This window comes from Neolamprologus brichardi, unplaced genomic scaffold, assembly GCF_056152115.1.
Source record: "Neolamprologus brichardi isolate AB-2024 unplaced genomic scaffold, ASM5615211v1 NODE_ptg000033l+_length_6344489_cov_1, whole genome shotgun sequence".
NCBI classification, from domain to species: Eukaryota; Metazoa; Chordata; class Actinopteri; order Cichliformes; family Cichlidae; genus Neolamprologus; species Neolamprologus brichardi.
Window position 1 is genome coordinate 2,104,721 of NW_028270137.1, and position 72,089 is coordinate 2,176,809.

The 72,089-nt window shown below is 43.5% G+C and overlaps 1 long non-coding RNA gene and 4 other non-coding genes across 6 annotated transcripts; 1 reads left to right on the forward strand and 4 right to left on the reverse strand.

Moving 5' to 3' along the window:
* Positions 1 to 32,049: 32,049 nt before the first annotated feature.
* trnai-aau (transfer RNA isoleucine (anticodon AAU)) lies at positions 32,050 to 32,123 on the reverse strand. The gene has a single exon. It is a non-coding gene; the product is annotated as a tRNA-Ile (tRNA).
* Positions 32,124 to 39,086: 6,963 nt separating this feature from the next.
* trnar-ucg (transfer RNA arginine (anticodon UCG)) lies at positions 39,087 to 39,159 on the reverse strand. The gene has a single exon. It is a non-coding gene; the product is annotated as a tRNA-Arg (tRNA).
* Positions 39,160 to 39,498: 339 nt separating this feature from the next.
* Positions 39,499 to 39,572, reverse strand: trnai-aau (transfer RNA isoleucine (anticodon AAU)). The gene has a single exon. It is a non-coding gene; the product is annotated as a tRNA-Ile (tRNA).
* A 492-nt stretch (positions 39,573 to 40,064) lies between these two features.
* trnai-aau (transfer RNA isoleucine (anticodon AAU)) lies at positions 40,065 to 40,138 on the reverse strand. The gene has a single exon. It is a non-coding gene; the product is annotated as a tRNA-Ile (tRNA).
* An 8,434-nt stretch (positions 40,139 to 48,572) lies between these two features.
* LOC148094610 (uncharacterized) lies at positions 48,573 to 53,130 on the forward strand. 2 transcript variants are annotated; one of them, XR_015718453.1, is made up of 4 exons: positions 48,573 to 48,746; positions 50,196 to 51,732; positions 52,123 to 52,245; positions 52,400 to 53,130. It is a non-coding gene; the product is annotated as an uncharacterized LOC148094610 (long non-coding RNA). The 2 variants fall into 2 exon arrangements; XR_015718452.1 differs by lacking the exon at positions 48,573 to 48,746 and having other exon boundaries at positions 50,068 to 51,732.
* The last annotated feature ends 18,959 nt before the right edge of the window (positions 53,131 to 72,089 follow it).

Consider the following 72,089-nt stretch of genomic DNA (forward strand, 5'->3'; position numbering starts at 1 on the left):
GATGGACTGTTAATGCGCAGGTGGAGTTTGCGTCAGCACGTGCTACAATTAGCCCATGACCATTCATGGTCAGGACATTTGGGGATAACTAAAACATATGACCGTGTTCTGCAGCACTTCTTCTGGCCGGCAATGAAGGCAGATGTTGCAAAGTATTGTAATACTTGTCACACGTGTCAACTGGTGGGCAAACCAAACCAAACTGTGCCCCCCGCCCCACTATGTCCAATACCTGCTGTTGGTGAGCCATTTGAGCATGTTTTGGTCGATTGTGTTGGTCCGTTGCCAAGAACACGGGCAGGTAATCAGTTTTTATTGACCATAATGTGCTTGTCCACGCGGTTCCCCGAAGCAATTCCTCTGCGGAGGATCACCACTGCAAACATTACTAAGGCGCTAATCAAATTTTTTACCACCTTTGGTCTCCCAAAAACAGTGCAAACAGACCAGGGAACTAACTTCTTATCCCGAGCATTTAGACAGACTTTAATCTCCCTTGGCATTTCTCATTCTGTGTCCAGTGCTTACCACCCAGAGTCGCAGGGTGCACTTGAGCGTTGGCACCAAACACTTAAGGCCATGTTGAAAAAGTACTGCCATGACACGGACAGAAGTTGGGATGAGGGTGTCCCCTTTGTACTGTTTGCCATACGCAATGTTAAGCAGGAGTCCTTAGGGTTCAGCCCAGCTACCGTTGTGTTTGGCCGCGAGGTGCGGGGCCCGCTAAAGATGTTGAAAGAGAGGTTCCTTAGCGGGGGTGTTCCAAAAACCAACGTGGCAGATTTTGTGAAGACGTGTAGGGATCGCTGGCAGCGTGCTACCTCATTAGCAAAAGAGGCCCTGTGTACTTCCCAGGCAAGCATGAAGAAGTGGTACGACAGAAAGGCTGTGAAAAGACATTTTCAGGCTGGAGACAAAGTTTTAGTGTTGCTACCGGTGCCTGGTTCTGCTCTTTCGGCCCGTTTTGCGGGACTGTATGTTATAGTGAGGAAGGTGTCTGAGACAGATTATGTCCTCAGTACCCCAGTACGCAGGAGGAAAACACGTCTGTGCCACATTAACATGTTAAAACCCTACCATGATAGGGAAACCCATGAGACTGTTGCCAGCGCAGTAATCTCCAGCTCTGTCTCTGCCACCGTGGTGAGCGTAGAGGCCAGTGCTGACAACGATCTGCATATGCTTTCTGAGGGACAACAGTGTGGGCGGTTGGCAAATTCAGCTTACTTAGCCGAGGTAACGGCCCACTTGTCTCATCTGTCCCCTTCACAACGCGAAGACGTGCTTAGCCTACTGCACTCTTATCCTTCTCTCTTTGGTGATGTGCCCTCGCGTACTAGTGTTTGTGAACATGATATCGATGTTGGTGACGCAACCCCAATAAAACAGCACACGTACCGCTGCCCCATGGGAAAGCGCGAGGTGATGAAGAAGGAAGTCAGTTATTTAGAAGAGAATGGTTTGGCACAACCGAGCCACAGCCCTTGGAGCTCCCCTTGTTTGCTTACGCCCAAGTCTGATGGCACCCCACGTTTCTGCACCGACTACCGGAAGGTAAATGCAGTGACCGTCTCCGATTCTTTTCCACTTCCTCGTATGGAGGATTGCATTGATAATATAGGTCCTGCCACATTCATTTCCAAACTGGACCTTCTTAAAGGGTATTGGCAGGTGCCTTTGACCCCCAGAGCCTCCGACATTTCTGCATTTGTCACACCCGACCATTTCATGCAGTACACCGTGATGGCGTTTGGCATGAAAAACGCTCCGGCCACATTTCAGCGTTTAATGCAGCTGGTGTTGGGGGATGTGCCTCGGTGTAATGTATACTTGGATGATGTAGTGATATACACGGCCACATGGGAAGAGCATGTGGCCATCCTACAATCAGTGTTTCAGCGATTGGCCGACGCCTCGTTAACTCTAAATCTCGCTAAGTGTGAGTTTGCCAGAGCGACAGTCACGTACCTGGGAAAACAGGTGGGTTTCGGGCAGGTTCGCCCGGTAGAGGCAAAAGTCGAGGCTGTCCTCAGCTACCCGGCCCCAGCCACTAGGCGGGAGTTAAAGCAGTTCCTGGGCATGACTGGATACTATCGCTGTTTTTGCAAGAACTTTGCGGTAGTTGTGGCCCCTTTGACAAAGCTATGTAGCCCCAAAATCCCTTTTGAGTGGTCGGGGGAATGCCAGCATGCATTCAAGTCCCTCCTTTGCAGCGCCCCAGTTCTGGCTGCTCCCAACTTCTCTCAGCCTTTCAAACTGGAAGTCGACGCCAGTGCCACCAGAGCTGGTGCGGTGCTGTTGCAGGACGACGGGGAGGGTGTGTGTCACCCAGTCTGCTACTACTCTGTAAAGTTCAAGCGCCATCAGCTAAACTATTCCACCATAGAGAAAGAAGCTCTAGCGCTGCTGATGGCCTTGCAGCACTTCACTGTGTATGTGGGCTCTAGCTCCTTTCCAGTAACGGTGTATACAGATCCCAATCCCCTTACTTTCCTCCAACGCATGTACAACCACAACCAGCGACTAATGCGCTGGGCATTGCTGGTGCAGGATTATGATCTGGTTATCCAGCACAAGAAAGGGTCTGAAAATCTGGTGGCTGATGCACTCTCACGCAGCGCTTAGTGATGAGTTTATTCTGTGTTTTGTATAGTGTGAATATAGGGTGGGGGGAATGTTACATCCTGTGAGGCTGTGGGAGTGTGTGGGTGTGGTGTTGTCCTCTCCCTCTCCTCCTCCTTCTTTATTGCCCCTCCCCTGTCTCTCTCTGCCCCTGCCTTCTCCTTTTAGGGCACACATGCTGCTCATCTGCCCTCGTTTACCACCAATTACCCTCAGAGGTGATATAAGCTGGAGAAGAGCAGTGTGGAGGTGGGAGAGGCTTCTGGTGGATTTGCGCTGTGCTGGTCAGTGTGTGAGTCTGGTCTAGGTGTGGAAAAGGCCTGCTGTGTGTAACCAGCCCCACTTTGTGTGGCTCTTTGTGAGTAGTTCTTAACTGAGCGGTGGTTTCCCTTAAGTGACGGCGGCCTCCATTATTTTGTTTGGCCTGCCTGGTTATTGTTAATAGCAGCGTTGCTGTCTTTTTCTGTTGAAGCCTTATAGTTGTTTTCTTTGTTGAAGTGGTCACTATCTCTTTGGGTTGACCTGTCTGATTTATCATTAAAGCAGCGGTGCTGTCTCTTTTTGTTGTTACTATTTATATGATTATTGAGGTAATTGATTGTAATAAAGATATATTTTGTGTTAACTACCTCTGCCTGGTGTTCTTTTCATTTCAACCCGGATCCAACTGTTACTGCCCCCCATCCTCATCGCCTAGATTCTATGTGGGGACGTAACAGTCCTCTACAGAGAGACAAAACAAATTTAATTTAACAGGTAAAGGAGGACTCTATCCTGAGGAACCAGGGATCAGTGTGGCGGTCTGCAGTTTGTACAAAGATCACTTGGTTACTGCTAAATCAAAACACCTGAAGTAAAAGCCCCAAATTAAGATGAATTTAACAGGTAAAGGACTTTACTCACCTAGATATTTACGCACACCCACAGCACGTGGTGTGGTAAAGGTCGGCCAAGATTTTGACCACATGTCAGAAACTGGATCAAAATTGGACTAAACTCACTTGAACTCTGACTTTGTCTGCACTTAGAACTATCACAAGACATTAAAACAAAACATCGGGCATTGATGACATCACAGGAATCTAACATTCTAATCTATGCAAACTGTCTCCATGGCTACATAATATCAAATTAAATCATAGCAAAGGAGTAAAAAGCAGGATCAGTCTTAGGGTGTATGTTACATGTTTGCCAGTTTGGATGAGTGAGTGCAATACTTCATCGGCCTGTGTTGTAGCAACCTGTTGAACCTGCTGAGAAACTTTTCTTTGTCCACTCTGCCCCAAACTTCACATGCTCCATAAAAGTCGAGGCCTAGAGACCTCTGCATAGTTATTAGCATTAGGTTATCAGTATCATCTGATATATATGACATTTACAGTACAGTACTCACACATGACATAGGAGGAATAAATATGAACTTTTTGACATAAATTTGATCATATGAAATTGGATTCTTTTTAAATATGAAACTTTTTCCTTCCGTCATACTTCAGAAATATAATATATTAAGTTTTGAACATTTTAAAACATTTAAGTTTGCTCGTTGTATTTATAAGATCCTACATGGACGTGCTCCACAATCATTGGTCAGTCATGTTAAAATCCATTATCAGTGGAAAACAAACCTGATCCTCTACTAGAGGCGATTGTGCAATACCTTTTAGACATAACACTCAGCAAACAGTTATTATTAGTTAAAGTCAGTGAGATTTGGAGTGATACATGACACATGACGGAATAAGACACGCAGACTTAGCATGACGAACCGACGAGGAACACGTACACTGTAAATACATACAGAGGGAAAAGAGGACTAGAGATGAGACATGGACATAACTAAGCACAAACAGAACATGATGGCTGGGGGGAAAACACACGTGACAGAAGGAATGGGTCACAAGGGCAAAACATGTAAACGAGAGGAGGAGACGGGAGAAAAAGACATTACTGAAATACATGAAGGGCCAGGGCTGGGGCAGCCAACCAGTCACAGACAAACAGCCACATTTTTTACTGTGTCACCGCAAAGAGCCACATCATACACCTGGGCACACATGAACATCACCCATCCCTTCCTCTGTCCTGCGTTCAGTTTAGGGTATCAAGCTCAGGACCCTAACCCCATCAGGCCGGGGTCTTTGTGTGGAGTCTGCATGTTCTCTCCAGCTTCCTCCCACAGTCTAAAGACATGCAGTTAGTGGCGACTGGTGTGAATGGTTGTCTGTGTGTTAGCCCTGCCACGGGCTGGCGACCTGTCCAGGGTTGACCCCGCCTCTCGCCCTATGACAGCTGTGATAGGCTCCAGCCCCCCACGACCCTGATAAGTGGAAGAAGGTGGACGGACTTTGATGACCTCAGTGGACGCCAGGCAACTTCTGAATGGATTGTTAACACTGGGCCACTCTACATGCCTGTTTCCAGTTATCATGTTTACAGACACAGTGACACCAACGCTACCAAACACAGAAGCTGCTTGGCAGAAGTTATGTCACATTATTGTAACTGAGAAACGTCACAGCATTGCTCACAATGTGAGGGCGGGGCTGCAATAACCCTGCTGTGCTTTCTAATGTTTCATATTAAGACTAATCTGTGTTGACCTTTCTCTGATTATTGTTTCATAATGAAGAAAGGTCAGATATTACCAAACACATATGAAAAACTCATCTAAACAACATGTAGTGTAAAAATAAATGTCTTGGAGACAGCAGCTAATCAGATATTTCAATTGTCGGGTTTGGATTCAGCACATTAAAATAATAAGAAACAGCACTTTATATGTGAAACAGTCGACTTCTGAAAAGTCCAGCAGAGTAAGACAAGCAGGTGAACAGCAGCAGTATATCATGAAGCCTTTTATGGGCATGTTGGATGACAACAGCCATTTTTATGTTTCCTGTTCTTGTATAATTTACCAAGAAACAGTTGCACAAATGAACCAGAGAAACCCACACAGTGTTTTGAAATTGAGCTGCAAACATGTTTTCTTTTATTAGCACGTCAAGCTTCACCCTGAAGACGAGCACGAGCTGCGTCTGCTCACAGAGACTCGGAGATGTGATTGAAAGCAGCTGAAGGATGGTTTTGGTTTATTTTTTTACAAATGAGATGTTTTTCTAATTCCCCATGTAACTTTGCACTGTCCACCGCTGTAACAAAACAAATTTCCCACGTGTGGGACTAATAAAGGTTTTCTTATCTTATGTAATTTGACATATTTTGTTGTTTTGTGTGTGTGTTTGTCTGTGTGAAGTTTTGATGTGTATCTGAAAAACACAATTTTGAAAACACTGGAAAACCTCAAGACATTTTTTCCTTGACTTTCTATGCAAACAAAAATTCCCACCAAGGCTTTTCAGTGTGAAATTTAGTGTGTATAGAAAATACCTGTGCCAGGTTGTCACCATCTAGTGGTGAACATGGCCTTACCACTACATCAGGTGAGTTTTTCACTGTGCACAGTGACACAAAACTCATTTAACAACACAAACTATTTAAAAATGCATTTTAAAATGATGTAGGCAGATCAAGGCAATGTTACAGATTCAGTAAGAACTGAAGTTTATTGTAATCCTTCAATTATGCAGGGCGTCACACTAACACAGTTGTTTATGTTCAGTATAGCTCTGTTATTATCAATTGGATTCAAAACGCGACCAGTTTGATGTCTTAAACTAAACTGGCATTAAAGTTTCAATGAACTAAAGTTGTCCCCCTGAGTCAGCACCAGTGGCGGTCCTAGCCTGTTTGGCACCCCGGGCGAACACTCCCTCTGGCGCCCTCCACACACACACACACACACACACACACACACACAAACACACACACACACACACACAAAACATATTAAGGATTGTACATTAACATAAAGCTGTTGTACACACACACACACACACACACAAACTTGACCAACACTGGTGGGTCCTGTGTCACATACCCCGAGTCCTAAAGTGTATATTTATTTTCTTACTCTTCTTATATTTATTGTCTGTTTACTTGCACTGCTGTAACTGGAGCCTCGTCGTCTCGTCTCTCTATATACTGGACTGTATGTAGTGGAGATGACAATAAAGTTTACTTTGACTTCAGCAGCGAGCAGGCGCACCGAGGGCTCTCGCGCTCACTTTTCGCATACAGAATTTCGAAAAAACATCGGTGCAAATTATAAGTCTGTATCATGATGTCTGGTGTTTTCGTGTTTGTTTGTTTTGTTTTTATTTTGTTTTATTTTGCGAGTTGGTTATTAGATGCTGCTCCAGCCACATGAGAATCCCCCGCCGCCCCGCCCTCTCCTCCCTGTGCTGCAAGCAGCAGGCGCACCTCGCAAGCGGAGGGCGCCCTTACTCCCAGCAAATGGGCGATAGAAAACCGATCGGTGCCTGTGACATTCCCACTATGTCACAGGCTTGCCGTGATGCCGCCCCCCACCACGATGCCGCCCCGGGCAACCGCCCGTGTCGCCCGTATCTAAAACCGCTACTGGTCAGCACCCAGAAAGCTTGTGTCTTTGAAAAATGTGGCCATAAATACCAGCGTTGCTAGGATCTTAAAACACTGGGGCTAAATCCAGGCCTGAAATCTCTGAAAGTTTCTGTCGCGGTCCTGAGTCTGTGGACTCAGTGTTTTTCTGTTGTATTAGTTATCCTTGATTTCATGATGTGTTTTGATTCTCTTGGTTTTGATTTCTGTCGCTAGTATTCCTAACTCCCTAGTTCCTTGGAATTTCTTGTGTTCTCGTTCTTAGGTCGTGGTTCTGTGTTACTTCTGTTAGTATACAGTCATTTCTGTCAGTGTGTCTCTTGTTCTCTGTCACTGTATCCCCTAGTTTAGTCCACGTCTGTTCAGTTTCCTGTTTTACTTTGAAAGTCTGTGTACTATGTAAGTAAGTAAGTAAAGTTTATTTATTACGCGCTTTTCATAGACAGGTAGTCACAAAGCGCTGCACACAGAGATTAAAATAAACAGTACGATAAATAGCAAAATGCACAATATACACAATATAGAGTTTAAATGTAAATTAAAATATAAAAATGTAAAAAGCATTGGTAAACAGAAAGCTTGTTTAAACAGTAAAGTTTTTAACTGTTTTTTAAAGGATTCCACAGAGTCAACCAAACGTAGTTGTAGAGGTAGACTGTTGCACAGCCTTGGTGCCACAGACTGAAAGGCTCCGCCCCCTTTCGTCTTCAGACGTGTTCTGGGAGCAACCAACAAACTCTGAGTCTGTGAGCGGAGACGGCGAGCAGGAGTGTATTTTGTGAGAATCTTGGATAAATAATCTGGGGCTTGGCCATTTAGTGCTCTGTACGTTAAAGCAATAATTTTAAAATGAATTTTAAAATCTATTGGGAGCCAATGTAAAGAACATAAAATAGGAGTGATGTGAGCTCGCTTGCTAGAACGAGTTAGTAGTCTGGCTGCTGCGTTTTGTATAGCTTGGAGGCGAGAAAGAGATGATTTATCCAAGCTGGTAAACAGGGAATTACAATAATCTAAACGCGATGACACAAATGCATGGACAATTTTTTCCAGTTCAGCTAAGGAGACCATATGTCGCAGTTTAGAAATATTCCTTAAATGAAAGAAACAGGAAGGAGACAGAGATTTTACGTGTGAGTCAAGGCTCAAAGAAGAGTCAAATATTACTCCAAGATTTTGAATATTTGGCTTAGCAGAAGAACAGAAAGGGGCAAGAACCTGACTGATTTTAGAATATAGATCAGGAGGAGCTATGATCATGGTCTCTGTCTTGTTCATGTTTGAAACAAGGTAATTGTTAGAAAGCCAATCAGAGATTTGAGTTAAAGCCTGGACTAGGGTGGACAGCCTATCCAGCTGATGAGGCTTAAAGGACATATACAGCTGAATGTCATCGGCATAGAAATGATAAGACAGGTCACTAAAAGACTGAATAATGCCAGCTAAAGGAAGCATATAAAAAGAAAATAATAATCGACCCAAAACTGAACCCTGTGGAACCCCGCAGGTTAGGGCAGCAGTGTTAGAGGAGTACCTATCAGTCTTAACAGAAAAAGTCCTGTCTGATAAGTAGGAAGAAAACCAGTCTAAGGCGGTGCCAGATATACCAGCCAGAACCTTCAGCCTGTTGAGTAGGATTTTGTGGTCGATGGTATCGAAGGCTGCGCTAAGATCTAGCAAAATGATCACGGAACAATTTCCTGCATCAGATGCCATTAGTAGATCATTATAGACCCTTAAGAGAGCGGTGTCCATAGAGTGCTGCTTTTGAAAGCCAGACTGAAAAGGGTCAAAAATCTGCAATCGGCATAGTAAGGACCTGAACTGATTTTCTACAATTTTTTCTAGTAATTTACTTATAAATGGCAATCTTGAAATAGGACGATAACTATTGGGGAGGTAGGATCAAATTCTGTTTTTTTAACAGAGGGGTTAACTCAACATGTTTAAAATAGGACGGAACACAGCCTTGCCTCAGTGAATTGTTGATGATGGATAGTAATGTGGGACCAATGCTGGTGAGAGTCCCAGACAGGACAGAGGGAGGTAATATATCTAAGGAGCATGATGAGGATTTCATTTTACCTATTACTGCAATTAAGTCATTGAGTGTGATTGGAGAAAAAGAAGTAAATGACCCAGGACAACAAGGGGCATCTTCATAAGGGGAGGCACTTGAGGAGATTTTGGATCTCAAGTCCATCACCTTATTTACAAAGTAATTGAGTGCTACAGTCTTCGTCAGAAAGTAACACAGCATGCTGAGTTGGAGGAGAAACAATACTATTGAAACTGCCTTTACTATTGAAATAGAATTCTTGGGTTATTTTTATGACGATTTATGAGATTATTGAAGTAAGAGGATCTGGCCTCTTTAACTGACTCATTATATAAGTGAAGAAGTTCTTTGAAGTGTTCCCGATGGACAACCAGCCCAGTGGACTTCCAGAGGCGCTCTGCTTTTCGACAGAAGCGTCGAAGACCACGGGTTTGATTATTTAACCATGGTGTGCAGGAACTAACAGTGCAATGACTAGTTTTGAAAGGAGCAACCTAATTAAGAATGGCAAGACAGTGTTCATTAAAAGAATTAATAAGGATGTCAACCTCGTCAGAAGAAGGTTTAAAATTAAAAAGAGAAGAAAACTTTAAAATGACAGAGTCATCAATAAAGCGCCTACGCCTAATAAAACTTTGGGGAAGAGACTCTGAATTGAACGATACATTAAAAAAGACTGACTTATGATTGCTAAAAGAAACATCATTTAAGTTCATGTGGTCAAGGGAAACACCACAGGTGAAGACCAAGTCCAGAGTATGCCCAGCTGTGTGAGTAGGACCTGATACATGTTGAACAAAATTGAAAGAGTCCATAATGCTCAGGAACTCCTTAGTGGTACTATTTGATGAGTCCTCTGCATGAATGTTGAAGTCACCAACAATGATGACCATGCCCAGTTTAATCGTGGAAGTTAAAAATTCTTGTAGGTCTGACAGAAAAGATGCAGCAGACCCAGGTGGACGATAAATTAAAATGCCGTATATGGGCTGTTCTCGTCCAATTTTTATCATAATCATCTCAAAAGAGTTGTAACAGCTTGAGGAGATCATCTAGCATAAGAATGTCTTTTTGAAAATTACCGCTGTTCCACCCCCTCGTCCAGATATCCGAGGTGCACAGAGAAATGAACAGTCAGCGGGACACAGCTCTAAAAGATGTGAGACTTCATTCTCACGCTGCCACGTCTCAGAGATAAACATAAAATCAAGCTTCTCCGTACAGAACAAGTCATTTAAGATATAAGACTTGTTGGCAACAAGTCTTATATCTTAAATGACTTGCATTAATTAACATCCATTTAACGCTGCGACCCACCGGGACAGGGGTAGAGTTTCCAGGAACAGAGTTCGTACTATGCGGTAAGCTGCGCAGCAAAACAGGGTTCCTGCTGCGATGAGGCATTGCTTTCCATGCTTTTAGGTGGGAGCCTGGGTGGTAAACACAGTGGGTTGTGGGGATTAATCCAGCTCCGACAAGTCTCAGGCGGATCTTACCGCTAGCAGCCCAGGAATAAAGCCCCCGAAGATCTGCCTCTTTCCGAAGATGACGGAGCAGGACAAGAAAGCCGGCTCTCTTCCCCCGCTTCCTCCGACGAGGCCTCTGAAGCAAAATTGAGCTGACCGGCAAGAGTGCAGGTGAACCGGGTGCTGCGTCACGCTCAAGCGACGGTGGGAAAACAACGTCGTATCGTTGACTCTGAAAGTTATCCATAGCAGATTTGATCGCCAGTAACGCATGGCGATCATAAATCTGAAGGGAGATGACACCGGACAAAACTGTAGCAAGAACACTTGCATAACATATAAAGTAAACAAACACACGGATGGAGGCAGCGGCACAGCCAAACACAAGCACCATCTAACTTCTCCAATACGTGGCACTGTCAATGTCAATGTGTTGAGTTTTGCCTCCCCTTGTCTTGTCATGTCTGATGAGTCCCAGCTGTGCTCTCCTCCTGTTTCACATTCCCTAATCACCTCAGTATGTATTTAAGCCCTGTGTTTTTCCCTGCTAGTTGTTGCGTCCTCCACGTTTGTTGTGTGCGTATTCTTCGTCGTCTACCTTCAGGTCAATGGCAAAGTCATATGCATCTCCAGTCTAGTTAGTTTAAGTTGTTGTTTATGTATTGCCAAGTGTGTCTCACCAGCAAATTAAGCTGCCGTTTAAGTTAATGTTTTGTCTCCGAGTCCTGCACTTGGGTCCAGCCACTGACAGCCACACAGCTCATCGTGACAGAAGGACGCAACCATAACATGGACCCAGCGGACTCACCTCACCGAGAAAGAGAGGTGGACCTTGCTCGCATCCTCGGACTGATGACTCGCATTAGCCACGCCTCGGATTTGCAGACATTCTCAGTCGGGCTGAATGCAATACAAGTCATATTCGACGGAAATCCTTACCTGCGCCAGCTCTCTATAGCTTCGGAGTTCAGCTGTTCACTGACCCAGGCTAAGGAGGCAGCCAAAACCCGGGAGCTGGCCCAATTCACCCTCATCTCCTCGTCCACTCCACCTCAGTCACAGCGAGCGCGCCCTCTTACACCGCCGCAGCGTACGGAGCTTTCTTCAGCTCCGCTGCAGCAGCTGCAGTCGCAGCATCAGACTCTTTCCTCCCTCACGTCTAGTCCCGACCACCCCTCACCTGCCTCATGCCTGGCAGGAATGTGGTCGGAGGATGAGGGCCTGGTCACCGTTGCTCCAACACCTTCCGTTTCCTCTGCCACTCCCGTTTCCAAAAGAAAGCAGCGTTCTCGTCGTCACCGTCCCTCACCGAGTCCAGTTCATGCTTTGAACAGCTGGATGTGGTGAGTGAACAGATCAATTTTCACCCGGCTTCTTCCACGCGGGGAATTTTAAGCTCAGAGGCAGTAAATCCAGAGTCAGTTAACTTTTTGACTGTTAACTCTGAGTCTGTAAGGATAGAAACTGATGATCCCAAGATGGCTGACTCTGAGGTTGCTTTTCGGGACTCTGAGCATTCTAATGATCCATTTTTTGTTTCCTCCAAGTTTGAGAAAATTCAGGAGTCAAATGACCTTATTTCACCAGAGTTGAATGAAGTTTTGTGTTCTGTAACTAAGAGTGTAGTTTCTGGATGTAACTCTGAAAAAACTGGAGTTTCTGTTTTCACTTCTGTGCCAAGCTATGTTGATCCTGAGCCACCTGTTTTTGGATCAGTTAATAGTACAAGGAAGGCTTCGGTAGTGCTAATTAATAGTGAGCTTTCAGATGTAGATTACATGTGTGAATCTGTAATGGAATTTTCTGACTTGGACAATCATAATCTCACTCAGGACATTAAAAATGCTGTTTAAAAGACTATTTGCTGCTCTGCTCCAAAGACAATGTCTCCTACTGCTAAACTAAACAGGGACAGTTCAATTTCCCAGCCAAATTCCATCTATGCTGTTCAGGCAACACCTCATGAGACTGTTGTTGGTGTTGCTTCACCCATGTGTTACGCGGCTCACCAGCCAGTTCATTCTGAGGCTGCCTGTGATAAACCTCATGTTTCCATAACCTCTCCTGACTTAAATTTCACAAGCCCAGAGTATGCTCATTCAAAGACTGTTTGTGTTGCTCATTGAGAACTCTTCAAGACTGTGCGTTCTGTGATTGTCCAGGTTAAGAGCAACAAGGTGTCACCTGCTGTTAACAAGCTGGCAAAAATACTTGGCTTGAACACTGCAGAGTTGGTTGCTCAAGTTAGAGTTTCGGTTCCACGATCATGTCTGTATAACTCTGTGCGCCATGCTTTTCAGCCAGTAGCCCTGGAAACTTTGTGTGCAACTTCCCAGGCTGCGTTTTGTAAGACTGTGTTTAATGTTGCTTCGCACCCAGTTTATTCAGACACGGCTTGTATGATTTCTCCAGCACCTGTGACTGCCCCTGAACTCACCTTTCCTAAGACTGCTAATGTCAACCTGGACGACTTAAGAGTAGCAGTTTTACCAAGGTCAGCCTGCACTAAGTCTCGGTTTTCTAGAACCATGTCTGGTACCATAAACCTGGTTTTCCCGGTGACTGTTACAGCTCCTCTGCTCTGCTCTCCGCCTCCAGTTCCAGTTCCCAGGGCAGCTCGGGCCCAGCTTTCCCTTGCATCCATACCAGCTCATTGGGTGGGGGTGGCTGAGGTCCAGCTGATCTGTCCTTCATTTCCCAGGCAAACCATGGCTCTGTTCATCCCTGCACCCGTACCTGTTCCTTGGGTGGGGATGGAGGGCGCCGGTCGTTGCCTGTGCCTGTTCTGGTTCCCCGTGTGAGGGCAACTGAGACCCTGCTCACTCCTGCACCCGTTTCAGTTCCTCGGGTGGGAGCAGCGGCGGTCCAGTTAGCTCCTGCACCCACACCGGCCCCCAGGGTAAAGGCAGCCAGAACACAGCTCTTCCCTGGACCTGTATCTGTTGTTCAGGTGGGGATGGCTGGTGTTCGGCCAGGCCCAGTACCCGTCCCTGTTCCCCGGAGAAGAGATGCTGAGAGTCGGTTACCAGCTCTGTTGCAAGTTCCAACCATCACTACCACCAGCACAACCATCATCACAACCACCACTACAACTTCTGTTTCAGTCAACTGCCCAGCCGGTAACTCAGCAATTAGTGCAAGCACCAATTCAGCTACCTATGCAGCCAGGGGTCCCACTTGCCTCTGGCCCTGCATCTGCTCCAGCTGGAGGGCCTGAGGAGCCCGTCCACCCTCATACCTCGTCAGCTGGAGGGCCCGAGGAGCCCGCCCAGCCTCATGCCTCGTCAGCTGGAGGGCCCGAGGAGCCTGTCCAGCATCAAGTCACATTGGCTGGGGGTTCAGGAGAACCCAGCCAGCTTCCTGCTATGTTGGCTGGAGGGCCCGAGGAGCCTGTCCAGCACCACGCCTCGTCAGCTGGGGGTTCGGGAGAACCTAGCCAGCACCAAGTCTTGTCTGCTGACGGTCCAGGGAGGTCCGTTCAGCCACCGCCTGCAGCATCACCGCCTGCACCATCCGCATCACTCAGTAACAGCACCTTTTTAATATTATTGACTATATTTTATAGTCACATTTACATGAAATGTCAAACAATCACAGAGTAACACTGAACTAAACAATCAATGGAATTTGAGTTGTTCTTGTTTGTACTTTATATTTGATTTATTGCAAGCAGCGGGAGAAAAGCTAAAGAAAAAATACGAAAGATATGAATGAATCTCTGCTCTTACAGTTTTTATTGTGCCATAATGTCTCCTTTGAAACTGTCCTCTTGCTTGTCTTTTGGATGCTCACCTCTTCTTCACCTTTCCTGTTCCTTTCACCAAACTGCTGCACTCTTGTTCTCTGCTCTCGCCTCCTGTTCTGGTTATAATTAGAATGCAGTCAGCATGTGCCAAACAAACTCCCCCCAAATCTATCATGTTTGATATGATGACATGATGATGATTTTAACATCTTATTTATGCACTTATTTAATGCACTGAGCAAGTTCATGCCATAAGAGCTAAATAGCCATCAAAGAAAATCCTGAATGCCTAATACAGGACAGGCCAACATTATCACGTGTTGACAATATGTGATTAGAAAATGAATTAAGAAAAATTGAAAGTGCTGTCACATTGGGGAATCGATCCGGGCCCTCCAGCTCCCGAACCGGAAATACTAAACACTAAACTCTTAAACATCCCAGGGAGGTGAGGCAATGTCCATGGCAGGCACACACACCGTCCTCTTCTACTCAGTCTGCGACTCACTCAGTCCAATCCAGAATGGTTCTGTGTGATCTCTGTCAAACAACCCCTGCATAAAATCCATAAAGTGTCTCTCCATCTCAGGGCGTTTATTTAATGTGCGGCCCAGCGACTCTAAGCGACTTAGTGCTTGGTTTCTGTTGTTTGGGAGGCGGGTCGTCGGTGTATGGAAAGGAAGTGGAGCTGTCCAGCTATTTGCATCGTCTTGGTAAAAGTCTCTTTCCATTATTTCCAGAAAGACTTGGTCCTCAAGGGAAGGGGCTAGCTCTTCGTCCTTTTCACTTTGCTGGAATATGTGTTTCCCTATTTGACATGAACTGCGAGTGTCCCAGGATTTGTTGTGTGACTGCTCTTTGACATGAAAGCTGTTCTGACAGGGTGTTAGGAGACTTGGACGCCCGTTCTCTAGAACACTCGTTCTGTATGTGCCTATGATGGCTGGCTTATGGGCTCCTCCTAAGCATACATCACCTACAATAACCCACCCAAGTGCAAGTCTCTGGGCAAATGGAGCATTGACTGGTCCATTCACTCGTTCATACACTTTGTGCACTTGTATTATGTCTCGGCCTAACAGCAACATAATCTTGGCCTCAGGGTCTAGGGGCTGCATATGATTTGGTAGGTGTTTGAGGTGCGGATGGGCTAGAGCAATCTCTTGCGTTGGGATTTCATTCTTGTTGTCTGGGAGTGAGTCACACTCGAGCAAAGAAGGCAGAGGAGAGCTGAACTGGCCATCAACGGACTGAGGTTCTCAGCTAAGCAGCAATTTGTGACTTCGCTAATGACCTATTGCTCTGGTCATCTATGATAGCGTAAACCTTGACTTTTTTGTCTGGATGCCCCTTTGGATAAATGTAGGCTTGACATATCTTTGAGCAGGAACGCCCCCCACATAAGTCCCCACAAACTTGAGTGCATGCTGAGCTAGTCTCCAAGTCTAGGCTACTCTCACCGCCATGCTCCTCCCTGTCCTGGTCTGGGGCAATGTTTTGAGCTTTTGTGTTTTGTGTCCATGGAGCTGGACCTGCATGCAGCACTGCAACGTGTTTGTTGCTGTTGCACTCTAGGCAAGTAATCTCTTCCTTACAGTCTTTAGCTTGGTGAGCTGAGGAATCGCAGCACCTAAAACACATGTTGTGTTCTCTGAGGTGTGCCTTACGCTAATCTAGTGTCTTTTCACTGAAACCTCTACACTTCCTTAACGGGTGCGATTTCTTGTGGATGGGACACAGTTTGTTTGTGAACTCACTCGTGCTGCCTAAGCTTGGTTTGTGAGTTTTGTTTACCTCTGTTTTGTGGACGGCAACAGGCGGTCTTGACTTGACAAATCTGGTATAGTGGTTGTCGTGAGTTATTGGATAGGATGTGGGACCTGATACAGTAGACTTAAAACCAGGGTTATTTCTCATTTTCGCTTCATCTTGTATGAAGCGACAGAAGAATGAGAATGGAGGGAAATATACATAATGTCTCTGCTTGTATTTAGTCCCCTCTGACATCCACCTGTGTTGAAGATTTGTTGGCAACTTATCAACTATCGGGGCAATGCCATGTGATGTGTCCAAATACACTAGCCCAGGTAAAGAGCCGTCTGATTTGGCTGAATCAATTTCAGAAAGTAGGTCGCCAAGTTCTCTGAGATTCTGTGGGTCTTTGTTTGACACTCTAGGAAAGCGTTCAAGTCTGTCAAGGAGTGACTTCTCAATAGCCTCTGGAGTGCCATAACATTCTTGTAGCCGTGTCCAAACTCGACGTAGGCCCTCTGCTGGATTGTTGAGATGGACAGAGCGTATACGTTTGGCATGCTTAGACGACTCTTCTCCCAGCCACCGGGTGAGCAAATCTAACTGTTCGCTATATATGTGATGCAATAATACAGATTACTATTAGGAGAAGAATGAAACATTTCATAGTGCAGTTGTTGGGTGTTAATAGGTATTAACAGGTATTGCACACTGATATATGTAAAGACCCCAGTTTGTGCATATGTGGTGTACATTCACTGCTGTTGTGCAGTGTACAGGCTGACAGCAGCTGGAGGGAAAGGCCTCCAAAATCTCCCCTTTGCACACTGTGGGTGCAGCAGCCTATCACTGGAGGGAAAACAGTGTGTTAGTGTTGTCAGGGTGGCCTGTATGGGGTGGGAGCTGTTAACTCAGAAACCAGTCTTACTTGTTATCATCTATCGTCCACCTGGGCCTTACACAGAGTTTCTGTCTGATTTCTCAGACTTTATATCTAATTTAGTTCTGAGCTCAGATAAAATAATTATTGTGGGTGATTTTAACATCCATGTAGATGCTAAAAATGACAGCCTCAACATGGCATTTAATCTGTTATTAGACTCAATTGGTTTCTCTCAAAATGTAAAAGAACCCACCCACCACTTTAATCACACTCTAGATCTTGTTTTAACATATGGCATAGAAACTGAACATTTAACAGTGTTTCCTGAAAACCCTCTCCTATCTGATCATTTCCTGATAACATTTACATTTACAATAATTGATTACACAGCAGTGGAGAGTAGACTTTATCAAAGTAGATGTCTTTCTGAAAGCGCTGTAACTAAGTTTAAGAATATAATCCACCCACTGTTATAATCGTCAATGCCCTGTACCAACACAGAGCAGAGCAGCTATCTGAACGCTACCCCAACAGAGGTTGATTATCTGGTTAATAATTTCACCTCCGTACGACTCTGGATACTGTAGCTCCAGTGAAAACTAAGGTCTCTAATCAGAAGTACCTGACTCCGTGGTATAATTCTCAAACACGTACCCTAAAGCAGATGACTTGTAATCTGGAGAGGAAATGGCGTGTCACAAATTTAGAGGATCATCATTTAGCCTGGAGAAATAGTTTGTTGCTTTATAAGAAAGCCCTCCGCAAAGCCAGAACATCTTACTATTCGTCACTGATTGAAGAAAATAAGAACAACCCCAGGTTTCTCTTCAGCACTGTAGCCAGGATGACAAAAAGTCAGAGCTCTTTTGAGCCAACTATCCCTTTAACGTTAACTAGTAATGACTTCATGAACTTCTTCACAAATAAAATTTTTATCATTAGAGAAAAATTTACCAATAATCATCCCACAGATGTAATATTATCTACAGCTACTCTTAGTACCATTGATGTTAAGTTAGACTCTTTTTCTCCAATTGATCTTTCTGAGTTAACTTCAATAATTACTTCCTCCAAACCATCAACGTGTCTTTTAGACCCCATTCCTACAAAACTGCTCAAAGAAGTCCTGCCATTGATTAATTCTTCGATCTTATATATGATCAACCTATCTCTAATAATCGGCTATGTATCACAGGCCTTCAAGGTGGCTGCAGTTAAACCTTTACTCAAAAAGCCATCTCTAGACCCAGCAGTCTTAGCTAATTATAGGCCAATCTCCAACCTTCCTTTCATATCAAAAATCCTTGAAAGAGTAGTTGTCAAACAGCTAACAGATCATCTGCAGAGGAATGATTTATTTGAAGAGTTTCAGTCAGGTTTCAGAGTTCATCACAGCACAGAAACAGCTTTAGTGAAGGTTACAAATGATCTTCTTATGGCCTCTGACAGTGGACTCATCTCTGTGCTTGTCCTGCTAGACCTTAGTGCAGCATTCGATACTGTTGACCATACTATCCTATTAGAGCGATTAGAACATGCTGTGGGTATTACAGGTATTGCACTGCAGTGGTTTGTATCATATCTATCTAATAGACTCCAATTTGTGCATGTAAATGGAGAGTCCTCTTCACACACTGAGGTTAATTATGGAGTTCCACAGGGTTCAGTGCTAGGACCAATTCTGTTTACATTATACATGCTTCCCTTAGGCAGCATCATTAGAAGACATAGCATACATTTTCATTGCTATGCAGATGACACCCAGCTCTATCTGTCCATGAAGCCAGATAACACACACCAATTAGTTAAACTGCAGGAATGTCTTAAAGACATAAAGACCTGGATGGCCGCTAACTTTCTGCTTCTTAATTCAGATAAAACTGAGGTTATTGTACTCGGCGCTGAAAAGCTTAGAAATATGGTATCTAACCAGATTCTTACTCTGGATGGCATTACCTTGGCCTCCAGTAACACTGTGAGGAACCTTGGAGTCATTTTTGACCAGGATATGTCCTTCAACGCACATATTAAACAAATATGTAAGACTGCGTTCTTCCATTTGCGCAACATCTCTAAAATTAGAAATATCCTGTCTCAGAGTGACGCTGAAAAACTAGTTCATGCATTTATTACTTCCAGGCTGGACTACTGCAATTCATTATTATCAGGATGTCCAAAAAACTCCCTGAAAAGCCTTCAGCTAATCCAAAATGCTGCAGCAAGAGTACTGACAGGGACTAGAAAGAGAGAGCAGATTTCTCCTGTTTTGGCTTCCCCTCATTGGCTTCCTGTTAAATCCAGAATTGAATTCAAAATCCTGCTCCTCACATACAAGGTCTTAAATAATCAGGCCCCATCTTATCTTAATGACCTTGTAGTACCATATCACCCTATTAGAGCACTTCGCTCCCACTCTGCAGGCCTACTTGTTGTTCCTAGAGTATTTAAAAGTAGAATGGGAGGCAGAGCCTTCAGTTTTCAGGCCCCTCTTCTGTGGAACCAGCTTCCAGTTTGGATTCGGGAGACAGACACTTTCTCTACTTTTAAGATTAGGCTTAAAACTTTCCTTTTTGCTAAAGCATATAGTTAGGGCTGGACCAGGTGACCCTGAATCCTCCCTTAGTTATGCTGCAATAGATGTAGGCTGCCGGGGGATTCCCATGATGCATTGAGTTTTTCCTTTCCAGTCAACCTTCTCGCTCACTATGTATTAACAGACCTCTCTGTATAGAATCATATCTGTTATTAACCTCTGTCTCTCTTCCACAGCATGTCTTTTATCCTGTCTTCCTTCTCTCACCCCAACCGGTCGCAGCAGATGGCCGCCCCTCCCTGAGCCTGGTTCTGCCGGAGGTTTCTTCCTGTTAAAAGGGAGTTTTTCCTTCCCACTGTTGCCAAAGTGCTTGCTCATAGGGGGTCATATGATTGTTGGGTTTTTCTCTGTATCTATGAAGCGCCTTGAGGCGACTTTTGTTGTGATTTGGCGCTATATAAATAAAGTTGAATTGAATTGAATTGAATTATGATTGCCCACTCTGCAGAGTGGAATTCACAATTCACAATTGGACGTCACTGATCACGTGACTGTGGCCAAACGAATCAAGCATCGACAGAGTGCTTCTAAAGCGGTGTGTTGGTGTTTTTGACACACGCGCCGGAGCGTCAGCTTCAAGCGGGCCATCACTAATTTATAGCATTTGTCCTCTTGTGTGCGTTACTGGTCCGTCTGTGTTCCTCCATGCTGTTTTTCCTGCTTGTCATCCTTCGTGTTTTAACTCCATTCCCTCATGTCCAGGTTTCTTATCTGGTTCTCAGCTTTCCCAGTTTAGGTTTTCCTAGTTTTGTTTCTCGCCTCCCTCGCCTTTGTTTGTATGTCACTCTCCATAAATAAAGCTCACTCACATCAGCAGTGTATCTTGGGTCCTCCATTCATATCTCAACACGCAAACCCTGACATTTATTGTGTAGTTACTAGAGATGGCACGATACCACTTTTTTATGTCCGATACCGATACCGATATCATAAATTTGGATATCTGCCGATACCGATATGAATCCGATATAGTGTGTTTCTTAATCAATAAAACATTTTTTAAATATCTTGCTGCATTTTGTATAAGTTTATACTCAAGTTTATAAATATAAATAAATAACAACACTAGAGCTATTCTGTTATACCTGTATGTAAAAAATACACTGCGCCCAAAATATTTCATAGTTCAATTCAATTCAATTCAATTCAATTTTATTTATATAGCGCCAAATCACAACAAATGTCGCCTCAAGGCGCTTCATAGATACAGAGAAAAGCCCAACAATCATATGACCCCCTATGAGCAAGCACTTTGGCGACAGTGGGAAGGAAAAACTCCCTTTTAACAGGAAGAAACCTCCGGCAGAACCAGGCTCAGGGAGGGGCGGCCATCTGCTGCGACCGGTTGGGGTGAGAGAAGGAAGACAGGATAAAAGACATGCTGTGGAAGAGAGACAGAGATTAATAACAGATATGATTCAATACAGAGAGGTCTATTAACACATAGTGAGTGAGAAAGGTGACTGGAAAGGAAAAACTCAATGCATCATGGGAGTAGTTCAGCAATACTGATCAAACTAATAAACTTAAACCTGCTCCATCCTCCCTATTCTGGTATTTTAAAGAGTACTTAGCAGAAATATTAAGCAACCTAACTAATAGGGTTGCAAACTCCCAGTAAAAAAAAAAATAATAGGGAACCACCCTCCACCTTATGATGCTTAATTGATGTAATCAAATTTAATTTGATGCAGGGGGGAAAAATGCACAGAAATAAATTATTTTTCAAGAATAATTAAATAGATTCAACATCTTTCTTCTACAGAACTGCACAGATGGTACTTTCCCAAAGGAAAAAGTAGTATAGCTTACTAGGGTATATTAGACTTAACAGTTACTATATACAGTAATGGACTTCTATATATTTTACATCATATTAAAACTTTGTGTGTAAGATTCAGATAATTATTTATTAAAAGCTAGATATTTTAAATGAGAATAAGAAAGAAAAGTATGTCTTTGTGCCCCCTTTTCTCTGTTCATGCCCTATCGGGCCCCTGGCTAAACTTTGCTAGATCCACCCCTGCACAGTTACCAGCTGTCAGCTACGTAAAAAAAGATCCTGGTGTAGAAAGTAATATTAAATAAATTCTAACAACAGCTTATCAAGGTTAAACGTGCTGCTGTTGTTCAGCCACTGGTTTCCTCTTTCTGGTGCAAAGTGGGCCAAAAACAAAGAAGAGAGACGGACTCGCGACAGAAAAGCCAATCAGCTGATCATTGATCAGTTTCATGATTGAAGTAGCAGCAGGAGAGAGAGAGAGGCACTCGCTCCATATCTCGGTTGTTAAGCTTAAAGTGGGAATGCTTTACAAACATTCAGAGATGAATTTACACACTTGCTTTACTTCTCTCTGGGAAAACTTCCTCGGAGATGAAATGCTGGTTTGGTAGCAAGGCTACAAATACACACAGCCGCTCTATCACATTACGCACACTTCTGCTACGTGCTACGGTGATGAGCTGAGTTACGCAGTGTAGCAAGTTTTGTGAGGTGCTTTTTTGATATTTAATGGATCGGATTACATTTTTTATTTCTCGCCGATATCCGATCCAGTAATTTGGGTCAGTATCGGACCGATACCGATACGTAATATCGGATCGGTCCATCTCTAGTAGTTACATACTGCTAGGAAGTGCTGACAAAATATGAAATTATGATGCTATTTATGTAGAGGCACAACATCAGCAGTAACATCACTAAAGTTGCCAGGTGAGTCCATAAATAGAACCCGTGACGTGGAGCAGGTACCGCCGTTTTGGACGATGCCATGACGCAGGTATAGACGCAAACGTGCGAAGTCTTCTCGCCCCGTTAGCAGACGCAGGAGAGCCCACAAGGCCTCGGGTGTCCGCAGACGTGGGAGAAGATACCGTCGCAGACATTAGATAATCTCAATAAACATGTAGGATGAACATCAAAACTGTGGTCCAATCAAGTTTTTTTAGATAATATATGTTGTTGTTGTTTTGTGTGTGTTTGTTATCAATGTTGTGAAAAAAGTTACGCTTAGTAAGCCATCAAGCACTGATTACTCGTAGAAGAGCACCAATAGGAGACAGAACTAATTAGAAGGTGTTATTATTCAGTCTGTACATCGAATAGAAGGCACTAACCACAAGGTGATCTTCAATGCATCTCTGTGTGAATGTGAACGGGGCGAGAAGACCCCCACTGACTGCATGTCTTTAGACTGTGGGAGGAAGCTGGAGAGAACATGCAGACTCCACACAAAGACCCCGGCCTGATGAGGTTAGGGTCCTGAGTTTGATACCCCAAACTGAACGCAGGACAGAGGAAGGGATGGGTGATGTTCATGTGTGCCCAGGTGTATGATGTGGCTCTTTGCGGTGACACAGTAAAAAATGTGGCTGTTTGTCTGTGACTGGTTGGCTGCCCCAGCCCTGGCCCTTCATGTATTTCAGTAATGTCTTTTTCTCCCGTCTCCTCCTCTCGTTTACATGTTTTGCCCTTGTGACCCATTCCTTCTGTCACGTGTGTTTCCCCCCCAGCCATCATGTTCTGTTTGTGCTTAGTTATGTCCATGTCTCATCTCTAATCCTCTTTTCCCTCTGTATGTATTTACAGTGTACGTGTTCCTCGTCGGTTCGTCATGCTAAGTCTGCGTGTCTTATTCCGTCATGTGTCATGTATCACTCCAAATCTCACTGACTTTAACTGATAATAACTGTTTGCTGAGTGTTATGTCTAAAAGGTATTGCACAATCAGGTTTGTTTTCCACTGATAATGGATTTTAACATGACTGACCAATGATTGTGGAGCACGTCCATGTAGGATCTTATAAATACAACGAGCAAACTTAAATGTTTTAAAATGTTCAAAACTTAATATATTATATTTCTGAAGTATGACGGAAGGAAAAAGTTTCATATTTAAAAAAAATCCAATTTCATATGATCAAATTTATGTCAAAAAGTTCATATTTATTCCTCCTATGTCATGTGTGAGTACTGTACTGTAAATGTCATATATATCAGATGATACTGATAACCTAATGCTAATAACTATGCAGAGGTCTCTAGGCCTCGACTTTTATGGAGCATGTGAAGTTTGGGGCAGAGTGGACAAAGAAAAGTTTCTCAGCAGGTTCAACAGGTTGCTACAACACAGGCTGATGAAGTATTGCACTCACTCATCCAAACTGGCAAACATGTAACATACACCCTAAGACTGATCCTGCTTTTTACTCCTTTGCTATGATTTAATTTGATATTATGTAGCCATGGAGACAGTTTGCATAGATTAGAATGTTAGATTTCTGTGATGTCATCAATGCCCGATGTTTTGTTTTAATGTCTTGTGATAGTTCTAAGTGCAGACAAAGTCAGAGTTCAGTAGTAACCAAGTGATCTTTGTACAAACTGCAGACCGCCACACTGATCCCTGGTTCCTCAGGATAGAGGACAGGATGTCAGATGGGCGAATCAAGAGCTCCAAACGGAAAGATTGTGCCACAGAAAGACTGGAAAAAGCTTCCCAAAGAAGCAAGGACAGCAAAAGTCCGGTTGGCCTCAGCCATCTTGTCTTGGAGAAGTGTAAGTGAGACATTCAGAGATTTTTTGTTTTATAGTTATTGATCATCTGTAGGCCTGTGTGGAGTTCAGAGGTCTAATTGGTTTTGGTTTTTGCAGCTGCTTTCAGAAAGAAGAGCACCAAAGGAAAGTCAAGCAGCGATGGAACAAAACAACCACGCAGTAAAAAGAGCAAGACATCAAGCTCACAGGAGGAGGCCAGCTGCTCCGTCTATGAGTCAGATACACACAGCAAATACAAAAGTCACACTAAAGGTAAGAAATACATAGGTAAGTTCAAACCACACCTGCAGCGATAGAGCCTCTTTCCCAAGCTCTCAGAGTTTAGCTGGTATCCATCTGCTAATCACTAGGAAGCTTCTAACAAAGACTGTATGAATGTGTACATTGAGGCAAAGTCAGCTTTCCTACATACAACTAATCACAACCCCTGTGTTTGTTTTGTCTCTCTGTAGAGGACTTTGAAGAAAAATACGAAGAGCAGGATAAGCTGGGTGAAGGAGGCTTTGGGACTGTCTTCTTTGGAAAACGCAGAGAAGACAATTTCCCAGTATGGCTTCTTATGTGTGCACTTTACAATTCTTCTAGTTCCTCCTGTTCTCTTTTTCTAAAACACATTTTCTCTGTAATGCAGGTGGTGATTAAGCATGTTGCTCAGTTTTTAGTCAGCTACCTACCAGTGGTAAGAAATGTTTGTCTTTTTCTGTTGTTTTCCCCCAACGTGTACCTCAAACAGCCTAATGTTTGAACACTGACCTTGATGTTCTGTTTCTCAAGCTTCTTAATGGTAAAATGACCGAGATTCCCAAGGAGGTGGCATTGCTAATAAAAGTGGGGGCAGGACCAGAGGCTACGAGCAGCAATGTGACGCCCGCTTAAAACGACTGGTATGACTTGGAAGACGAACTCATTATGGTCTTTGAAAGGCCAAAAAAACATAGACTTGGAAGCCTACCTGGCAAACAGAAGAACCTTTGTGCACGAGAGGGAGGTTAAGGTCAGCGAGTGGCAATATAACATATATGGCAAACTTTAATGGATAATGTAAATCTGATTATTTGAATGTATTTTTCATTTGTCTGTCTGGTCATAATGAGACAGCTGGTACATGCAGCCGCTGAAATGCAATCCAAGGGTGTCTACCATCGAGACATTAAGCCAAAAAACATTGTGTTTGACACATCGCCTGATCATCCAGCATTTCTATGTGTCAAATTCATCGATTTTGGTATTGGAGTCCCTTTTAGACCAGAAGCAGTCACACGAAGAAATGGTAGGTCGTCAGCCTCACTGTTTAAATGTCCTTGCCTGCCCACAGGCTTAGTGTCCACATGCTTAGAGTCCACATGAATTCCTTTCCATGAATAATTACTCTCTGGATTTTAGGGACCAAATCAGCCGCTGTAAACTGGCAGGACTTTAATGCCACTACAGCAGATTGCGTCACAGTTTTGCAGCTTCCTGGCAAGTAATCACTTGCCTTAAAAGTGTCGCCAGTCCCCTAGGCAACATGTGAATGTGTTCCAGTGTGTACATCTGATCTGGGACCGCTGCAATCTTCGACTGCGCCTCCAGCTGACCCGATGTCCACATCATGGGGGAGGTAAGCGTTGGAGGTGGCGTTGGATAGGGAGGGTGATGCGTCAGTGAGTGCTTATCAGTATCAGTATATGTATGTGTGTGCGTGTCCAGAGTTCAGCTGAGACAGTGTCCTTCGCCCCGCCAGGCTAAGTAAACAGTCTTCCAGCCAACCCAGGTGGCCTTGTAGGGAATGGGAAGGACAGACTCAACACAGTCGTTATCAGGGAGTTTTTGTTCGGCTCCAGCCTTGGGCCCACAGCTGGCGCCGAAGGGGTAGCCGCATTATGATGGTTTTCTTTTGCAAACAACTCATGAGAATTTCAAGCTGTTTTTAACACTCCGACACTGGTCTCTCAATCTCCCGTTAATAGCTGCGAGTTTCTCCATGATGTTATTAGCCGTCGATTCCGTGGTCTTGTCACTCTTTTGCTCACATAGCAGATTCTGAGACCTCACGACCGCAGCCAACTGATCCAAGATGTAATCCAGCTTCCGCCCGGAGATGTTGTTCTGAGTTGATTCTTTCCTGATGTAATCCAACATACATACGCTCAGAGGTGTTATTCTGAGGATTCACTGCAGTCGTAAGCGCCTCCAAGCTCTTAACCATGCCACCTTCAGTGAGCCCTTTCTGAGAAGTCACACCTGTCGTTCCAATCCCAGCGGGCAACCTTGTGGGGGTTTGAACAGCCAGTTCCGCTCTCTTAATTCTCCGATAAGCCAGGGCCAAGCCAGCTCCGATCAGCAAGAACCCTGTTATCATGGTTCCGAATAGGTAGATATCTTCAGCGTCCTCAATCGACAGTCCCGCCAGGCACACGATCCTCTGCCACCCATCCATCGTGTATCTGGCAGGGAAAGTACCTCCAGGGCACTCGGGTTCTCCTGAGCCCAGACTTCTCGTTAAAGGGTGTCAATAGCATTCAGAGACCAGTTGATCAAATCCATAATTCTCTTTTAGGTTTTAGACACAGACTGTGAGAGAGTGTTCCAGGGAAAGTAATCCAAAAAAGACACGAGACTAGGCAAGGACATAAGAACTAGCAGGGAAGACAAGGGACAGGAGAAAAAGTGCGTCTGCCTCCTCTGAGAGCCAAAGAAATTAAAATGTTTGATGCTGAGCTTGTGGTGATACTCTAAGTCAGTACTGTACTCTGGCTGTTTCAGAGTTTTCACAGTCACTGCTTTCAGGTGTCTCCATCCAGTCACGTCTCCCAACACGATGACTTCTTTTCTTTTGGTTCCCTCTACGTGGAAGTGGTCCCCCAGTGGTCAACAGGTAGGTCTTTCACGAGGTGTAGTACGGTGGCCCCTAGAGACAAAGCATGTACAAACTCCAAAACACTTACAAACTCCAAAACACTTACAAAATTCAAAACACATGCAAACTCCAAAACACAACGGAAGTGCTCCAGGACGCTAGGGGCAGTGTTGAGCTTGAATTGCAAAATAAACGGCAAGTTTGTTGCAAACACATGGGCTGTATGGGATGGTCTAGTCTCCGTCGCGCTGCCCAGGTTGCCTAGCAACCATGATACTAACCGCTGGAAATGTGTCATACAACTTTGTTTGACAGAAATGAAGGAGAACATATTTTGTTCATTTGTTTGTTTGTTTCTACATGATCTTTGTGTGATTTGATAAGTATCTGAGGCTGAGACGACAGGACTGTAAAACATGATTTTTGGCCTTCATTTCTGTACTGAACGGTCATTTTAAAATTAGCTAGTAAATAACAATTAGCTAATGTTGTTCATGAGACTAAAGTAATATCACTTTGGTAATGTAAATATAATATGGCCAATATTATAGTTATTATATTAATCATTATTAGCTATTACAGCAGTGAACATGAACTTTGTGTCAAATACTGAGCTTCAGTACAGATTCAAGTTGGAGTTATTTATGTCTTATCACCTTAAATCGTCACTCAAAGAGAAGTATCTTTGACAGTGTATATATAGGTGTATCATATATAAGAGACAAATGTTGTTCCTTCAGTATGTTTGCATAACTAAATTTGGCTCAATGCTTACATACAGTGGGGCAAAAAAGTATTTAGTCAGCCACCGATTGTGCAAGTTCCCCCACTTAAAATGATGACAGAGGTCAGTAATTTGCACCAGAGGTACACTTCAACTGTGAGAGACAGAATGTGAAAAAAAAATCCATGAATTCACATGGTAGGATTTGTAAAGAATTTATTCGTAAATCAGGGTGGAAAATAAGTATTTGGTCAATAACAAAAATACAACTCAATACTTTGTAACATAACCTTTGTTGGCAATAACAGAGGTCAAACGTTTACTATAGGTCTTTACCAAGTTTGCACACACAGTAGCTGGTATTTTGGCCCATTCCTCCATGCAGATCTTCTCAAGAGCAGTGATGTTTTGGGGCTGTCGCCGAGCAACACGGACTTTCAACTCCCGCCACAGATTTTCTATGGGGTTGAGGTCTGGAGACTGGCTAGGCCACTCCAGGACTTTCAAATGCTTCTTACAGAGCCACTCCTTTGTTGCCCGGGCGGTGTGTTTTGGATCATTGTCATGTTGGAAGACCCAGCCTCGTTTCATCTTCAAAGTTCTCACTGATGGAAGGAGGTTTTGGCTCAAAATCTCACGATACTTGGCCCCATTCATTCTGTCCTTAACACGGATCAGTCGTCCTGTCCCCTTGGCAGAAAAACAGCCCCATAGCATGATGTTTCCACCCCCATGCTTCACAGTAGGTATGGTGTTCTTGGGATGCAACTCAGTATTCTTCTTCCTCCAAACACGACGAGTTGAGTTTATACCAAAAAGTTTTACTTTGGTTTCATCTGACCACATGACATTCTCCCAATCCTCTGCTGTATCATCCATGTGCTCTCTGGCAAACTTCAGACGGGCCTGGACATGCACTGGCTTCAGCAGCGGAACACGTCTGGCACTGCGGGATTTGATTCCCTGCCGTTGTAGTGTGTTACTGATGGTGACCTTTGTTACTTTGGTCCCAGCTCTCTGCAGGTCATTCACCAGGTCCCCCCGTGTGGTTCTGGGATCTTTGCTCACCGTTCTCATGATCATTTTGACCCCACGGGATGAGATTCGAAAGCTCTTTGGTCTTGGCCATGGCAGAGTTTGGAGTCTGACTGGTTGAGGCTGTGGACAGGTGTCTTTTATACAGATGATGAGGTCAAACAGGTGCCATTCATACAGGTTACGAGTGGGGGACAGAAAAGCTTCTTACAGAAGACGTTACAGGTCTGTGAGAGCCAGGGATTTTCCTTGTTTGAGGTGACCAAATACTTATTTTCCACCCTGATTTACAAATAAATTCTTTACAAATCCTACCATGTGAATTCATGGATTATTTTTTCACATTCTGTCTCTCACAGTTGAAGTGTACCTCTGGTGCAAATTACTGACCTCTGTCATCATTTTAAGTGGGGGAACTTGCACAATCGGTGGCTGACTAAATACTTTTTTGCCCCACTGTATATGTGTAAAAAGAAAATGTACAAGCTGTGAAAACTGTTTCTGATAAAATGAAGAGTATACAGCAAATTCAAAAGTGTTAAATGTTTTGGTGTTAGTAGTCTTCTTGCAAAAGTAGAGTTAATTTTACTCTAAGTAGAGTCACATTCTTTTAATGTAACTCTGAGGTGTAAAATGATAGTAGTTAAAATCGAGTGTTAAAAATGAGTGTTTCTATTTCAAATCTGGAGGTGTTACAATGGAAACATTAACTCTTGACCTCTTAACTCTGAACTCCTACAGGGGCTATGACACCAATAGAGTAAATTCACAGACTCCGCCCCCAGCACCATAGGCTCCAATCAAAGCTGATTGAAGCCATTTCAGAACATTTTGCTCTACATATTTGAGTTGTTTGCCATGCTTGGTAAGTCATTTTTTCAAAGATTGTTTCAATTATTATTATTAGCTTTTACTTCTGTGGCTCTTTGGAGTTGAGACAAAGCTGTGTGAAAGGCATTAGCCATGTTGCTCGCTGATAGCATAATATTCTGTTTTAGCTAGATGAAAGGTATTGTTTGCGGGCAAATACCGCAGCCTTGAAAAAAAGCTTGCAGGTGAATTTTCAGTCAAACCTTTGGTCAAATACACCTAAAACAATGTCTAGAATGTGAAATGTTGGTATAATGGTGCTACTTGAAGCCTGAAAACGATCTCCCATAAAAAAAACGAGCAAACAGCAGTAGCAGACGTCCTGACTGGGTTCTATGTTAGCATTTAGATCCCTCCAGAGTTTTGTGCACACGGTTTAGGTAAAAATGAAAAAGGTTGAGGTTTTACATTTAGTTCAGTACTACCTGTTGCCTGTGTCCTTGTCTTTTGGGGAAATGCTTTACACAAGTAATGGCTCAAAAATGATTTCTTTTTTTTACTGTGCTGCAATTGATTACTGGATTATTTGTGCCATTAATTAGTGTCAGCTAATTTTTATTCCATCTACACATAGGATATGCTTGTGAAGATGGAATATGGGGGAGAGCAGAAGTGCGTTGAAGTTCCACAAAGTGATGAATGAAGGACATGCATATTGTATTGAAGAAATAAGTGATGAGAATGCTGTTATTTGCATTTACCAGCTCACCTATGTCAGACCTTTTGATAAACAAAATTCTAATGAAATCGAGAACATGTACACTGTTACATCTTTCAGAAAATGTTTTGAAATTGTGGTGCACAGTTCAGAATAAATGTTTTTCAAAAACCATTGCGTCTTTTTAGTAAATGTTTATTTCCAAAAGAAATTTCTAGAAGTTCAGAACAGTAAAATTCCCGCTTTTTAGAATTAATTAGAAGATAACTCTTACGTAGTTAAACTAAAATACTCTTTGAGAGTTAATATATAAACTCTTAACACCTAGTTAGCATTAGTAAGTGTTAAATTATCAACTCCAGACAGATTTGGTGTTTAACACTAAATCAGAGTTAACGTACCAACTCTCCAAAAAGAGTTAAATTAACACTCTCTGGTGTGGACCCATATAGACACTTTAATAGTGTTGAAATCAAATCTGACAGTGTTAATTTGGACATGCTGGATTTGCCGTGTAGACTGATATATTAAATATTCGTTTATTGGGTAAGAAAATCATACCATGTCATAACTGCTTTAAGTCATACAGAATAAATATCAGAGCCTTAAACTGGCTGACTTCTGCTAAATGGGACAAACTGGGCAGAAAGTATACAAACACATATCATCCTTATAGAATATGATGTAACACCTCAACTTACCTCAGAATATATAAAGCATATAAACAATTACAGCATTATGATGCAACAAACACAGCAGTACTACTAATCCAAAATACTCAGCTTCATAGAACTGAAACAAACATTTATTTTTAGGTCGATTCTGCTGCTGATACATACTTTAGGTTTCTGAATATTAAACTTGTTGCTGCCTTTCATAGTGTGTAACTTGAAGGCCCTGAGTACTTTCTCCCACACTGAAAACACTGGAATGATAAAACTATTTGAACATTACCTAATAAGACTGATTCAGGACAGACAAACAGTTATGCTAAACTTTTATAGCAGTCCTTCACAAACAGGGAACAGTCTGTCTATTCTCTACGTCTGTCAGCTGATGCTGGCTCTTCCTCATATTCATGGCATGGCATGTTATTGACTTTCTATGGTTGCTTCTAAGCCAATATGACTCGAGCCTGGCACTGATAAGGCCAAGTTTATGGCTTCAGTCCCCAACCTGGCCATTTGAGCCTCGTTTGAGAACTCGTAGTCTCTGTTGAAGGACATGAAATTGACAACAGCATAGCAATTTTGGATGACATAAAGGATCCGAGGTCGGCCTGCTGCGAACAAACTGGGAACGCATGCCTGCTCCTCAAGGACTCACAACCAACCACGAAGGGACTTGAACCCTCAATCTTCTGATCCGAAGTCAGACGCCTTATCTGTTAGGCCACGTGGTTCGGCAGAAGTTCCCACTTTTCATGAACGTTCGTTTGAGTCTGTTTGAGCCAACTGCTGGTGTTGGGTTGGTCACGTGGGTGGTGGATATTGCTTGATTGTTGCTTGAAATAATTGATTGTTGCTTGAAATAAGTGCATGCCACAGCATTTCTCCCATGTATCACGCTCTTAAAAACGTAGTCCTACCTGCCACATGCACAGTGGATGCACCCACTAAGCGAGAGTATTATCTGCCAATAGAGGTCATAAAGCTTACCTGGCCCGATCTGTCACCTGGAAGTTGGCAGAGGTTTTTTTCTTGGATCCCACCAAACAAAAACCACAATCTACCATGAGACGGCACATTGGACAGTTGCTGGAATGGCCAGTATGGGGCTTGAACCCATGACTTTGGCGTTATTAGCACCACTCTCTGACCAACTGAGCTAACCGGCCTACAACTTGTTCCTAAACCGACCCCTTTTTTTGTCTAATATACCAAAAAAGAGTGTGGAAGAACTGTTAAGAACACAAGAGAAATGTGTGTTTACAAGAAATTACTTCAAGCTATACCAATGAAAGCCAACTCTTGGAAGGTCCTACTGATCAGAAGCCACCTATGCATTTCAGCTGATGAAAAATGTGGCTGGAGAAACTAACAAAGTCATACTTTAGTAGACTAAAATAGGAAAACAGTCGAAAGCACTGTGTTTCCTAATGAAAATGCTTCAAGTATAGCGGCATGGCTGTTTTTTGAACAAACTCCAACACATTCCTTCAACGGGCTGTGAAACAGAGCACACTGGATCTTTTCCAGGTGGAGTTCCACCAACAGCATGCTTCCAAGTTGTGATTTTTTCACCCATGTCGCTTGAGGTCATGGAATGTTATTGACTTTCTATGGTTGCTTCTAAGCCAAGATGACTTGAGCCTGGCACTGATAAGGCCAAGTTCATGGCTTCAGTCCCCAACCTGGCCATTCGAGCCTCGTTTGAGAACTCGTAGTCTCTGTTGAAGGACATGAAATTGACAACAGCGTAGCAATTTTGGATGACATAAAGGAAAAGAAAATCTGAGGCATAAAAAAATAAAAAGAAACAACAGAAGTGTGCAGTTTAAGCACACCATCAACAGGGAAAATAAATGATCAATAATCCATTTTAATAGCAGAAGTCTTTATGCCAACTTCAACAATATAAAGGAATATCTAAATGAGTTGACAAATCCATTTGGAATTATTGCCATTTCTGAAACATGGATCAATGCGGAGAAAGGACTGGACTTTGGACTGGAGGGATATGAAGTGAATTTTGTAAATAGAAGGAACAAGAGTGGAGGGGGAGTAGCTGTGTATGTGGATAAAAACCTAAATTACAAGGTGGTAGAAAGCATGACAACTGTAATTGATAATTTATTAGAATGTATAACAATTTAAATTTATAAGGAAAAAGAGAAAAATGTAATAATTAGCTGTATATATAGAACACCTGGCTCTAGTATTCAAGTATTTAATGACTTCATAGAGTAAATGTTCTCTAAAACAAATCAAAAAGTTATGTTTATCTGTGGTGATTTTAATATTGACCTGTTGAATCCGAAAAAGCATAAAATGACCGACGAATTCCTAAACACTATGTACAGTTTGAGTTTACATCCTAAAATAACCAGGCCTAGCAGAATTACACCACATTGTGCCACCTTACTTGACAATATTTTCACTAACAATATGGAAAACAACATTGTGAGCGGAATATTAATTAATGACATCAGTGATCACCTACCAGTTTTTGCAGATTATGACACTAATTATAAGAAAAATCAGCATGAAGAACAACTGAGATACAGACGTGTAAGGAATGAAGAAGCTATGAATGCACTTAAGAATGATCTATTAAATCAGGACTGGGACAATGTGTACAAAGAAACTGATATTGATATTGCATATGGCATATTTTTAAGAATATTCATGGAATTGTACGATAAAAACTGTCCAACAATAAAATACAACAGAAAGCACAAATATTCAGATAGACCATGGATCACTAAGGGTTTACAAAATGCATGTAAAAAGAAAAATACACTCTATAGGGAATTCCTAAAACAACAAACAAAAGATGCTGAAAATAAATATAAAAAATACAAAAATAAGTTGACCAATATTGTACGTGTATGTAGAAAGGAGTATTATAGTAAAATATTGAACAACAATAAACATAATATGAAGGGAATATGGGATGTTTGAAACGGTATTATTAAAAATAATTCTTGACAACAAAGTTATCCTCAATACTTTATCGACAATGGCAATATTATGGAAAACACTGTTGATAAGGTCAACAGCTTTAATCATTATTTTGTAAATATTGGACCAAAACTGGCAGAACAAATTCCTGAGTCACTGCCATCAGTAGACTGTAGTGAAAACCTGATTGATAGGAACCCTAACTCAATGTTCCTCACATCAGTGGAGGAAAAAGAAATAATTGACATTGTACACATGAGTAAATATAAAACATCAACTGATTGTAATGATATTGACATGGAAATCGTCAAGAAGGTCATTGAAGGAATTGTAGGACCTCTAACATATATTTGCAACTTATCATTTCAGACGGGAAAAGTGCCAAACAAAATGGAAATAGCTAAAGTTGTGCCGCTGTATAAAACTGGGGATAGACGCCACTTCACAAGTTACAGGCCTGTTTCTTTACTACCACAATTCTCCAAAATCCTAGAAAACCTGTTTAATAAACGATTAGACAAATTCTTAGATAAATATAAATCACTCTCTGACAGTCAATATGGATTCAGATCAAAAACATCAACATCTGGCATTAATCGAATCAATTGAGGAGATTACGAATGCTATAGATCAGAAACAGTATGCAGCTGGAGTATTTCTGGATCTCAAGAAAGCATTCGACACAATCAATCATGATATATTAATTAATAAACTGGAACGGTACGGGATCAGGGGGGTTGTACTGCAATGGGTGAAAAATTATTTAAGTGACAGGAAACAATTTGTGAAGCTGGGTGTCCATTCCTCATCATGCTTGGACATTGCTTGTGGTGTTCCACAAGGCTCTGTACTGGGTCCAAAATTATTTATCCATCCATCCATCTTCATCCGCTTTATCCGAGGCCGGGTCGCGGGGGCAGCAGCCTAAGCAAAGAGGCCCAGACCTCCCTCTCCCCAGCCACCTCCTCCAGCTCGTCCGGGGGAACACCAAGGCGTTCCCAGGCCAGCCGAGAGATATAATCTCTCCAGCGTGTCCTGGGTCTGCCCCGGGGCCTCCTCCCGGTGGGACATGCCTGGAACACCTCACACAGGAGGCGCCCAGGGGGCATCCTTGTCAGATGCCCAAACCACCTCAGCTGGCTCCTTTCGATGTGGAGCAGCAGCGGCTCTACTCTGAGCCCCTCCCGGATGGCCGAACCTCTCACCCTATCTCTAAGGGAGAGGCCAGCCACCCTTCAGAGGAAGCTCATTTCCGCCGCTTGTATCCGCGATCTCGTTCTTTCGGTCACTACCCACAGCTCGTGGCCATAGGTGAGGGTAGGGACGTAGATCGACCGGTAAATTGAGAGCTTCGCTTTTACACTCAGCTCCCTCTTCACCACGACGGACCGGTGCAGCGTCTGCATTACTGCAGCTGCAGCCCCAATCCGTCTGTCGATCTCCGGCTCCCTTCTCCCATCACTCGCGAACAAGACCCCGAAATACCTGAACTCCTCCACTTGGGGCAGGAACTCATCCCCGACCCGGAGTGGGCACTCCACCCTTTTCCGGCTGAGAACCATGGCCTCAAATTTGGAGGTGCTGATCTTCATTCCCGCTGCTTCACACTCGGCTGCGAACCGCTCCAGTGCGAGCTGGAGGCCCTCACCCGATGAAGCCAACAGAACCACATCATCCGCAAAGATCAGAGATGAGATTCTGAGGCCACCAAAGCGAAAGCCCTCCGCCACTTGGCTGCGCCTAGAAATCCTGTCCATAAAAATTATGAACAGAACCGGTGACAAAGGGCAGCCCTGGCGGAGCCCATCACCCACCGGGAACGAGTCCGACTTATTGCCGGCAATGCGACTCAAGCTCTTGCAACGGTTGTATAGGGATCGAATGGCCCGTAGCAATGGGCCAGACACCCCATATTCCCGCATCACCTCCCACAGGACACCCCGAGGGACACGGTCGAATGCCTTCTCCAAGTCCACAAAACACATGTAGACTGGTTGGGCAAACTCCCATGCACCCTCAAGTATCCTCGAGAGGATGAAGAGCTGGTCCAGTGTTCCGCGACCAGGACGAAAACCGCATTGTTCCTCCTGTATCCGAGGTTCGACTAGCGGACGAACTCTCCTTTCCAGCACCCTGGCATAGACTTTCCCGGGGAGGCTGAGGAGTGCGATCCCCCTGTAGTTGGAACACACCCTCCGGTCCCCCTTCTTAAAGATGGGGACCACCACCCCGGTCTGCCAGTCCAGGGGTACTGCCCCTGATCTCCACGCAACATTGCAGAGGCGTGTCAACCAGGACAGCCCTACAACGTCCAGAGCCTTCAGGAACTCGGGGCGGACCTCATCAACACCAGGGGCTCTGCCACCAAGGAGTTGTTTAACTGCCTCAGTGACCTCGCCCCCGGAAATTGGCGGGTCATTCCCCTCATCCCCAGACTCTGCTTCCTCCTCGGAAGACGTGTCAGTGGGATTAAGGAGGTCCTCGAAGTATTCCTTCCACCGCCTGACAATTTTCTCAGTCGACGTCAGCAGCGCTCCGCCAGCACTATACACAGTGCAGGTAGAGCACCGCTTTCCCCTCCTGAGACGCCTGACGGTTTGCCAGAACCTCTTCGAGGCAGTCCGAAAGTCTTTTTCCATGGCCTCTCCGAACTCCTCCCACACCCGAGTTTTTACTTCAGCCACTGCCCGAGCCGCATTCCGCTTGGCCCGTCGATACCTGTCGGCTGCCTCCGGAGTCCCACAGGCTAACCAAGCCCGATAGGACTCCTTCTTCAGCCTGGTGGCTCCCTTCACCTCTGGTGTCCACCATTTGGTTCGGGGATTACCACCACGGCAGGCACCAACCACCTTGCGGCCGCAGCTCAATGCAGCAGCTTCGGCAATGGAGACACTGAACATGGTCCATTCGGACTCAATGTCCCCCGCCTCCCTCGGAATGCTGTTGAAGCTCTGCCGGAGGTGTGCGTTGAAGATCTCGCGGACTGGGGCCTCTGCTAGTCGTTCCCAGCACACCCTCACTACGAGTTTAGGTGCACCAGGTCTGTCCAGCGTCCTCCCCCGCCACCTGATCCAACTCACCACCAGGTGGTGATCAGTTGACAGCTCAGCCCCTCTCTTTACCCGAGTGTCCAGAACATATGGTCGCAGGTCTGGTGATACGATTACAAAATCGATCATCGACCTACGGCCTAGAGCGTCCTGGTGCCACGTGCACTTATGGACACTCTTATGTTCGAACAAGGTGTTCGTTATGGCCAAACTGTGATTAGCACAGAAGTCCAATAACAAAGCACCGCTCGGGTTCAGATCAGGGAGGCCGTTCCTCCCAATTACGCCCCTCCAGGTCTCGCTGTCGTTACCCACGTGAGCATTGAAGTCTCCCAGCAGGACAACAGAGTCTCCAGGTGGAGCACCTTCCAGCACCCTCCCCAGGGACTCTAAGAAGGCTGGGTACTCCGAACTGCCACTCGGTGCATAAGCGCAGATGACAGTCAGGACCCGTTCCCCGACCCTAAGGCGCAGGGAACAAACCCTCTCGTCCACCGGGAAAAACCCCAACGTAGCGGCAGCAAGCCGAGGGGGTATTAGAATACCCACCCCAGCCCGCCGCCTCTCACCAGGGGCAACTCCAGACTGAGACAGAGTCCAGCCCCTCTCCAGGAGACTGGTTCCAGAGCCCAAGCCATGCGTAGAGGTGAGCCCGACTATATCTAGCCGGTACCTCTCAACCTCAAGCACCAACTCAGGCTCCTTCCCCACCAGAGAGGTGACATTCCATGTCATGTCCATGTCCAAAATTATTTATTATTTATATAAATGATATTTGTAAGGCATCTGATATATTAAAATTAGTATTATTTGCAGATGACACAAATATTTTTTGTGCAAAATTAAAAAATGGTTTAACAGGAACAAACTATCGCTAAATCTAAGTAAAACTAAAATAATCTTATTTGGGAATTCCCTTAGAAATGCACAAGTGCAGATTCATATAGATGGTGTGGAAATTGAAAGAGTACTTGAACATAAGTTTCTTGGTGTAATTATAGATGATAAATTAAACTGGAAGTCTCATATAGATCATATACATAACAAAATTTCAAGAAGTGTCTCAATCTTGAGTAAAGTAAAACACATTCTGGACCACAAATCACTCCACATTCTCTATTGTTCCCTGATTGCACCGTATTTGAATTACTGTGCAGAGGTGTGGGGCAATACTTACAAATGTTCGCTATCATCAATCTTTATATTACAAAAAAGGGCCATAAGGATAATCCATAAAACTGGTTACAGAGATCATACAAATCCACTATTCTTAAAATTAAAAATTCTAAAATTCACAGATCTGGTTCATTTTCTCACTGCACAAATTATATATAAAGCAATAAATAACCTGCTTCCTGACAATATTCTAAAAATGTTTTCTAAAAGGGAACGGGGATACAATTTGAGGGGGGAATTAAATTTAAAACATCCTCGTATCCGTACAACATTAAAAAGTTTTAGCATCTCTGTGTGTGGAGTGAAGCTGTGGAACAGACTAAGTAAAGATATAAAGCAATGTCCGAGCATGGCACAGTTTAAAAAGCGGTTTAAGGAGATGGTTTTTACAGGGTACAGGGAAGAGGTAGAGATTTGATAGGGTGTTCTTGTCTAATATTTTCATGTGTGTACGGGTGCACGGGTATGTTGGTATGGGTATATATATATTTGTAGGTTGTGTATCCTTTGAGGTGTTAATGGGGTTATTGAAAATGTGTATATGTGCGTATGTGTATGTACGTATGTATGGATAGATAGAAACATATATGTATATATATATATATATATATATATATATATATATATAACGAATAATAAAAAAAAAAAAATACACATGACATATAATGTAATTGCAAGGAGGTATTTCTGTAGTGTATTGATTACTAGATAGTGGAAAAGGGGTGGGATTAAATAAGCTTATGCTTCTTCCTGCTCCTTTTTTAACATGAAAGCTATTTGTAGTTGTGGTTGCTCGTTTTCTTTTTGTTTTGCTTTGTTTATTTGTCTCTTTTAATTCTATGTTGTTGTACTTTTTTAACATGTTCAAAACAAAGATTCAATGAATCAACCCGAGGTTGGCCTGCTGCAAATAAACTGGGAACGCATGCCTGCTCCTCAAGGACTCACAACCAACCACGAAGGGACTCGAACCCTCAATCTTCTGATCCGAAGTCAGACGCCTTATCCGTTAGGCCACGTAGTCTGGCAGAAGTTCCCACTTTTCATGAACGTTTGTTTGAGTCTGTTTGAGCCAACTGCTGGTGTGGGTTGGTCACGTGGCTGGTGGATATTGCTTGATTGTTGCTTGAAATAAGTGCATGCCACAGCATTTCTCCCATGTATCACGCTCTTAAAAACGTAGTCCTACCTGCCACATGCACAGTGGATCCACCCACTAAGCCAGAGTATCATCTGCCAATAGAGGTCATAAAGCTTACCTGGCCCGATCTGTCACCTGGAAGTTGGCAGAGGTTTTTTCTTGGATCCCACCAAACAAAAACCACAATATACTATGAGACGGCACATTGGACAGTTGCTGGAATGGCCAGTATGGGGCTTGAACCCATGACTTTGGCGTTATTAGCACCACGCTCTGACCAACTGAGCTAACCGGCCTACAACTTGTTCTTAAACCGACCCCTTTTTTTGTCTAATATACCAAAAAAGAGTGTGGAAGAACTGTTAAGAACACAAGAGAAATGTGTGTTTACAAGAAATTACTTCAACGTAGTGGGAAAAAAAAGTCTTCTGTAGACTTACAAAAAATGCTTTAAGAAGAAATTTGCCACAAAACAATACATGGTGTGCGTCTTCTAATGTTAGGGTCGATAGGTGTGATATAAAGCAGCAGTTTTTGATGCAGTATGCTGTGTCAGACTTTGGAAATGAGTGATTGATCCAGAAAGTAGCTGGAAAAGTGATTTGGAGATTGTAGCTAAGCATGTAATGCATTCATTAGCGTGTCATGTGTCAGTGAATTTTGTGGTTTGCTGTCATTTGTAGTTGCGTACATCACTCACTTGGAAGTTGGCAGAGGTTTTTTTCTTGGATCCCACCAAATAAAATCCACAGTCTATCAGGAGACAGCACCTTGGATGGGTGGTGGAATGGCCAGTATGGGGATTGAACCCATGACCTTGGCGTTATTAGCACCACACTCTGACCAGCTGAGCTAACTGGCCTACAACATGTGTGCGAACCGATCCTTTTGTTGACTAATATACCAAAAAGAGGGTGGAAGAACTGTTAAGAACACAAGAGAAATGTGTGTTTACAAGAAATTACTTCAAGCTATACCAATGAAAGCCAACTCTTGGAAGGTCCTACTGATCAGAAGCCACCTATGCATTTCAGCTGATGAAAAATGTGGCTGGAGAAACTAACAAAGTCATACTTTAGTAGACTAAAATAGGAAAACAGTCGAAAGCACTGTGTTTCCTAATGAAAATGCTTCAAGTATAGCGGCATGGCTGTTTTTTGAACAAACTCCAACACATTCCTTCAAGGGGCAGTGAAACAGAGCTTGATGTCTTGCTCTTTTTACTGCGTGGTTGTTTTGTTCCATCGCTGCTTGACTTTCCTTTGCTGCTCTTCTTTCTGAAAGCTTTTGCTGTCCTTGCTTCTTTGGGAAGCTTTTTCCAGTCTTTCTGTGGCACAATCTTTCCGTTTGGAGCTCTTGATTCACCCATCTGACGTCCTGTCCTCTATCCTGAGGAACCAGGGATCAGTGTGGCAGTCTGCAGTTTGTACAAAGATCACTTGGTTACTACTGAATCAAAACACCTGAAATAAAGCCCCAAATTAAGATAAATTTAGCAGGTAAAGGACTTTACTCACCTAGATATTTACGCACACCCACAGCACGTGGTGTGGTAAAGGTCGGCCAAGATTTTGACCACATGTCAGAAACTGGATCAAAATTGGACTAAACTCACTTGAACTCTGACTTTGTCTGCACTTAGAACTATCACAAGACATTAAAACAAAACATCGGACATTGATGACATCACAGGAATCTAACATTCTAATCTATGCAAACTGTCTCCATGGCTACATAATATCAAATTAAATCATAGCAAAGGAGTAAAAAGCAGGATCAGTCTTAGGGTGTATGTTACATGTTTGCCAGTTTGGATGAGTGAGTGCAATACTTCATCGGCCTGTGTTGTAGCAACCTGTTGAACCTGCTGAGAAACTTTTCTTTGTCCACTCTGCCCCAAACTTCACATGCTCCATAAAAGTCGAGGCCTAGAGACCTCTGCATAGTTATTAGCATTAGGTTATCAGTATCATCTGATATATATGACATTTACAGTACAGTACTCACACATGACATAGGAGGAATAAATATGAACTTTTTGACATAAATTTGATCATATGAAATTGGATTTTTTTTAAATATGAAACTTTTTCCTTCCGTCATACTTCAGAAATATAATATATTAAGTTTTGAACATTTTAAAACATTTAAGTTTGCTCGTTGTATTTATAAGATCCTACATGGACGTGCTCCACAATCATTGGTCAGTCATGTTAAAATCCATTATCAGTGGAAAACAAACCTGATCCTCTACTAGAGGCGATTGTGCAATACCTTTTAGACATAACACTCAGCAAACAGTTATTATCAGTTAAAGTCAGTGAGATTTGGAGTGATACATGACACATGACGGAATAAGACACGCAGACTTAGCATGACGAACCGATGAGGAACACGTACACTGTGAATACATACAGAGGGAAAAGAGGACTAGAGATGAGACATGGACATAACTAAGCACAAACAGAACATGATGGCTGGGGGGGAAACACACGTGACAGAAGGAATGGGTCACAAGGGCAAAACATGTAAACGAGAGGAGGAGACGGGAGAAAAAGACATTACTGAAATACATGAAGGGCCAGGGCTGGGGCAGCCAACCAGTCACAGACAAACAGCCACATTTTTTACTGTGTCACCGCAAAGAGCCACATCATACACCTGGGCACACATGAACATCACCCATCCCTTCCTCTGTCCTGCGTTCAGTTTGGGGTATCAAACTCAGGACCCTAACCCCATCAGGCCGGGGTCTTTGTGTGGAGTCTGCATGTTCTCTCCAGCTTCCTCCCACAGTCTAAAGACATGCAGTCAGTGGGGGTCTTCTCGCCCCGTTCACATTTACACAGAGATGCATTGAAGATCACCTTGTGGTTAGTGCCTTCTGTTGTAAAGACCCACCTTTTAGCACATCCCAGCACACCCACTCACTTCACCAGATGCACCTTGTTTAGTTCTCTCACCTTTGATTGGGTGTGGTGCTTGTCCTTAATTGCACTCACCTGTCACACATTATATAAGGACTGCATTTACTTTTGGCTCACTCTTTCTTCACTCCCACACGGGGCGGCAGCAGAGCATTGGCAGTCCATGTGTGTCTTTCCTTCCTTCCTTCTTTGCTTCATTGATTTGAGAATTATTGATTGGAGAATAAAATGAGAACCCCGTGAATGATTAGATGTCTGCTTATTCTTATTCTAATCGGATGAACCCATGATGCTGATTACTCAACCCTGAGCCTTCCGTCCTTCATAACACCTTCTATTCGATGTACAGACTGAATAATAACACCTTCTAATTAGTTCTGTCTCCTATTGGTGCTCTTCTACGAGTAATCAGTGATTGATGGCTTACTAAGCTTAACTTTTTTCACAACATTGATAACAAACACAAAACAACAACAACATATATTACCTAAAAAAAACTTGATTGGACCACAGTTTGGATGTTCATCCTACATGTTTATTGAGATTGTCTAATGTCTGCGACGGTATCTTCTCCCACGTCTGCGGACACCCGAGGCCTTGTGGGCTCTCCTGCGTCTGCGAACGGGGCGAGAAGACCTCGCACGTTTGCGTCTATACCTGCGTCGTGGCATCGTCCAAAACGGCGGTACCTGCTCCACGTCACGGGTTCTATTTATGGACTCAACTTTAGTGATGTCACTGCTGATGCTGTCACTGTTGGTGTGACCTCATGACTCATTCATCCCATCTGAACTGTGGTGTAATTATGAGGTCACAGGGGGACGTGAATTTATTCACAAAGTTGAAAGAGAGTTTGGGTCATAACTCAAAGACACAATGATGCAGTCAAATCATTGGAATTAAATATCTGTAAATTACACGATTTAGAGGGGTCTGACATCACATCCAGTCTCTCTGCTGTGATGTCAAATATCAACGCCCAAACCCCACGACCGACAAATAACACAGAACACGCAGCCAGTGACGCACCAAACACACACCACGTTTAGTGACCAATAAATCAAGTGCCACAGGTGGTGTAAATGACAGCTCAGGGATGTGTAATGATGTTGATTTTTTCTGTTCTTGTTCCTTTTTACCAAGCCGGGTTTGTTGGTCCTTGTTTCCCTCTCCTGCTGAGTTCATAAGCCACATACACGCATTGCTGGCCCAAGGGGACCCTGGAGAAGAGCATCCCACAAGCTGCTGCCACGAGAGACCAACTATTCAAGTCTAGTCTATTAATTAATGAAAGACCAAGACAGACTTTTAATTCATTTGAAAGCCTGATGCTTAACATTGTCCACCCCAGCTGTGAAATTCAGAAACCAGTCTTACTTGTTAACATCTATTGTCCACCTGGGCCTTACACAGAGTTTCTGTCTGATTTCTCAGACTTTATATCTGATTTAGTTCTGAGCTCAGATAAAATAATTATTGTGGGTGATTTTAACATCCATGTAGATGCTAAAAATGATAGCCTCAACATGGCATTTAATCTGTTATTAGACTCAATTGGTTTGTCTCAAAATGTAAAAGAACCCACCCACCACTTTAATCACACTCTAGATCTTGTTTTAACATATGGCATAGAAACTGAACATTTAACAGTGTTTCCTGAAAACCCTCTCCTGTCTGATCATTTCCTGATAGCATTTACATTTACAATAATTGATTATGCAGCAGTGGAGAGTAGACTTTATCAAAGTAGATGTCTTTCTGAAAGCGCTGTAACTAAGTTTAAGAATATAATCCACCCACTGTTATCATTGTCAATGCCCTGTACAAACACAGAGCAGAGCAGCTATCTGAACGCTACCCCAAAAGAGGTCGATTATCTGGTTAATAATTTCACCTCCGTACGACTCTGGATACTGTAGCTCCAGTGAAAACTAAGGTCTCTAATCAGAAGTACCTGACTCCGTGGTATAATTCTCAAACACGTACCCTAAAGCAGATGACTTGTAATCTGGAGAGGAAATGGCGTGTCACAAATTTAGAGGATCATCATTTAGCCTGGAGAAATAGTTTGTTGCTTTATAAGAAAGCCCTCCGCAAAGCCAGAACATCTTACTATTCGTCACTGATTGAAGAAAATAAGAACAACCCCAGGTTTCTCTTCAGCACTGTAGCCAGGCTGACAAAAAGTCAGAGCTCTTTTGAGCCAACCATTCCTTTAGCGTTAACTGGTAATGACTTCATGAACTTCTTCACAAATAAAATTGTTATCATTAGAGAAAAAATTACCAATAATCATCCCACAGATGTAATATTATCTACAGCTACTCTTAGTACCATTGATATTAAGTTAGACTCTTTTTCTCCAATTGATCTTGAGTTAACTTCAATAATTACTTCCTCCAAACCATCAACGTGTCTTTTAGACCCCATTCCTACAAAACTGCTCAAAGAAGTCCTGCCATTAATTAATTCTTCGATCTTAAATATGATCGACCTATCTCTAATAATCGGCTATGTACCACAGGCCTTGAAGCTGGCTGTAGTTAAACCTTTACTCAAAAAGCATCTCTAGACCCAGCAGTCTTAGCTAATTATAGGCCAATCTCCAACCTTCCTTTCATATCAAACATCCTTGAAAGAGTAGTTGTCAAACAGCTAACAGATCATCTGCAGAGGAATGGCTTATTTGAAGAGTTTCAGTCAGGTTTCAGAGCTCATCACAGCACAGAAACAGCTTTAGTGAAGGTTACAAATGATCTTCTTATGGCCTCTGACAGTGGACTCATCTCTGTGTTTGTCCTGCTAGACCTCAGTGCAGCATTCGATACTGTTGACCATACTATCCTATTAGAGCGATTAGAACATGCTTTGCGCAACATCTCTAAAATTAGAAATATCCTGTTTCAGAGTGACGCTGAAAAACTAGTTCATGCATTTATTACTTCCAGGCTTGACTACTGCAATTCATTATTATCAGGATGTCCAAAAAACTCACTGAAAAGTCTTCAGCTAATCCAAAATGCTGCAGCAAGAGTACTGACAGGGACTAGAAAGAGAGAGCAGATTTCTCCTGTTTTGGCTTCCCTTCATTGGCTTCCTGTTAAATCCAGAATTGAATTCAAAATCCTGCTCCTCACATACAAGGTCTTAAATAATCAGGCCCCATCTTATCTTAATGACCTTGTAGTACCATATCACCCTATTAGAGCACTTGTTGTTCCTAGAGTATTTAAAAGTAGAATGGGAGGGAGAGCCTTCAGTTTTCAGGCCCCTCTTCTGTGGAACCAGCTTCCAGTTTGGATTCAGGAGACAGACACTATCTCTACTTTTAAGATTAGGCTTAAAACTTTCCTTTTTGCTAAAGCATATAGTTAGGGCTGGACCAGGTGACCCTGAATCCTCCCTTAGTTATGCTGCAATAGATGTAGGCTGCCGGGGGATTCCCATGATGCATTGAGTTTTTTCCTTTCCAGTCACCTTTCTCACTCACTATGTATTAACAGACCTCTCTGTATTGAATCATATCTGTTATTAATCTCTGTCTCTCTTCCACAGCATGTCTTTATCCTGTCTTCCTTCTCTCACCCCAACCGGTCGCAGCAGATGGCCCCGCCCCTCCCTGAGCCTGGTTCTGCCGGAGGTTTCTTCTTGTTAAAAGGGAGTTTTTCCTTCCCACTGTCGCCAAAGTGCTGCTCATAGGGGGTCATATGATAGTTGGGTTTTTCTCTGTATCTATGAAGCGCCTTGAGGCAACATTTGTTGTGATTTGGGCTATATAAATAAAATTGAATTGAATTGAATTGAATTAAGCCGTTGACATACTCTTACACTCACTGAGCAGTTGTCCCCCAAAGAAACCAAATTCCTAGAAATCAAAACATGGAAATGTTTGCACACAGTTGTCATTTTGTGCAGAGGTCCACCCTACCTCCCAACCTCAGATCTCCACGCATACACAAACTAAGGCACATAAGTCTGCACACATCCAGACATTAACAGATACACACACATGACCACCCTTTATATCGGTGGACCTCCACCAGGCCTCACTGCACTCCTCTTCTCAGAGAAACCCTCAACAGAAGAGTTGAGAAACACAAAACTTGTGAGATCTGAATGTCCTGGTGAGTCTCCACCTGTTACAGGTGGATGCTGCCTGGACTGTCTCAAGACAGACCAGACCAGGTGCACCACAGACACTTCAAACCTCATCTCAGGTCAAAAACTAAAAGAACAACATAAACAAGGAGAAAACTTGCCTTAGAAACATGCAGGGTTAGAGGAGACGGCAGCCGTGTAGAGGTGAGCCTGTGTGAGTCCTTTTTCTTTTAGTGAACAACAGAAAAACAGAAAAAAGAAAGAAAACTTACCTTAAAAATCTGTAGAGTTGTTTTCTCTGAGACATGTTGGAATCTGTAAACAGTTACTCCGAAAAGGATCCAGATGTTTCAAAATACTTCTCTGGCGAACGTTTCAATTCTGCGAACATAAATGCTGTGATTAATGGACTAAAAGTCATCGCTTCTCACCCCTATTTATGGATTCAAGGATCAAAGGATCAAATTGGTGGTAAGATTCTAAATATATGTGATGTCATAATCCTGTTAGTTTGGAATACACAAAACAATAAGCACAGTTGAACAGACACATACACACACTCCCAAAAACTAGCCAGCCCTCATGAGGAGGTTGCGACGCCCTCCTGGTGCGGGAAAGAAAGCAGGAAAAACCGGGAGCGGGCCGCTTCACCGCTCTTTACATTAATGGACCGCCCCAAAGAAATCCAAACACGGAAATGCTTGCACACACATGTGATTATGCGCAGAGGTCCACCCTACCAGCCAACCTCAGATCTCCATGCAGGCACATATGAATGCACATACATTTACACACATCCAGAGATAAACTCCCCCAAAGAAATCCGAACATGGAAACTTTTGCGCACACTGCACACACATTCAGAGTTCATAATGTACTGGTGAGTCTCCACCTGTTACAGGTGGATGCAACCTGGACTGTCTCAAGACAAACGAGACCAGATCCACCAAAGAAACTGCAGATGTGAGGACATGCGTCTTTTTGAAATATATAAAACAATAAACACGGTCGTGCAGACACATACACTCACACAGGCTGCGAAAGCCTAGCCAGCCCTCGTGATGGGGTGGACCTCCTCCAGGCCTCACTGCCTTCCCCTCCTGAGAGAAACCCTTTATAGAAGAGTTGAGAAAGACACAATTTGTGAGATCTGAATGTTCTGGTGAGTCTCCACCTGTTACAGGTGAGTGCAGCCTGGACTGTCTCGAGACAGACCAGATCAGCTGCACCACAGACACTTCATACCTCATCTCAGGAGAAAAACTGAAAGAACAACATAAAAAAGGAGAAAACCGACCTCAGAAACATGGCCAACATCTGTTTGATTAGACTAACAAATAATGGTTGACCATTTTCAGGTGCTCGCCTAACCTTCAGTAGTTGTTCGAGGTCATTGAAACGCTTAGGTTTTATATATCCAGTTTCCTTGGATTGATAATCTGTCTCGTATTGAAATTGTTCTTTGGTCAGTTTTGCCTGTTGCAGAATTTCAGGGTCGCTCTTGTTGACTTTAATAGCCACGATCTGTCTGTTTGCTCTGTGAATTGGTTAGAAACAAAACTGAACTTGTTTTGGTTTCTTTTGTAAAATGCTCTGAAAACATCTGGAAAGGGTTTGGGTTGGTGTCAGGTCAACGTCCGTTATGCCATAAAGTATAATGGGTGAGCGCTCGTATTATGGGTTTTGGGATCAAAGCAAAGCTACCACATCATGAAGGATCGAAGCAAAGCTACCGCGTCATGAAGGATCGAAGCAAAGCTACCGCGTCACAAGGGATCAAAGTGATTCTAATGTATGCGCAGGCGCACACACACATGTTTGTTTGTGTAATATTGTTCACACTAAATTTGACCGTAGGCAATTTAATATGAGTCAATCAAAGAAAATGTTAGTTTTGGAGAATTTTGAAATTACGAAAATGACAATTACGAGAATTTTTGTTCGTGTATTTTTTTTCTTTTGCATAACATGTCGAGCTTTTCTGTATATAGCCATGTCGTAGATTCCGAAGCAAACAAGAAATTGATGAAAATGTTCTATTTTATTTTAACAATCATCAACTGCATATGCAGGTTTCGTACGGGTGCTTGAAATCCTTGAAAAATCTTGGATATATTGTAGTGCTTCTATTTCGGATTTGGTGCTTAAAACGTCTTGAAACTGTATTTCATTCACCACAAATAACTATCTGACTGAATAGTTTTCTTATCAGATAGAGAAATAAAATGGCAAAGTCTAAAAGCAACATTTCTCTGCCTGGGCTGCCTTGTACCTCTGCACGTCAGTCTGTTTCAATGTGTGACCCCCCACCCCCTCCCCGAACAGTCGGGGGTGAGCGCACTAACGTGCCTGGAGGCCGTTTTAATGAGTGTTTGCTGGAAAACGAAAAATACAAGAAGGAGTCTGCAAGAAGGATTTGTACGTTTTCACTGTGGAGGAGTTTGCGTAAGTCCTAGTAAATCATTTTCTCCAGTGTGGACGTTACACATGCTAATTTTTAAAATCGTTTTTATTATTTTGCTAGCTAGCAAACTCGCGGGATAAATGATTGAAATGCACTCAGTGTGATGCAATACGGTGCCGCTATTCTAACAGTTAGTTATTGCAGGGTAATTTCTGGAATATGCTGTGAATTTAACCAAGATTACACAGCAGTAGCAGTAATGCGAGTTACTTCCCCAAAGTGAAAGCTTTAAACGTTAGCCCGATGCTTAACTAGCCAACTCAAGCTTTCTGATTGAAGGCTAAAAGCAGCGTTGTCACCAAGTAAACAGAATATTGATTCTATTTTGGTGTATTGCTGCAGTTTTTTCAAGTATTAACTTGGTGCTTTTGGCAACCTTAGGGGGAAATAATGGTAATATGACTGATCCATATGGACACAAAGAATATAGACTTTTTTGTGCTACCGAAGTTCCGTGGCTTTCATTCAAAATCTGTTTATTGTTAAACAACTTGAAGATTATAATGGCTTCAAACTCACATTGAGGCCTGTGGGGCACTATCAGCCACTGAAACAGTAGACAAATGAATATTTCATACCTTAAGGCTGCCTGTTTATTTAAGGGAGATGAACAATACATTATAATTGTATATAATAATATCACAGATGATAGATTAAATAGGTTTTTGATAGATGCTTGTGCATTGTTAAAGTCTTATATGTTGAATTGATCTGAGTATGTCATCTGTTCAAAGCCTCTCCCAGTCAGTGCTGTTCTCTATGCCTGTCTTACTCTACATGATCTTTTTTAACATCAGCATGCTAAAGGACTTGTTTGGAAGAGACTGCTATTTTATACGCTAAAATATGTTTTTCTTCTGGTTGGTGAAAACACTTTATTATCCTCTAATAGATTTTTTAAATGCTTGGTGATGGTAGTACCCAAAACTAGCTGCATCAGGTACTTCCCTGTGTATTTGGAGAGGATCAGAAGTCCCAGGAATAAAAAAGCAACTAATTATTTATCTGCACAGCCGTACAAGTGGCTGACTGCTAGTTTGTTCCTCTGAGGCCGTGTCCTAGTCAGTGTGTCTCGCTAGATTTCTCTCTCTTCTGTTAATTGAGCCTTTTTGTTTGTTTTGTGCAGTTCTGCTTAATAAGTGAAATTAATAAAAGCCGCAGAAATATTTTCATTGCATTTCTGTTTGTTCTGTACTTGCTAACTGTCAGTTCAGAAGAAAATGTAGCTGCTGTTTGCCAACAAACTCAGTTCCTTTGCCCGATAATTTCCTTCAAAAAAATGGCTACATATATATTTATAAGCTGAGTTATTATATAGCTGAATAATTATATCTTTCAATTCATAACTAATAATGTTTTATTTTAAATTTGTGTCTTTTAGCTTCTTCTGCTTATTATTGTTATCCATCCATTTTCTTCTGCTTATCAAGGACTGGTTTACCCGGGCAGCAGCCTAAGCAGAGAAGCCCACATCTCCCTCTCCCCAGCCACCTCCTCCACTTCTTCTGGGATAACACCAAGACATCCTCAGGCCAGCTGAGAGATATAGCCTCTCCAGAGAGTCCTAGGTCTGCCCTGGGCCTCTTTCTCCTTTTCTCATCAGCCTCTCTTCAACGTGTAGGAATAGCAGCTCTACTCTGAGCCCCTTTTGAGTAACTGAACTCCTCAGCCTGTCTTTAAGGGAGAGGCAACACCCTTAGAGAAAGCTCGTGTCTTCATCTGTCAGTCCTCTGCTCACCTGTCCCCAAACTCGTAAACAAGAGAAGATTAAAGTCCTCCGCTTGATGCTGCAAGTCATTGTTTTTTATTGTCTTTTTCTTAATATATTCAGATAATTCTAAAAATATATGTACAACAGTTTGTTTATGCAGTCAGCATTTGTATATATGCAGCAGTATTCTCAAACAAGCAACAGTGAACGCACCTGTGTGAGGCAAATTCCACAATCACAGTTCAATCAGTCCCCCCACCCTGACACTTTTTTCCACTTTAAGTGAGGAAATGGAATTAAATCTGACACATCTTTATCTTTTTTGGACATATCAACATATCTTTTTAAGGTTAAGAGAATATGGTCATCAGATTGGAGAAGCTGAACAATCAGAGCTGTGATAATAATATTTAAGGATATTTAAGGTGTGTTGACTGGTTCATAACGTCAGCTCATGTGAGAAAACATCCCATGCTAAAAGTTGCCGCTAGCTGCTGGTTGATGGTGAATTTATTGTGTGTTTCCACCGTCTGTACAGATGAAGAGTAGCAGAGCTGGAGATGAGGCAGGAGGAAGAGTTGACTCAATTCAATTTCAGTTTATTTATATAGCGTTAATCACAACAACAGTCACCTCAAGACACTTTATACTGCAAGGTGGAGGCCCTATTGTAATACAGAGGAAACTAAATGATCAAAACAAGCCCTTTTGAGCGAGCACTTGGTGACTGTGGGAAGGAAAAACACCATTTTAACTGGAAGAAACTTCCAGTAGAAGCAGGTATAGGGAGGGGCAGCCTCTGAGGACTGGTTGGGGTTGAGGGGAGGGAGAAAGGACAAAGGACACGCTGTGGAAGAGAGCCACTCTATGAGCTGTTCATTCAGTTTGTGGTTTAGCTCGACTCCATGACGTTTCTGAACTAATGCTTTGCTCAATTAATGTTGCAATGAATTATGGGTGAATTTTACTGATATTCTATCTTTATGTTGTCACCAAACAGATCTACAGATTTAGGATTAGCTACAGGCTCCTCTACCCCTGCTAGCCCTTCTGTCCTGCCCAGGATGGCGCCCCTGGTGCCCCCTCATAAGGTCCAGCAGTCCTACTGTCCATCCAGCAGCTCCTTCTCCCCTCTTACAGCCCCTATGGGAGCTCCATCTGTGGTGGCTACAGGCCTTACAGCTACAGCTACGGTGGCGGCTACAGCCTGGGAGGATACAGACACACACCTCACCTTGAGGACGTCCCCCCAGCAGGTTTGTGCAGCAGGCTGAAGAGATGGAACAACAAGCACTCACATATTCATATGAGTACATTTAGTTGTTTTGAGAGGTGTACTCAACACAGGACAGTGGCTGCAGGTGCTAATTGTTTTGAGTTCAAAGTAATTAAGGCTGCTGTTGCAAAGTTTGATAATAGAATCTGAAGCTGGTAATGTTCAGGGCTGCAGTACACGTGTAAAGATGAGTCTGCTTGTATGACATCATATGTGCCTTTGTGTAACTCAGTGGCAAATAAATTGGGTACCATAGCTCCATATGCCATTAGTTACTTTACAAGTGTAAGGAAAAGCAGAAGGACTTGTTTTTGGTTAAGACCAGTTAAAATGATGAATGTCTTTCATTCAGTTTCCTTGCTTGGTTTAGACACTAACTGGGCGAGCGAGGAGGACGACCACGTGGTGGCCAGAGGAGAATATGACTTTACAGCTGCTTCTCAGGAGGAGCTTTCTATGCAAGATGGAGAGATGCTCAACCTCGCTCCTAAAGGTGATGAGCTTTTTACTGGCTGCGGGACATTTGATTCTGAGTGCTTTGACCCAAAACCTTCTATTTTTGTTTTCCTTATCTTAGAAATAACAGATGAGGGCTCTTCTTTTGTGTGAGCGTGCCCCATGTTTACAACTATCTCCCTCGTGTTTAGAGCTACAGCCCCGTGTGCGTGGCTCGCTCCTGGCCAGCGTGGACGGTGAGACCACCGGCTCGTCCCAGCAAACTACGTTAAGATCCTCAGCAAGAGAAGAGACCGCCGGGCCACAGATGTGGAGAGGCTCGCTCAGGCCCAGCAGGCGAACACGCAGGCACCCCAAACAACCTCAGCTGCACAAATCTGTGTCTCTCCTGCAGCCCATAAACGTACAGCATCTACCCGCATCATGTACAGTACATGAATGACCCGTCTCGTCAGATTCATTAGGCTCAGCTGTGTCCCCCTCCTGAGTTTCCTCGTTTCCCTCTGTGTGTATTTATAGTAGTGATGGCCAAACAAAGCTTTCTGAAGCTTGTGTTGAAAAACGATTCATTACTGGAAGCTTTTTAACACAGTCCTCTGTGGTGACATCTGCTGGTCAAAAATATGAAGAGCAGCTTGAATCTACAAAAAACTGAACTGCTTCATTATGATTGCCCACTCTGCAGAGTGGAATTCACAATTCACAATTGGACGTCACTGATCACGTGACTGTGGCCAAACGACTCGAGCATCGACAGAGTGCTTCTGAAGCGGTGTGTTGGTGTTTTTGACACACGCGCCGGAGCGTCAGCTTCAAGCGGGCCATCACTAATTTATAGCATTCGTCCTCTTGTGTGCGTTACTGGTCCGTCTGTGTTCCTCCATGCTGTTTTTCCTGCTTGTCATCCTTCGTGTTTTAACTCCATTCCCTCGTGTCCAGGTTTCTTATTTGGTTTTCAACTTTCCCAGTTTAGGTTTTCCTAGTTTTGTTTCTCGCCTCCCTCGCCTTTGTTTGTATGTCACTCTCCATAAATAAAGCTCACTCACATCAGCAATGCCTGCATCTTGGGTCCTCCATTCATATCTCAACACGCAAACCCTGACATTTATTGTGTAGTTACATACTGCTAGGAAGTGCTGACAAAATATGAAATTATGATGCTATTTATGTAGAGGCACAGTACCAACACAGAACAGCGGGGACACAGAACCAAAACCTAAGAACTAACAAAGACACATCAAGAAATCAAAGATTAATAAAACAAAACAGAAAACACTGAGCCAGCGACCCAGGACCGTGACATTCAGTTTCTCAAGGAGTAATCAAAGCAAACATTTGTTTCTTTTTATGAATAAGAGATTTCCTTTATGGGTTACGTGATGGTGTAAGTTCCAGCACAGCTCATTTAGTTTGCAGAAGTGCTCCGAGGCCCCTATGAAACACATGATTGAAAGAATCTAATAAATTAGAGGGTGCAGTAGCTGTAGTATGACTTTTTGTTCTCCTGCTGCTTGACGACTTTACTTTTTTCTTTTTTTTGGTGGGAGGAAGTTGACATCTCAGTCCATTGTGACGTGCAGATCTTTGACTGGCTTATGAACTCCGTCAGGAGGAACTCAGCAGGAGAGGGAAACAAGGACCAACAAACCCGGCTTGGTAAAAAGGAACAAGAACAGAAAAAATCTGTGTGAATGTGAACGGGGCGAGAAGACCCCCACTGACTGCATGTCTTTAGACTGTGGGAGGAAGCTGGAGAGAACATGCAGACTCCACACAAAGACCCCGGCCTGATGGGGTTAGGGTCCTGAGTTTGATATCCTAAACTGAACGCAGGACAGAGGAAAGGATGGGTGATGTTCATGTGTGCCCAGGTGTATGATGTGGCTCTTTGCGGTGACACAGTAAAAAATGTGGCTGTTTGTCTGTGACTGGTTGGCTGCCCCAGCCCTGGCCCTTCATGTATTTCAGTAATGTCTTTTTCTCCCGTCTCCTCCTCTCGTTTACATGTTTTGCCCTTGTGACCCATTCCTTCTGTCACGTGTGTTTTCCCCCAGCCATCATGTTCTGTTTGTGCTTAGTTATGTCCATGTCTCATCTCTAGTCCTCTTTTCCCTCTGTATGTATTCACAGTGTACGTGTTCCTCGTCGGTTCGTCATGCTAAGTCTGCGTGTCTTATTCCGTCATGTGTCATGTATCACTCCAAATCTCACTGACTTTAACTGATAATAACTGTTTGCTGAGTGTTATGTCTAAAAGGTATTGCACAATCGCCTCTAGTAGAGGATCAGGTTTGTTTTCCACTGATAATGGATTTTAACATGACTGACCAATGATTGTGGAGCACGTCCATGTAGGATCTTATAAATACAACGAGCAAACTTAAATGTTTTAAAATGTTCAAAACTTAATATATTATATTTCTGAAGTATGACGGAAGGAAAAAGTTTCATATTTAAAAAAAATCCAATTTCATATGATCAAATTTATGTCAAAAAGTTCATATTTATTCCTCCTATGTCATGTGTGAGTACTGTACTGTAAATGTCATATATATCAGATGATACTGATAACCTAATGCTAATAACTATGCAGAGGTCTCTAGGCCTCGACTTTTATGGAGCATGTGAAGTTTGGGGCAGAGTGGACAAAGAAAAGTTTCTCAGCAGGTTCAACAGGTTGCTACAACACAGGCCGATGAAGTATTGCACTCACTCATCCAAACTGGCAAACATGTAACATACACCCTAAGACTGATCCTGCTTTTTACTCCTTTGCTATGATTTAATTTGATATTATGTAGCCATGGAGACAGTTTGCATAGATTAGAATGTTAGATTCCTGTGATGTCATCAATGCCCGATGTTTTGTTTTAATGTCTTGTGATAGTTCTAAGTGCAGACAAAGTCAGAGTTCAAGTGAGTTTAGTCCAATTTTGATCCAGTTTCTGACATGTGGTCAAAATCTTGGCCGACCTTTACCACACCACGTGCTGTGGGTGTGCGTAAATATCTAGGTGAGTAAAGTCCTTTACCTGTTAAATTCATCTTAATTTGGGGCTTTTACTTCAGGTGTTTTGATTCAGTAGTAACCAAGTGATCTTTGTACAAACTGCAGACCGCCACACTGATCCCTGGTTCCTCAGGATAGAGGACAGGACGTCAGATGGGCGAATCAAGACCTCCAAACTGAAAGATTGTGCCATCTATGTATGTATGCACTCAGCTTGAAGTCCTGGAACGAGACAGCTTGATATCGTATATGCATTCAAATTGATGTCATATATGCATACAGTATGATGTCATACAAGCCTTACAGTATGATGTCATATAGGCATACAATATGATGTCATCCTGTGTCCTCTGACGACCTGTTTGCTGCTGCCACTGAAAGGCAGTGTTAGAGGGGACACTTGGGCATTTATCGCAGCATATAATGTGTTTTCTGGACACACTGCTGCTTTTTCAGCGCCCAGAGATTGATGGCTCCATGTCAGAGCTGGCTATGAATTTCAGAAGGATCAGGCCTTAACTTAACAAAAAAGTTATCAGTAGTTCTTTCCACCTTTTTACCCACAGCTACATCCACTTCTGTCGGGCCTAGGCTGCTCACTACGGCTGGTATCATCACTGATTTCTGTAATCCATTCGATTCACGAGGTCCTGATTCCATTCAATTTGATTTTGCCTCAGACAGTCAGAAATATTATAATTTTGATGATTTATCAGCACTGACACATGTGAGACTTCATCAGAGGTGTGAGCATCACAGCAGAGGCCTTTGTGTCAAAGTAACTGAGGATAAAACACAGAAAAACATGAAGATTTTCCTGCCCTGTTTTCTATAGCAGATACACTTTAAAATATTCTGCAGTAGAACAAAAAGTGAAGAAAACCATGAATCAACATCTGACCATTACCTGATGCTGCTGAAGTGAAGCAGAGCAAAGTTACAGAGGTTTGATTAGAGACACAGCAAAAGTTTTGCAATTTGGCATCATTTTAAAAAGTTTCAATTTCTTCGTTATAAAACAGCAGAAATGATTCTTTTCAAGGTCATTTTCTGGTGGGGAAAAACAGCAACCAACAGCACTGTATATGACTTGTGCATAATTAAGCGAATGAATAATGCAGGAAACAGAGATTTGAGACAGGAAACTGTTCTTGAAGTACACTGAGAGAGAGAGAGAGCTGTGCAGGCGGTGGAAGCAAAACAGCAAAAGTCAGAGGGGATTAATGACGAGATTTATCAAATGTGGAGCGTAGTTTGGATCTTCTTTTGCTGCTGCTTCAGTGAATTTTGGTTAGAGAGAGATAAAACCTGCAGCTCAGACTCGAGCGCAAAAAAGACGGAAACCGCTGACGCGGTCAGTGAGCTGTCGGCTTTCTCACCCGACGGCGTGTCCGTGTACGGGCCGTCGGGTAAGAAAGCCGAGGAAGAGAAAGCTGATTGTGATGCTTCGGGTCTGTGTTTACGTCTTTGTGTGGAGTCCGTGTACCTGCTCTCATTTACTGGTTGGTGGCTGTGAAGGTTCTCAGTCACCCAGGTCATCGTAGTCAAAGGAGCTTGCAAAGAAAAGCGTCTGGACTTCTTTAAGTTACTTGAAGACGTTTCACCTCTCATCCGAGAAGCTTCTTCAGTTCTAAGGTCAAATGGTGGAGAGTCCCAGATATAAACCTAGTGGGAATATCCCCCCACAGAGGAACAAAAGGACCCCCTGATGATCCTCGAATCGCCTGAGCCAAGGTGTGAAACTTGGTGTGGGTCCCAATCAGCCAGAGTTTCAGGTGAGTTCATTGTGAAACCTGGCCCCACCTTATCATGCGAATTCCTGAGGTCAGATGGCCCAGGATGTGAGTGGGTGTTAAGATGTCTGGGAAGGGAACTCAAAACTGGATTATAGATGGCCCGAGAGGTGTCGTAAACCACCACCTCTGTTCAAAGATGGTCGCTCACAGTGGACATAGATGGCTTCTTTCACTCCTCTTTCAAACAATCTGTCTTCTCTGTCCAAAATGTGAACATTGGCATCCTCGAAAGAGTGACCTTTGTCCTTAAGATGCAGATGGACAGCTGAGTCTTGTCCTGTGGAGGTGGCGTTTTAAGCACCAAATCCGAAATAGAAGCACTACAATATATCCAAGATTTTTCAAGGATTTCAAGCACCCGTACGAAACCTGCATATGCAGTTGATGATTGTTAAAATAAAATAGAACATTTTCATCAATTTCTTGTTTGCTCCGAAATCTACGACATGGCTATATACAGAAAAGCTCGACATGTTATGCAAAGGAAAAAAAAAATACACGAACAAAAATTCTCGTAATTGTTAGTTTCGTAATTTCAAAATTCTCCAAAACTAACATTTTCTTTGATTGACTCATATTAAATTGCCTACGGTCAAATTTAGCGTGAACAATATTACACAAACAAACATGTGTGTGTGCGCCTGCGCATACATCAGAATCACTTTGATCCCTTGTGACGCGGTAGCTTTGCTTCGATCCTTCATGACGTGGTAGCTTTGCTTTGATCCCAAAACCCATAATACGAGCGCTCACCCATTATACTTTATGGCATAACGGACGTTGACCTGACACCAACCCAAACCCTTTCCAGATGTTTTCAGAGCATTTTACAAAAGAAACCAAAACAAGTTCAGTTTTGTTTCTAACCAATTCACAGAGCAAACAGACAGATTGTGGCTATTAAAGTCAACAAGAGCGACCCTGAAATTCTGCAACAGGCAAAACTGACCAAAGAAACATTTCAATACGAGACAGATTATCAATCCAAGGAAACTGGATATATAAAACCTAAGCGTTTCAATGACATCGAACAACTACTGAAGGTTAGGCGAGCACCTGAAAATGGTCAACCATTATTTGTTAGTCTAATCAAACAGATGTTGGCCATGTTTCTGAGGTCGGTTTTCTCCTTTTTTATGTTGTTCTTTCAGTTTTTCTCCTGAGATGAGGTATGAAGTGTCTGTGGTGCAGCTGATCTGGTCTGTCTCGAGACAGTCCAGGCTGCACTCACCTGCAACAGGTGGAGACTCACCAGAACATTCAGACCTCACAAATTGTGTCTTTCTCAACTCTTCTATAAAGGGTTTCTCTCAGGAGGGGAAGGCAGTGAGGCCTGGAGGAGGTCCACCCCATCACGAGGGCTGGCTAGGCTTTCGCAGCCTGTGTGAGTGTATGTGTCTGCACGACCGTGTTTATTGTTTTATATATTTCAAAAAGACGCATGTCCTCACATCTGCAGTTTCTTTGGTGGATCTGGTCTCGTCTGTCTTGAGACAGTCCAGGTTGCATCCACCTGTAACAGGTGGAGACTCACCAGTACATTATGAACTCTGAATGTGTGTGCAGTGTGCGCAAAAGTTTCCATGTTCGGATTTCTTTGGGGGAGTTTATCTCTGGATGTGTGTAAATGTATGTGCATTCATATGTGCCTGCATGGAGTTCTGAGGTTGGCTGGTAGGGTGGACCTCTGTGCATAATCACATGTGTGTGCAAGCATTTCCGTGTTTGGATTTCTTTGGGGCGGTCCATTAATGTAAAGAGCGGTGAGGCGGCCCGCTCCCGGTTTTTCCTGCTTTCTTTCCCGCACCTGGAGGGCGTCGCAACCTCCTCATGAGGGCTGGCTAGTTTTTGGGAGTGTGTGTGTGTCTGTACAACTGTGCTTATTGTTTTGTGTATTCCAAACTAACAAGATTATGACATCACATATATTTAGAATCTTACCACCAATTTGATCCTTTGATCCTTGAATCCATAAATAGGGGTGAGAAGCGATGACTTTTAGTCCATTAATCACAGCATTTATGTTCGCAGAATTGAAACGTTCACCAGAGAAGTATTTTGAAACATCTGGATCCTTTTCGGAGTAACTGTTTACAGATTCCAACATGTCTCAGAGAAAACAACCCTACAGATGAAGTTTTTTTTGTTTTTCTGTTGTTCACTAAAAGAAAAAGGACTCACACAGGCTCACCTCTACACGGCTGCCGTCTCCTCTAACCCTGCATGTTTCTAAAGCAAGTTTTCTCCTTGTTTATGTTGTTCTTTTAGTTTTTGTCCTGAGATGAGGTTTGAAGTGTCTGTGGTGCACCTGGTCTGGTCTTTCTTGAGACAGTCCAGGCAGCACCCACCTGTAACAGGTGGACACTCACCAGGACATTCAGATCTCACAAGTTTTGTGTTTCTCAACTCTTCTGTTGAGGGTTTCTCTGAGAAGAGGAGTGCAGTGAGGCCTGGTGGAGGTCCACCGATATAAAGGGTGGCCATGTGTGTGTATCTGTTAATGTCTGGATGTGTGCAGACTTATGTGCCTTAGTTTGTGTATGCGTGGAGATCTGAGGTTGGCTGGTAGAGTGGACCTCTGCACAAAATCACAACTGTGTGCAAACACTTCCATGTTCTGATTTCTAGGAATTTGGTTTCTTTGGGGGACAACTGCTTAGTGCGTGTCAGAGTATGTCAACTGCTCAGTGCGTGTGAGAGTATGTCAACTGTTCAGTGCGTGTGAGAGTATGTCAACTGCTCAGTGCGTTTGAGAGTATGTCAACTGTTCAGTGTGTGTGAGAGTATGTCAACTGTTCAGTGCGTGTGAGAGTATGTCAACTGCTTAGTGTGTGTGAGAGTATGTCAACTGCTCAGTGTGTGTGAGAGTATGTCAACTGCTCAGTGCGTGTGAGAGTATGTCAACTGCTTAGTGTGTGTGAGAGTATGTCAACTGCTTAGTGCGTGTGAGAGTATGTCAACTGCTCAGTGCGTGTGAGAGTATGTCAACTGTTCAGTGCGTTTGAGAGTATGTCAACTGTTCAGTGCGTTTGAGAGTATGTCAACTGTTCAGTGCGTTTGAGAGTATGTCAACTGTTCAGTGCGTGTGAGAGTATGTCAACTGCTCAGTGCATGTGAGAGTATGTCAACTGTTCAGTGCGTTTGAGAGTATGTCAACTGTTCAGTGCGTTTGAGAGTATGTCAACTGCTCAGTGCGTTTGAGAGTATGTCAACTGTTCAGTGTGTGTGAGAGTATGTCAACTGCTCAGTGCGTTTGAGAGTATGTCAACTGTTCAGTGTGTGTGAGAGTATGTCAACTGCTCAGTGCGTTTGAGAGTATGTCAACTGTTCAGTGCGTGTGAGAGTATGTCAACTGTTCAGTGTGTGTGAGAGTATGTCAACTGCTCAGTGCGTTTGAGAGTATGTCAACTGCTCAGTGCGTTTGAGAGTATGTCAACTGTTCAGTGCGTGTGAGAGTATGTCAACTGCTCAGTGCGTGTGAGAGTATGTCAACTGTTCAGTGCGTGTGAGAGTATGTCAACTGCTCAGTGCGTTTGAGAGTATGTCAACTGTTCAGTGCGTGTGAGAGTATGTCAACTGCTCAGTGCGTGTGAGAGTATGTCAACTGTTCAGTGCGTTTGAGAGTATGTCAACTGTTCAGTGTGTGTGAGAGTATGTCAACTGTTCAGTGCGTGTGAGAGTATGTCAACTGTTCAGTGCGTTTGAGAGTATGTCAACTGTTCAGTGCGTGTGAGAGTATGTCAACTGTTCAGTGCGTTTGAGAGTATGTCAACTGTTCAGTGCGTGTGAGAGTATGTCAACTGTTCAGTGCGTTTGAGAGTATGTCAACTGTTCAGTGCGTGTGAGAGTATGTCAACTGTTCAGTGCGTTTGAGAGTATGTCAACTGTTCAGTGCGTGTGAGAGTATGTCAACTGTTCAGTGCGTTTGAGAGTATGTCAACTGTTCAGTGCGTTTGAGAGTATGTCAACTGTTCAGTGCGTTTGAGAGTATGTCAACTGCTCAGTGCGTGTGAGAGTATGTCAACTGTTCAGTGCGTGTGAGAGTATGTCAACTGCTCAGTGCGTTTGAGAGTATGTCAACTGTTCAATGTGTGTGAGAGTATGTCAACTGCTCAGTGCGTTTGAGAGTATGTCAACTGTTCAGTGCGTGTGAGAGTATGTCAACTGTTCAGTGCGTTTGAGAGTATGTCAACTGTTCAGTGCGTGTGAGAGTATGTCAACTGTTCAGTGTGTGTGAGAGTATGTCAACTGCTCAGTGCGTTTGAGAGTATGTCAACTGTTCAGTGCGTGTGAGAGTATGTCAACTGTTCAGTGCGTTTGAGAGTATGTCAACTATTCAGTGCGTTTGAGAGTATGTCAACTGTTCAGTGCGTGTGAGAGTATGTCAACTGCTCAGTGCGTTTGAGAGTATGTCAACTGTTCAGTGCGTGTGAGAGTATGTCAACTGCTCAGTGCGTTTGAGAGTATGTCAACTGCTTAGTGCGTGTGAGAGTATGACAACTGCTCAGTGCGTTTGAGAGTATGTCAACTGTTCAGTGCGTGTGAGAGTATGTCAACTGCTTAGTGCGTGTGAGAATATGACAACTGCTCAGTGCGTGTGAGAGTATGTCAACTGCTTAGTGTGTGTGAGAGTATGTCAACTGTTCAGTGCGTGTGAGAGTATGTCAGCTGTTCAGTGCGTGTGAGAGTATGTCAACTGCTTAGTGTGTGTGAGAGTATGACAACTGCTCAGCGCGTTTGAGAGTATGTCAACTGCTTAGTGTGTGTGAGAGTATGTCAACTGTTCAGTGCGTTTGAGAGTATGACAACTGCTTATGTCAACTTGTCGCGGGGTCCTCTCCGAAATTTCTCCCGAACAAATGCAGGCGTAGTCAGGAAGCATTCAGGTGGATAGTTTATTCTGCCGGCCTCCCAGGTGCACAAAAGATTATTTACAAAGAAAATAGAAAACTAACTTAAGTCAACACAAAACAAACATCTATATACAAAAAACATTCTGCATGTTACCCTCTCTGTAACATCTCACCGAAAAAACCCAAATAGGCCCTGACAGCCTTCTTTTATACCCCATGGCCCCTCCCACTAGGCATAATCGTCATCTCTTTATTATTTCTTTTACCAAACACTCTTTTCTCCTCAGCTTATTTCCAGCTGTATTCCTACAATACATACATATGTAAATACAGACATTTATGGCCAATTCCTGGCAACCTACAGTGTTTTGCAATAACAAAAAAAACAAACAAAAATAATGCAGTTCACGTGACCTTTCAAGCGCGCCCGAACCCACTATTTGAACCCCGGAACACCATACCATCGGCTTGCATAACCACTCGTATAAGCGAGTCTACGCAACCGGCTTTATTAAAGGTAAGTGGGAAAAATATGTTGGCCACCCTCTGCGCCGCTCAAAATATACCTCTCACCCCTTTTTGTTTATCTGCCCGGTCAACGAAAAGACGCGCAGCCACGGTAATTGTAGAAACTAATGGTGGTGGTGATTGTATGCGCCCAGATCAGCTGTCTGTGGCCCGGGACGGTGTAACTCCGTCACTTACGCTTAGTGTGTGTGAGAGTATAACAACTGCTTAATGCGTTTGAGAGTATGTTAACTGCTCAGTGTGTGTCAGAGTATGACAACTGCTTAGTGCGTGTCAGAGTATGACAACTGCTTAGTGCGTGTCAGAGTATGACAACTGCTTAGTGCGTGTCAGAATATGACAACTGCTTAGTGCGTGTCAGAGTATGACAACTGCTTAGTGCGTGTCAGAGTATGACAACTGCTTAGTGCGTGTCAGAGTATGACAACTGCTTAGTGCGTGTCAGAGTATGACAACTGCTTACTGCGTTTGAGAGTTTGACAACTGCTTAGTGTGTGTGAGAGGCAAAGAAGCCCCCCAGCCAGGCTGAGAGGACCCCCAGAGCCCCAGCAGCCACGGTCGATCACAGCGCCGGTGCAGAGAGCGCCCTCCGAGGAAACACTGGAGATATGACACAATAGGATATATACAGGGTAAAAAGATAAAATAAATAAGAACGGGATACAATATAAATATAAATAGAGTAAGAAGATAAAAAATGAATAAGAATAAAATCAATAAATATTAGTTAAAACCTAAATTAATAAATAGAATAACAGGATAGAATAAATAAGCATAAAATAAATAAACGTTAAGTAAAAGCTAAATTAAAAAGGTGGGTCTTGAGCCTGTTCTTAAAAACATGTACGTTCTCTGCGGCCCTGAGCTCCTCCGGCAGGCTGTTCCACAGATGAGGACCACACCACTGAAACGCTGCCTCTCCGTGAGTATGTGTCCTGACTTTGGGAACAGTCAAAAGGCCAGTACCAGAGGACCTCAAGGTCCGCGAGGGTTCATATGGTAAAAGCAGATCTGAGAGATAAGAAGGCCCAAGACCATTAAGATGTTTAAAAACCAATAAAAGAACTTTAAAATCGATCCTGAAACACACGGGGAGCCAATGCAGTGATTCTAAAACCAGTGTAATGTGGGCCCGCCCTCTGGTCTTCGTCAGACAGCGAGCTGCAGAGTTTTGTAAAAGTTGTAAAGGTGAAATATTCTTTTTGGGGCCCGAGGAGCCCTCCAGCCCGTTTGTTTCCTGTTCACATGCTGTCCTCCCATAGGTGCCCAGCATGAGTAGAGGTCTCTTTTTTTCCTCTTGTACTTTCCCATTGTTGTGTACTTTTTCAGTGCTTTCTCTGTAACGCTGCCGATCTCTGACTTGTATTCCCATGTGATGTCTTTGTTGTGTGTGTAAGAGAGGTCCTATTCCTCTGCAGGGCAACCTGCATATGGCCAATAAAGCATTCATTCATTCATTCAAAATGCTTCATGATATACTGCTGCTGTTCACCTGCTTGTCTTACTCTGCTGGATTTTTCAGAAGCTGTCTGTTTCACATATTAAGTGCTGTTTCTTATTATTTTAATGTGCTGAATCCAAACCCAACAATTAAAATATCTGATTAGCTGCTGTCTCCAAGACATTTATTTTTACACTATATTCTGGGATAAAATGAACAGTGTGCCAGAAACAAATAAAGATTGCATGAACTTATATAACACTACATAACATGAGGGCCGACTCTTAAGGAGCCAGAAAACTCCCCGCCTGACATCAGTAAGATGTCACACTTGGACCCAAACTAAACTTGTTGCACAGCAGCTGATGCATGAAGAACAACGTCCGTGACTGGCCTAAAGTAAACTTTGGCTTTACCATCTTTCACCACCTTGACTTCTACCCTCCTGACAAGTCCGTCACTGCTTTGCAATCACCCCCATGGGCCACTGATTTCTCTTCATGAGAGGATCTTTCAGGAGGACCATATCACCCTGCTGCAGGTTTGGTCTGGTGGAATGCCACTTGCGGCGGCATTGTAGTGTTGACAAGTATTCTTTACGCCAGTGATGCCAGAAATAGTTGGCCAGACTCTTAACTCTTTTCCACTGTTGCCTGTAGAGGTCGTTCTCCCCGAAGTCGCCTGAGGTTGTAGGAGGTGCCCCAACTTTTTGCGTGAGGAGTGTGGCGGGAGTAAGGATGCACGGAACATCGGGATCACTAGACACTGGAACCAGCGGCCGTGCGTTGATGATGGTGGCCACCTCTGCAGTGAAGATGGTCAGGACGTCATGCGTGAGGGGCCTGGAACCAAGTTGAGTGAGCTGGGAGTCTAATATCATACGTGCCACTCCTATCATCCGCTCCCAACTACCCCCCATGTGAGAAGAGTAGGGAGGGTTGAAGACCCAACTACATCCATTATCATTTAGGAAGGACTTAACATGTGGGTCACAAGGAATCCTTTTGTCAAACCCTAGCTCCCTGGAGGCTCCTGTGAAGTTAATTCCACAGTCCGATCTCAATTGCTTTGCAGGTCCTCTGACTGAAAATAACCTGCGGAGAGCGTTAATGAAGCTAGACGTGTCCATCCCCTCTATGATCTCTAGGTGAACTGCCCTTGTGCTCATGCAGGTGAACATCACTGCCCATCGTTTGCTGCTGGCAAGTCCACCCCGAGTACGACGAGAGGCATCCGGCCATGGCCCAAAAACATCTATGCCTACGTAAGAGAATGGAGGCTCAGCACTAAGACGTTCTGCAGGAAGATCTGACATTTTCTGGAACTGTGTTACTCCCCTTAGCTTGCGACAAACTACACATGAGTAAATGAGTCTGCTGATCTGGCGTTTACCTCCTAAGACCCAGTAACTTGCAGATCTTAAGGCACCCTCTGTAAGATGACGCCCCTGGTGCCTGACCCTTTCATGGTAGTGGCGGACTAACAGGTTAGTTACATGGTGTTTGTGCGGCACAATCAAGGGGTGTTTTTCTGCAGACTCAAGGTCAGGATGAAGAAGGCGTCCACCAAGACTCGGGAGGCCTGATTTGTCAAGGTAGGGAGAAAGCTTTAAGAGGGGGCTTTTCTTTGGGATGTCCTTCCCTGACTCTATTTGTTTGAGTCCCTCTAGGAAGCTTTCTTGTTGGACTGATTTTATAACCGTCTCCTTTGCTTGCTCAAAATCTGAGGTCGTGAGTTCATGACATATATGCCATCCCTGACATTGTCCACCTGATTGCTTTACCTTAAAGGTGCGTGCAATGTGCACCAAACGTGCAACTGCCCTGGTAAGGGACAGCCAGCTGGAGAAAGATTCTAAGTTTGCAGTCTTTAAACAGGGGCGTGAAGTTTGATTGGTGGCAGTGATCAAGGGACAAACTTCAATGTCTGAGTCGGGGTTTTGAAGTTGGAACGTATCTGATGAGTTGCTCTCTAAGGGCTTTAAGGGAAACTCCAACCCTTTCAACCATGTGCTGGACAACAGTTTTACAGCAGGTAGAGATCTGGATCCGTGATCAGCCGGGTTGTGCACCGAGGGTACATAGCCCCACTGAGTTGGTTCTGTTGCTCGTCTGATGCATTGCACCCGATTGTTCACGAAAACATGAAATCTTCTTGCCTCATTGTAGATATAGCCAAGAACAACTTTGCTGTCGGAGATGAAGAGCATGTTACTAATCTAATGTCCATTTCATCTCTGATCAGCTCCCCAACTTCCACCGCTAACACTGATGCACACAGCTCGAGCCTGGGAATGGCAAGATCAGGCTTGGGGGCAAGTTTGGCTTTCCCGAATACGAACGCAAACTCTGTCTCACCATCTTTGTTCGTTAACTTCAGGTAAGCCACAGCTGCAATTGCCTGGGTTGATGCATCACAGAAGACACAGATTTCTCTGTGCTTCGCACCAAGAAAGGAGAATGAGCAGTATGGCCTCGGGATACGGATTTGCTCGAGTTGTTTGAGAGCATTCTTCCATTCTGACCACTCCTTGAACATGCCCTCTGGAAGAATCTCATCCCACCCACAAGTCTCTTTTGTCAGTTCCCGCAACAGTGCCCTCCCCTTGATGCTCACTGGCACTGCAAACCCCAGCGGGTCAAAAAGGCTGTTGATAGTGGACAGAACACCTCTTTTTGTGTAAGGCTTTTCAGTTCGAGAGAGTCTGAATGTGAAAGTGTTGCCTTCAATGTCCCAACATACTCCTAAGCTTCTCTACATTGGAGGAAATTCTGTGTTGAAATCTATGTCCTTGAGCCCGCTTGCCAAGTCTACAGTAGAGAATGCTTTTATGACATTTGGGCTGTTTGAGGCTATTTTGTGGAGCCTCAGGTTGGACGCAGCAAGCAGCTCCTGTGTGTCTTTGAGCAGCTTGATTGCCTCTGACTCAGGGAGGGATTTGAGTCCATCATCGACATAGAGATGTCTTTGGACAAACTGCTTGGCCTCAGAATAGTGCTGTGTGTCGGACAGGTATGCCGCCTTTCTCAGACCGAAAATTGCCACCGCTGGGGAAGGGCTGTTGCCGAACACGTGCACCTTCATTCTGTACTCGACAACTGGCTCTCTTGGGTCATTGTTGCGGTACCAAAGGAACCGGAGGAAGTTCCTGTGGTCTTCTTGCACTTGAAAGCAGTGGAACATTTGTTGTATGTCCACTGTGACAGCCACCGTTTCTTCTCTGAAACGGATGAGCACCCCGATCAGACTGTTGTTTGCTGGTTCTGTGTGATCTCTGTCAAACAACCCCTGCATAAAATCCATAAAGTGTCTCTCCATCTCAGGGCGTTTATTTAATGTGCGGCGCAGTGACTCTAAGCGACTTAGTGCTTGGTTTCTGTTGTTTGGGAGGCAGGTTCTCGGTGTACGGAAAGGAAGTGGAGCTGTCCAGCTATTTGCATCGTCTTTGTAAAAGTCTCTTTCCATTATTTCCAGAAAGGCTTGGTCCTCAAGGGAAGGGGCTAGCTCTTCGTCCTTTTCACTTTGCTGGAATATGTGTTTCCCTATTTGACATGAACTGCGAGTGTCCCAGGATTTGTTGTGTGACTGCTCTTTGACATGAAAGCTGTTCTGACAGGGTGTTAGGAGACTTGGACGCCCGTTCTCTAGAACACTCGTTCTGTATGTGCCTATGATGGCTGGCTTATGGGCTCCTCCTAAGCATACATCACCTACAATAACCCACCCAAGTGCAAGTCTCTGGGCAAATGGAGCATTGACTGGTCCATTCGCTCGTTCATACACTTTGTGCACTTGTATTATGTCTCGGCCTAACAGCAACATAATCTTGGCCTCAGGGTCTAGGGGCTGCATATGATCTGCTAGGTGTTTGAGTAGAGCAATGTCTTGCGTTGGGATTTCATTCTTGTTGTCTGGGAGTGAGTCACACTCGAGCAAAGAAGGCAGAGGAGAGCTGAACTGGCCATCAACGGACTGAGGTTCTCAGCTAAGCGGCCATTTGTGACTTCGCTAATGACCTATTGCTCTGGTCATCTATGATAGCGTAAACCTTGACTTTTTTGTCTGGATGCCCCTTTGGATAAATGTAGGCTTGACATATCTTTTTCAATTCAATTCAATTTTATTTATATAGCGCCAAATCACAACAAATGTCGCCTCAAGGCGCTTCATAGATACAGAGAAAAGCCCAACAATCATATGACCCCCTATGAGCAAGCACTTTGGCGACAGTGGGAAGGAAAAACTCCCTTTTAACAGGAAGAAACCTCCGGCAGAACCAGGCTCAGGGAGGGGCGGCCATCTGCTGCGACCGGTTGGGGTGAGAGAAGGAAGACAGGATAAAAGACATGCTGTGGAAGAGAGACAGAGATTAATAACAGATATGATTCAATACAAAGAGGTCTATTAACACATAGTGAGTGAGAAAGGTGACTGGAAAGGAAAAACTCAATGCATCATGGGAATCCCCCGGCAGCCTACATCTATTGCAGCATAACTAAGGGAGGATTCAGGGTCACCTGGTCCAGCCCTAACTATATGCTTTAGCAAAAAGGAAAGTTTTAAGCCTAATCTTAAAAGTAGAGATAGTGTCTGTCTCCCGAATCCAAACTGGAAGCTGGTTCCACAGAAGAGGGGCCTGAAAACTGAAGGCTCTCCCTCCCATTCTACTTTTAAATACTCTAGGAACAACAAGTAGGCCTGCAGAGTGGGAGCGAAGTGCTCTAATAGGGTAATATGGTACTACAAGGTCATTAAGATAAGATGGGGCCTGATTATTTAAGACCTTGTATGTGAGGAGCAGGATTTTGAATTCAATTCTGGATTTAACAGGAAGCCAATGAAGGGAAGCCAAAACAGGAGAAATATGCTCTCTCTTTCTAGTCCCTGTCAGTACTCTTGCTGCAGCATTTTGGATTAACTGAAGGCTTTTCAGTGAGTTTTTTGGACATCCTGATAATAATGAATTGCAGTAGTCCAGCCTGGAAGTAATAAATGCATGAACTAGTTTTTCAGCATCACTCTGAGACAGGATATTTCTAATTTTAGAGATGTTGCGCAAATGGAAGAACGCAGTCTTACATATTTGTTTAATATGTGCGTTGAAGGACATATCCTGGTCAAAAATGACTCCAAGGTTCCTCACAGTGTTACTGGAGGCCAAGGTAATGCCATCCAGAGTAAGAATCTGGTTAGATACCATATTTCTAAGCTTTTCAGCGCCGAGTACAATGACCTCAGTTTTATCTGAGTTAAGAAGCAGAAAGTTAGTGGCCATCCAAGTCTTTATGTCTTTAAGACATTCCTGCAGTTTAACTAATTGGTGTGTGTTATCTGGCTTTATGGACAGATAGAGCTGGGTGTCATCTGCATAGCAGTGAAAATGTATGCTATGTCTTCTAATGATGCTGCCTAGGGGAAGCATGTATAATGTAAACAGAATTGGTCCTAGCACTGAACCCTGTGGAACTCCATAATTAACCTCAGTGTGTGAAGAGGACTCTCCATTTACATGCACAAATTGGAGTCTATTAGATAGATATGATACAAACCACTGCAGTGCAATACCTGTAATACCTACAGCATGTTCTAATCGCTCTAACAGGATATTATGGTCAACAGTATCGAACGCTGCACTAAGGTCAAGAAGGACAAGCACAGAGATGAGTCCACTGTCAGAGGCCATAAGAAGATCATTTGTAACCTTCACTAAAGCTGTTTCTGTGCTGTGATGAACTCTGAAACCTGACTGAAACTCTTCAAATAAACCATTCCTCTGCAGATGATCTGTTAGCTGTTTGACAACTACTCTTTCAAGGATTTTTGATATGAAAGGAAAGTTGGAGATTGGCCTATAATTAGCTAAGACTGCTGGGTCTAGAGATGGCTTTTTGAGTAAAGGTTTAACTGCAGCCACCTTAAAGGCCTGTGGTACATAGCCAATTATTAGAGATAGGTTGATCATATATAAGATCGAAGAATTAATCAATGGCAGGACTTCTTTGAGCAGTTTTGTAGGAATGGGGTCTAAAAGACACGTTGATGGTTTGGAGGAAGTAATTATTGAAGTTAACTCAGAAAGATCGATTGGAGAAAAAGAGTCTAACTTAACATCAATGGAACTAAGAGTAGCTGTAGATAATATTACATCTGTGGGATGATTATTGGTAATTTTTTCTCTAATGATAAAAATTTTATTTGTGAAGAAGTTCATGAAGTCATCACTGGTTAACGTTAAAGGGATGGTTGGCTCAAAAGAGCTCTGACTTTTTGTCAGCCTGGCTACAGTGCTGAAGAGAAACCTGGGGTTGTTCTTATTTTCTTCAATCAGTGATGAGTAGTAAGCTGTTCTGGCTTTGCGGAGGGCTTTCTTATAAAGCAACAAACTATTTCTCCAGGCTAAATGATGATCCTCTAAATTTGTGACACGCCATTTCCTCTCCAGATTACGAGTCATCTGCTTTAGGGTACGTGTTTGAGAATTATACCACGGGGTCAGGTACTTCTGATTAGAGACCCATCTTTGAGCAGGAACGCCCCCCACCTAAGTCCCCACAAACTTGAATGCATGCTGAGCTCGTCTCCAAGTCTAGGCTACTCTCCCCACCATGCTCCTCCCTGTCTTGGTCTGGGGCAATGTTTTGAGCTTTTGTGTTTTGTGTCCATGGAGCTGGACCTGCATGTAGCGCTGCAACGTGTTTGTTGCTTTTGCACTCTAAGCAAGTAATCTCTTCCTTACAGTCTTTAGCTTGGTGAGCTGAGGAATCGCAGCACCTAAAACAGATGTTGTGTTCTCTGAGGTATGCCTTACGCTCATCTAGTATCTTTTCCCTGAAACCTCTACACTTCTTTAACGAGTGCGGTTTCTTGTGGATGGGACACAGTTTGTTTGTGAACTCACTCGTGCTGCCTAAGCTTGGTTTGTGAGTTTTGTTTACCTCTGTTTTGTAGACGGCAACAGGCGGTTTTGACTTGACAAATCTGGTATAGTGGTTGTCGTGAGTTATTGGATAGGATGTGGGACCTGATACAGTAGACTTAAAACCAGGGTCATTTCTCATTTTCGCTTCATCTTGTATGAAGCGACAGAAGAATGAGAATGGAGGGAAATATACATAATGTCTCTGCTTGTATTTAGTCCCCTCTGACATCCACCTGTGTTGAAGATTTGTTGGCAACTTATCAACTATCGGGGCAATGCCATGTGATGTGTCCAAATACACTAGCCCAGGAAAAGAGCCGTCTGATTTGGCTGAATCAATTTCAGAAAGTAGGTTGCCAAGTTCTCTGAGATTCTGTGGGTCTTTGTTTGACACTCTAGGAAAGCGTTCAAGTCTGTCAAGGAGCGACTTCTCAATAGCCTCTGGAGCGCCATAACATTCTTGTAGCTGTGTCCAAACTCGACGAAGGCCCTCTGCTTGATTGTTGAGATGGACAGAGCGTATACGTTTGGCATGCTTAGACGACTCTTCTCCAAGCCACCGGGTGAGCAAATCCAACTGTTCGCTATATATGTGATGCAATAATACAGATTACTATTAGGAGAAGAATGAAACATTTCATAGTGCAGTTGTTGGGTGTTAATAGGTATTAACAGGTATTGCACACTGATATATGTAAAGAACATATGCATATGTGGTGTACATTCACTGCTGTTGTTCAGTGTACAGGCTGACAGCAGCTGGAGGGAAAGGCCTCCAAAATCTCCCCTTTGCACACTGTGGGTGCAGCAGCCTATCACTGGAGGGAAAACAGGTTAGTGTTGTCAGGGTGGCCTGTATGGGGTGGGAGCTGTTATCTGACAGAGATAACTACCTCCACTGGGTCAAGAGGGCATCCCAGAACAGAGCTAGTTTTCTTGATCAACCTGTTCAGTTTCTTCCTATCCCCAGCAGACCACACCATAAAACATGGACAATACCACCACAGAGTGCTAGAAGGTCTTCAGGAGTTCTCCCTGCTCCGTTCCAAAAGACTTCTCTGTTGCAAATACAACCGTCTCTATCCTTTTGTGTTGATGGACTCTCTGTTGTTACTCCAGATCAGTTTATTGGTCAGATCACTTATATGAGTCAGCTATCTTAATGCCCATTCTCTGGATGTTCACTGGTGTAGGTGGAGTCCACTACCTGCTCGTTGGTTTTCGGAGTGTTGATCTGGAAGTGGTTCTGCTGGCACCACAAGTCCTCAGTCAGTTCTCTGTATTCCCTGTTTTCCTGTTGTCAGTAAAGTACACCGTGAGGAGATGCTCTCATT